The 72,089-nt window shown below is 36.2% G+C and overlaps 1 protein-coding gene and 1 pseudogene across 2 annotated transcripts; both read right to left on the reverse strand.

The window, feature by feature from the left end:
• Positions 1-42,330: 42,330 nt before the first annotated feature.
• On the reverse strand, positions 42,331-49,152 carry HMGN5 (high mobility group nucleosome binding domain 5). 2 transcript variants are annotated; one of them, XM_061179050.1, is made up of 6 exons: positions 49,077-49,152; positions 47,304-47,333; positions 46,729-46,758; positions 46,427-46,480; positions 44,487-44,624; positions 42,331-43,170 (listed from the first exon to the last, which is right to left on the reverse strand). In XM_061179050.1, exons 1-6 carry the CDS (start codon positions 49,089-49,091, stop codon positions 42,475-42,477), a joined length of 963 nt encoding a protein of 320 aa, XP_061035033.1. In that variant the 5' UTR covers positions 49,092-49,152; the 3' UTR covers positions 42,331-42,474. The 2 variants fall into 2 exon arrangements, with proteins under 2 accessions (XP_061035033.1, XP_061035034.1); XM_061179051.1 differs by lacking the exon at positions 47,304-47,333 and having other exon boundaries at positions 49,077-49,115.
• A 3,156-nt stretch (positions 49,153-52,308) lies between these two features.
• On the reverse strand, positions 52,309-52,710 carry LOC133082272 (small ribosomal subunit protein eS26-like; annotated as a pseudogene).
• Positions 52,711-72,089: the final 19,379 nt, after the last annotated feature.

Below are 72,089 nucleotides of genomic sequence, written 5' to 3' on the forward strand. Positions count from 1 at the left end.
ATTTAGCATACTTCTTAAGGGCCCTAGGATTTTCAGAATGGTAAATGAGTATTGGCTTCAACTTAAAGTCACCATCTGCATTAGCCCCTAACAAGAGAGTCAGCCTGTCCTTTGAAGCCAGGCATTTACTTCTCCTCTCTAGTTATGAATGCCCTAGATGGCACTCTCTTCCAATATAAGGCTGTTTCGCCTACGTTTAAAATCTGTTGTTTTGTGTAGCTAACTTTATTAATTATCTTAGCTGTATTTTTCTGGGTAACTTGCTGCTGTTTCTACATCAGCACTTGCTACTTCACCTTGCATTTTTATGTTATGGAGATGGCTTCTTTTTTAAACCTCATGAACCAATCTCTGCTAGCTTCAAACTTTACTTCTGCAGCTTTCTCAACTCTGTCAAACTTCATAGACTTGAAAGAGTTAGGACCTTGCACTGAATTAGGCTTTGGCTTAAGGGCTTAATATTGTGGCTGGTTTGATCTTCCATCTGGACTGCTATAACTTTTTCCATATCAGCAATAAGGCCGTTTTGCTTTCTTATCATTTGTGTATTTGCTAGAGTAGCACTTTAAATTTTTTTCAAAAACTTTTCCTTTGCATCCATAACTTGGCTAACTATTTGACACAAGAGGCCTAGCTTTCAGCCTATCTTGGCTTTTAACATGCCTACCTCACTGAGCTTAAATTATTTCTAGCTTTTGACTTAAAATGAGAGATGTGCAAATCTTCCTTTCCCTTAAACACTTAGAGACCATTGTAGGGTTATTAATTGGCTTAATTTCAATATTTTGTGTCTCAGGGAATACAGAGGCCTGAGGAGAGGGAGAGAAATGGGGGAACAGCTGGTCAGTGGAGCAGTCAGAACACACTAACATGCAGTTTACTACAGTGTGCCAAGCACAACCTAGTTACTTTTTATATGTTCCTAATTTAATTCTCATAGCAACCCTAAAGAGCTGTTATTAATATCCTTATTTTTCAGTTGATGGAACTATGATTCAGAAAGATTAAATGACTTGCCCAGGGCCACTCAGCTAGTAAGTGGCAGAACTAGGATTCAAATCCATTTTGCTTGACTAATAGGAGAAGATAATCTGCATTCCATTTATATTTAGATTTTGAACACATTATCATTTACGCCAGTGTGTCTCAATACCTTGCACAATCTCAGGTACACGGTAGTTAATATGTTTCTTTTAGGAAATTCTAAAATGACTTCAATTATATAAGCACAGTGGTGAATGGTGGCCTAAAAATATAGAGATCTTCTTCAAATTATGATGGGCTTACATCTCGATAAACCCATAATAAGTTGAAAATATCATAAGTCAAAAATGCATTTAATACACCTAACCAATTGAACATAATAGCTTAGCCTAGCCTACCTTACATTAGCCTAAAGTTGGGCAAAATCATCTAACACAAAGCCAATTTTATAATAAAGTGTGGAATATCTCAGGTAATTTATTGAATACTATACTGAAAGTGAAAACAGAATGTTTGTAAGGGTACAGAATGGTTGTAAGTAAATCAGTTGTTTACCCTCACAATCACATAGCTGACTGGGAGCTATGGCTTGTTGTTGCTACTCAGCATCATGAGAGAGTATCCTACTGCATGTCACTAACCCGAGAAAATATCAAAATTTAAAATTCGAAGTTTGGTTTCTACTGAATACATATCTCTTTGGCACTATTGTAAAATCAAAAAATTGTAAGTTGAAACATCATAAATCAGGGATCATCTGTACTGGGGAAAGATTAATCCTGCTCGACATTTTGGGACAGGATTGCTGTTCAATTTCAATATCTAAGAATTGAGAGAGTTAGCTTCCAATTCCTTTTGCACCAGTTTGGTATACTTTTCTATTTGCTTACTTCTAAATCTTGGATGCAAACATAGCAACAGTAATCATGCTTTACTTCTAACTTCTAATTGTCTGTAAACCAATAATTGCATACTTTATTGACTGATTCTTATAGAGCATACTTAGCATTCCAAAGCATTCCATTCCTCTTATCACAGTACCACCTGAAGCTCCTTTCCTACTCTTATCAGTGAAGGCATTCTATTCTCATGTGCATGACTTGCAGTTTCAGTTTTAGATGCACCTGCTTCTATATCATATCCCTAAGATGCTGTGTGAATTACATTATTTTCTTTCCCACCTGGGTTACCAGCCTTGAAACTGTTAAGTGCATTCTGTTCCTTTTCTCTTGACCACATAGGTTGCCAAGGATTTTTTTTTTAAATGTTATGTCTTAAGTCATACAGGGATAATTGAAATCTGTCTCTATATGCTTCATTCAAATCCTATCCATAGTTGGCTGAGTGAGTATTAAGAAGCATTAAGGGTACTCTCAGTGGTAGTCCAAAATCACCAGACTTGGTATTGGAAATGCTGAATTCTAGTCCAGACTGACATCTACCATTTCTTTTTACTTTGGACATGTCTCCTAACCTCTCTGATTCTCATTTTATTTATCTAATAAATGAGTTTTAGAGACTAAAATCCCTCACAGGACCTTTGCCAATGCATGTGTATACATACATATGTACTTATTAATTTAATAGTTGTTGATTTCTTCCCCTGCCCACCCCCTCCCCGACTTAAGACAGAACTTGCAACAAGTAGAGTTGTAAGGAATTCACACATATTTTGAGATAGAATTAAAGTGACGGTATCTAGGAAACCAATTACTAGAAACCTAAAATAAAGGCGAGAAGTACCCTTGTGTTTTCACTAATCTCAGAGGTTGTGAAACAGTAGTAGAATGCTAACAATCACATATTTTCAAAGAATGTGGGGAAAAATTAATAAGGCCGTGTCCTTAGGCACTTTGAATACCTGGTAACATAGTCCTTGAGATGACAAAAGATTGTGTTTATTTCCATTGAGCTACCTTTCTGATTTTTAGAGATTTATAAGGTTGTAAAAATGTAATTTCCTTCTCTAGCAGATTATCAAAATCAGTAAAAATGCACAATTCTCAGATAACAAGATGCTACCTCAAATGCAAGAATCAGTCCTCTGTTATTTCAAACTTGAAAGTTTTTCTAGTTAAATCTGTTTTGTTAATGGATTTTTTTCATGCTGAAAAGCATTTCCTCATCTTTGCAAAACATTGTGTCATATTGGCTACTCAGCATGGTAACTGATTAAAAAATACTAGGTGAGAAACTGTGAAATGTCTTTATTAATGATATTAAATCTATATAATAAATTTCAAACTCAGTACATAGGTAGATGGCATATCGTCTCCTTTGCTGATTGGAGAAGACCCATCATGTTATTATTGGAACATATACTAGTCATTAGAGTCCAGACTTAATAAGTGACAGGAAGTGGGGAATTATAGCAATTGGCCATTTAGGGCTGGGAGAAATTCTTGCCTTAATTATCTGGCTATTTCAGATAAAGGATTATTCCTCTGAATAGTGAGAAAATTACTTCATTTCTCCACTTCGCCCTGAAGGTAAGGAATTAATCTGTCTGAAATTTTAAGTTAGTTCAAATACTTGGTATATGATCTATTAAAACCTAATTTATTTTATGAAAATACTAGATTGGAGGATGGCCACTCTAGTGGCCAGTTATTAAATCAAATGAATTGCGTGATGCATCCAGGTTTGTGAGAAATAATTGTTTAGATGAAACAGCCTAAGACTTGGCTGAACAATGCTAAATCATTTATTCATCACAATAGTCATTAATTGAGAGAACAATGGACTGGGAATCAAGAAGTCAGGGTTCAAGTCTCCAGTGCTGCCATTTAAGAGCTGTAGAATCTTGGACAATGTATTTAATCTCAGTTACCTCATTATAAAATAATATATTGAACTAAATGCCTTCAGTCTTAGTCTGTTCAAGCTACTATAACAAAATTCCAAAGACTCGGAAACTTAAGAACAACAGAACTTTATTTCTCACAGTTTTAGAGGCTGGGAAATAAAAAAACGAAGGTGATAAAATCATGGTTGCATTCTGGTGAGGGCCCTCTTCCTGGTTCATAGCCAGGACCTTCCTACTGTGTCCTCACATGGTGGAAGGGACAAGAGATCTCTCTGAAGCCTCTTTTATAAAAGCATTAATCCCATTCATGAGGGCAGCCCTTGTGACCTAATCACTTCCCAAAGGCCTCCACCTCCTAATATCATCTCATTAGGTATTATGATTTCTACATGTGAATTTTAGGTAGATGCAAACTTTTAGACCATAGCATTCCACCCATGGTCCCCCCAAATTCTTGTCCTTCTCATGTGTCATCAACTCAAGAGTATACGTCCAAAATCTCATCTAAATATGATTTTAATCAGATATGAGTGACATCATTCATCCTGAGGCAAGCTGCTCTCCAGCTATAAACCTGTAAAATAAAGCATGTTATGTGCTTCTAAAATAAAGTGATGTGACAGGCATAGGATGAACACTCCTATTCTAAAAGAGAGAAATAGTATTCCCACCACAAAAAAGAAATGATAATTATAAGATGTGATAGAGGTGTTAGTTAATGCTACAATGCCAATCATATTACAGTATATAAATGTATCAAATCAACATGTTTGTTGTACACCTTAAACTTAGACAATGTTATATATCCAATATATTTCAAGAAATAAGAAAAAAAATTAAAAAACACAAAAGGGAGAAATAAGAAAGAGTAAAGGGATAATGATTCCTGAGCAAGTCCAAAACCTTAAGACCCACTGGGGTTGTCGTCTTGTAAGCATATAGGGTAGGGGGTCTCCAGAGGAAAAGAACCAGATATAACTTTCTTAACATGAGAGAAGCCATTTTAGGCCTAAGCCATTTTGCTATCTAAGCATAGTCACAATGCTTGCAGAAGAATATGTCTCAGTAGTTAATAATTTTAAGGGAATAAAAGAAGGTAAAAACAGCTATTACCAGGCCAGGGAGATAACGTAACCATATCGGATACAATATATCAGTTGTAAAGACACCCAGTTCTGTTTCGAATGTAAAGATTAGCCCAAAGCACATTCTTGAGCTGTTTTGCAGAATTCAAACCCCCTCGAGCACTCAACCACCAGATTAACTGGAAATTAAGGAATGGTAATGCTGACCTTTTCTGGCCCTTGTGACTTCAATCAACTAGAGCCTGGACACTGTCAACCTTTGCCTCAATTCTGTGCTGAATTCTCCTTTGCTTAAGCCCCTCCATGAATATGCATACACTCTTAGCTTAAAATTTCCCCAATTATGTCGTTCAGGGAGACACTGCTTTGGGAAATATCCCAGGTGTTCTCCTTACCTGCTGCAAGTAATAAACCCTTCCTCTCCCACTCTTTGGCTTGGTTGTGTCTTTTGGCTCAACACCCACCAAGAGGCAAATCCAGATTTTAGATAACAGTCCCAATTTCCAGATACTCTGGGGTGGTGGTGGGGCCCACAAGTTTTGCTGGGTGTACATACCAGTTATGGGTTGTAGTCCTGTGCCTGTGACTCTCCCAGGTTTCAATTGCACAGGTGGCTCTACTGGTTTGTGGTCTCAGGGGTTGACCTGCCTGCTTAGCTCTGGATCCTCTGGGCATTGTCCTAGTGTGAGTTCTCTGTGGTAACCCTGTCCCTATAGTGGCCCTCTGCCAGTGTTGTGTGCCTGGAGCCACTTGTGGCTCTATCCTTTAGATCTAAGATGAGATGGCCACACCCCTGGGATTTGAAAGCTGCACCTGGGATAATTGAGGAGGCTGGAGCTGGAATTTAAGGAGCAGAAGTCACAATGTGAGGTGGCACCTGGCAGAGACAGCCCATTCTTTGAAATCATTCTGCCCTGCAGGCCCTTGCACTATGGATCTGCGGTAGAAGGGGTAGTCCCAAAGGTCTCTGAAATGCCCTAAAATAGGTCATTTTTCCATTGTCTTGGACAATAGGTCCTGGATTCTGTTTAGAAAACCAGTCAATCTCTGCATTGTCTTGATGAATAGCTCCTAATTTCCACTGAAATGATCAATCCATACCAATCTCTTCATCAAATTTGGCACACCACTTGTGTTCTCTCTGAACAAGTTTTCTTATTTCTTTCAACATGAATAGCTCGAGAATTTTCCAAATTTTTAAAGTCAACTTCCTTTTTGATTAACAATTCCACCTTCAAATCATTTCTCTCTTCTCAAATTATAATATAAGCATTCAAGAGAAACCAGACCCCTCCTTCAACACGTTGCTTATAAATTTCTTCAGTCAAATAGTCAATTTTATTAATCACAATTTCCACTTTCCACAACACACTAGGACATGAACACAATTCAGCCAATCTCTTTGCCACTTTATAAAAAGGATTGCCTTTTCTCCAGCTTCCAATAACATATTATTCATTTTCATCTGAGACCTCATCAGAATGGCCTTTACTATCCATATTTCTGTTGCAGGAAGAGGGACCCCTTCCAGGGCCCGAGAGTGGGCTCTTGTCTAGCACTCAAAAATGAATTGTATGAGGATACACACATGCCGACAAAGCAAGAGACTTTATTGGGAAGGGGTGCCCAGGCGGAGAGCAGCAGGGTAAGGGAACCCAGGAGAACTGCTCTGCCATGTGGCTTGCAGTCTCGGGTTTTATGGTAATGGGTTAGTTTCTGGGTTGTCTCTGGCCAATCATCCTGACCCAGGGTCCTTCTTGGTGGCACGTGCATCACTCAGCCAAGAGGGATTCCAGTGAGAAGGATTCTGGGAGGTATGGACATATGGACTAGTGTCTGGAACCAATCTTCTGCAGATATCAAGGAATGACTATACCTCAAAATTCTTCTAGTCTCTGCCCATTGCCTAGTTCGAAAGCCGCTTCCACATTTGTAGGCATTTGTTACAGCAGCAACCCCACTTCTTGATACCAATTTTCTGTCTTAGCCTGTTCAGGTTGCAATAGCAAAATACCACAGACTGAGTAGTTTATAATAAATAGAAATTTATTTCTTACAGTTCTGGAGGCTAGGAAGCCCACGATCAAGGTATTAGCATGGTTGCATCCTGGTGAGAGCTGTAAACAAAAAATTTTGCCCACCATTCCAGTTCTACAAGGATCAAGTCATTAGTCACTGCAGTTGCCCACTGAGGGTGTATCCTGAGGGGAATTCAGGATGGAAGAAACAGGATGAAGCATTGTGTGCTTTTAGATATATGGACCCCTAGATAGTTAAGATGCATGTCTAGGGAAGCAATTCAATGACCCCAGATTCTTGCATCTTCCCATACATAGAAAAGCAATAATATTATTAACTGAGATATCTTATCCTTGTGACTAGCAGTAAAATTTTACCAAGATGTATGTTTGACTACATGCATTTCCCAGCCAAAAAAAAAAAAAATTATATGTATACTAGCTCCTCCCCTAGTTCTTTTGAGTGGTTCCTCAGAACTATCTGAGAGACTTTCTCCCAAGCTATAGTCTTCAGTAAGTCCCCAAATAAAACTGAAACTTACAGCTCTCATGTTGTGCTTTTTTTTTTCCCGGTTGACAATTTTGAAGATCACAAAGGGACCCGGAGAAGACTTCTCACTTTCGCCTGAACTCTCCGAGGACTCAGAGCCTTGGTACTAGCAGAGTCCTTGTGCCTGTCCACCTCCTCAGTGAGTTTGGACAAATATGGGTAAAACTCTCCTGGTCTTGGATCTCCCAATTATTGGTTAATGATTCTGAGCTTCATTTGGTGATAAATAAAAAGGTAACTGACTCCTCAGTTGAGAGACACTGGAAAGATTTGCTCGGATAAAAGACATTGAATGGTTTGGACTAGGTAAGAGGTTGGCTTAGTGTCTTTCCTCAATTTGGCTACCTTAACAGAATTCGTTGAAATAAAAGTGGAGATACCATATGAGAGCTCTCTGCTCCAAAGAAAAGGGACACAGCTCCTCCTGGCCAGTTACAGATTTTTCAGGCAACTGAGAAATATACAGGAGTGCTGGAAGTGAGTCCTCATACTGTGCAGCAGTCCCATAGGGAAACCTACTCATTAATTTAAAACTTACCTATTCAGGTTTCCCTAGTGGTGCAGTGGTTAAGAATCCACCTGCCAATGCAGGGGACACGGGTTGGAGTCCTGGTCCAGGAAGATCCCACATGTCGCAGAGCAGCTATTCCCGTGCACCACAACTACTGAGCCTGAGCCCTAGAGCCTGTGAGCCACAACTACTGAGCCCGTGTGCCACAACTACTGAAGCCCTCGCACCTACAGCCCATGCTCCGCAACAAGAGAAGCCATCGCAACGAGAAGCCTGTACACCGCAATGAAAGACTGGCCCCCGCTCGCTGCAACTAGAGAAAGCCCGCGCACAGCAACAAAGACCCAAAGCAGCCAAAATAAAAAAAATAAATAATAAATAAATAAATAAATAAATTTATTAAAAAAAAAAAAACCAACTTAGCCATTCAGGGATGTACAATATAAGAGTTGGCCACTCAGTACTTCGAGCACCCATGGTGATTTTAGACTGCTGGAGAGGGAAGCTGAGACGCATAAAAGAGCTGAAATGACTCTAGGGTGACACCTAGAGGAGTTAAGCTCACAAACCGCACACTGGGACAATTTTATGAGCAATTTTATTCCAACAAACAGATGTTAAAATGGGGAATAGAGTTTCTCAAACAGAGAAATGAGGGGCGCTAGATAACCTCTGACTAATGCCCCAGCCGGGTTTATGTATGAACAGAACTTATACTTGCAAGTACTTACTTAATTGGGAATTAAAGGAAGTCCTGTCCTGAAATGGCCAAGATAGGGCTCTTTTGACATTCCAAAACTCTTTGTGTGTGTGTGTGTGTGTGTGTGTGTGTGTGTGTGTGTGTGTGCGCGCGCGCGCGTGCGCGCACAGTTAGAGAAAGCCGGAAGAAGGTAAGAATTCTTACCATGTCAGTCAGTCTCCTGGAACTCTGCCCACAGGGTCTGTTGGGAACAAGAGTGTTAAGAGTTTTTCATCTTTTCTAAAATTAGATTAGTGGGAGAAAATATTTGTAGGGCTAGCTCCTTGGGCTCAGCAATTCTTGGTTTGAAATTTGGTAGAGTACTCTAGGTTCGTTGATCCTTTTCCTCCCAGAAGAGGTCACTGTTTTTCTTTGTATCTATCTTTTGTGTCCTTTGTCATGAGGAGGAAAACCATTGGTCTCATTAGGTTTTCCTTTTGTCTTGTTATGTGTCCTGAGAACACGACTTATTGACCAGTGAGAATATTCTCTGGTCTCCACCGTCTGAGAGGCACACATACTGGCATGCATTTAGTGGTCAGTTGAATAGACTGGGATTCCAAGCTGATCATTCTTTGTCTGACAGTGTCACTTCTCAGGGGAGTTTGTCATAAGGGCTCTCAATGTATAAGAGGCCTTTATCATCTCAACCTTTGTTGTTTCTGCTGTAAAATGAAGGTCTTTTTCTTAGACTATCTTTGGGAGTGAACTTTCTGCATCTTGTGAGGGCTGCATCCTTTGCACTTTCTTGTGGGACACCACTTACGTCCTTGGTTAAGCTATAAAAAGGCTTACTGGTTTGAGTTGCTATGGAGATCCTACTGGTCGATGGCCAAACAATTGATCCTTTGAATTGCAAAGACTTCTAAATCATTAAAATTTTAGAGAGTGCTCATCTTAAACAATTGTACCTATTTAATTGGTATGCAAAAGCTCCAAAAGCCTTCAAAATTCCAAAATAATTTCATTAAAGGATTTGTTATAGAAGGCTAATGAAAGCTTAAAGATATAAAAAGTACCTAAAACAAAAGACAATAAGACTGACATAGCTCTTATTGCTCCACTCTATCCTCCTTTATCTGAGTGCTTATTCTAGTAATCCTCTGTCTGGATTGCCTTTCCACGCTGAAGAGACTATTAAACAGTTACCTTTAGAAACAGGACCACCTGAGTCTGGTCCTCTTCAGGTCAAAGGCCAAACTGAGAGCCATAATTAAATAATTTCTTAAACTCATATGTTTTCGCCAATGGATTTCCAAGATAAGAGGCCACTTGTCTGACTAAACTTGTGACCATAGCTAATCTTCAGAGCTAGATAGGAATTTTTTGGTCCTCTCCCTTAAACTAAATATACCCAGAGGGAAAGAAAAACATTCTGACGTAGGTGGATTGGTATGTCAGTCCTTCAATATCATTTAGGTGGTCACCCAACTCTTTGCGGAATTAAAAACAGCTGTCCTTGATTTTACAAATCTAGTATTTATAGGACCAAGGACGTGTCTTAAGAAACAATGTGTGTCTACATGTGTGTGTGTGTGTGTTGTAGATGTGTGGTATTGCCAAAATTAATTTGTAAAAGAGCTTTATTTAGTTGGCTTAAAGAAAATTGAGTGCTTGTATAAATTCTCAGAAATATAAAAGAAATCGATAGATGAATGGATAAAGAAGATGTGGCACATATATACAATAGAATATTATTCAGCCATAAAAAGAAACGAAATTGAGTTATTTGTAGTGAGGTGGATGGACCTAGAGACTGTCATACAAAGTGAAGTAAGTCAGAAAGGGAAAAACAAATACCGTATGCTAACACATATTTATGGAATCTAAAAAAATGGTTCTGAGGAACCTAGGGGCAGGGCAGGAATAAAGACGCAGACGTAGAGAATGGACTTGAAGACACGGAGAGAGGGAAGGGTAAGCTGGGACGAAGTGAGAGAGTGGCATAGACATATATACACTACCAAATGTAAAATAGATAGCTAGTTGGAAGCAGCTGCATAGCACAGGGAGATCAGCCCAGTGCTTTGTGACCACCTAGAGGGGTGGGAGAGGGGGGGTGGGAGGGAGAAGCAAGAGGGAGGAGATATGGGGATATATGTATACGTATAGCTGATTCACTTTGTTATACAACAGAAACTGACACAACGTTGTAAAGCAATTATACTCCAATAAAGATGTTTAAAAAAATTAGATGAATTTAAAGTTCATGTTATCTAGGAAATACACAGTATTAAATTAATACTTGGTATTAAATTAGTTTAAATTTCTTGGTTTAATACAGACAAGTCTTTAGAGTCATCAACATTAAGTATAATACTTTTATTGTGCCTAGCTTTACTAGAAGTTAAATAAGATCTTATATTTGTTGCAAAATTCGTCAGCAAGAGAAACGACTTGATATGATGAAATGCTTATAAGTAAATTAAAAATGTATTAAGAGATTTTAGGTGAACTCTTTAAGAATAATTATGTTTTATGGTATGTCTACTTAAAAATACTTACACCAGGGCTTCCCTGGTGGTGCAGTGGTTGAGAATCTGCCTGCTAATGCAGGGGACACGGGTTCGAGCCCTGGTCTGGGAAGATCCCACATGCCACGGAGCAACTAGGCCTGTGAGCCACAACTACTGAGCCTGCGCGTCTGGAGCCTGTGCTCCGCAACAAGAGAGGCCACGATAGTGAGAGGCCCATGCACCGCGATGAAGAGTGGCCCCCGCTTGCCACAACTAGAGAAAGCCCTCGCACAGAAACGAAGACCCAACACAACAACAAAAAAAATTAATTAATTAAAAAAAAAAAGAATAGCTCTTTAAAAAAAAAATACACCAAATCTTTTTGATAACTTGAAACTTTAGAGTTTTGCTAAATTAAGTTAAATGATGAAAGTTTATTGAATAACTAGGTAATTCTCATATAAATGCGATTCTGAAGCATTAATTACTGAACACAGGTTTCCTTTTACAGAGAAACTAAAGATATTTAGGACTAGATATCTAAAGATATTTAATAAATATGTTTGGTGCTACACTAAGACATTTTCTATAAGAAAGCATGTTTATAAAAAAATTATAAATAGTATTTAGAAGTTTGCCAACCTACAGAATGCTAATATAAAAAACAGTTCATAATTGCTTACTTCTTAGTTTTTGCTAGAAATTAAGGCTTTTAAGAGTTGAGAATTGTAATTAAAATACGTAATTAAAATCACAAATATTAATAAGGAAAACACATTTGTATGTAAAGAAAAAGAAGGTATAAAGAATGGAAACACAGGTAAGAGAAGAGAAAGTAATTTTGTCCTAAAGAAAGGTTAAAAAGAGGGAGAGAGAAAAAGGGGAAACAGGACAAAATCTAAAGGTAAAAAAAAAGTGAGTTATAGAAGGTTTGTGGGTAAGAAACCCTGAGAAAAATGTCCTGTACATGATCAGGACTGGCTAAGATTAGAACAATTTTAACTGAGTAAATGAATTTTAGTATTAAAGGTAAGATGGTGCAAAATCTGAATTTGGTTTTCTCTGTTAAGAGAACAAAGTTTTCATTAGTTATCTTTTTATAGCACAGGGAACTCCACTTCGCTGTACAGTAGAAAGGAACACAACATTGTAAAACAACTATATCCCAATTAAAAAAAAAAAGAGAACAAAGTTTCTTTTTTATAATTTTTAAAAATTAATTAATTAATTTCTTTTTGGCTGCATTGGGTCCTCATTGCTGCCTGCGGGCTTTCTCTAGTTGCGGCAAGTGGGGGCTACTCTTTGTTGTGGTGCGCAGTCTTCTCATTGCAGTGGCTTCTTTTGTTGCGGAGCACGGGCTCTAGGCATGAGGGCTTCAGTAGTTGTGGCTCGCGGGCTCTAGAGCGCAGGCTCAGTAGTTGTGGCGCACGGGCTTATTTGCTCCGCAACACGTGGAATCTGCCCGGACCAGGGCTCAAACCCGTGTCCTCTGCACTGGCAGGCGGATTCTTAACCACTTCGCCACCAGGGAAGTCCAAGAACAAAGTTTTAATGGAATATTGATATGCTCTTGACAACAGATTTTAAAGTTTCTTTACCTTTTAAGTTATGTGTTGTAGCATTCTGTATTTGCCTTTAAAATCTTTTGTCACTTTACTTGGGTGGATAACTAAGTATTGGTTCACAGTGAACTATGATCCTATTTGACCAAGTGTTTCTAAACTTTGATATCTTTGATTATCTTTCCAAATCAAATTCTAAGTGAAGTTCTTTTGACCTCTAGCTAACTTTGGGATGCTACAGAGGGCCCTGGAAACATCTCAAAGAGAGATACTAAACTAATTAGGCTTACTTGTTTTGTCAAATTACATGGGAAACGTTAAGTGAATGATGATAAACCTTCTTAGGTTATGTTGTATGGATAAATGTCATTAATATAAATGTTCTAGAAATTATATGAAATTTCTAAAATTTAAATGTGTCCTGATATAATGTCATCAGTCATAATTCTAGTTATTATTTTAATATTGTGTCACAAAAATTACCGAATTTCTTTGGCAATTACATTGTAATCAGATCTTTAATGGTGTGTTTTTAAGTATTTTGTCATTTATAGACAGTTATTGTTTTACCTCTGATGCTTTTACAAAAATTCTTAATCTTCAAAAACATTCAAGAAAGGACTCTTTGACAAGAACAAGTTTCTGATAACTTTCAGATCATACCACTGAACTGGGTAAGAAATTAAAGAATTCTAATGAAAAATCTGATGGCAAGTCCTTGGTGTGGCTTTCCCGGCCTTGTGAGGCATTTTAAAAGTTCAGTCTGAGATTCCTTATGAGAAGTTCCAGCACAGCCAATTCAAAAGAGCCTATATGATCAATTACATTTATAAAAATTATCAGACCAAGTTTATTGAAATCAGACATTTTGAAAACAAAATAGTCTTAATTTGGCTACGTTTGTTAGAAATGAGGGTAACTTTAGAGAGAAAAAGTACTTATGTTTCAGTAGATATTAAGTTCTAGTGTTGTTAATTTCTTTGAAATTTTTTATTTACTTCCTAAGACTCACTTCTAAGATGGCTCTATGTTGCCATGTTACATTATTGTAAAGTTTAATTGAATTATTAAAAGAACATTCTAAGTTTCTGAAGCTTATCACAGTAAACTATTTTTTGGATGAAGATCAGGTGCTCCATGTCCTGCAACAAGGAGATTATGCATACTGGAAAAGACATCATTTAAAGTGCTCTCTCCAACCTAGATTGAAGGACAATTATCAGGTATTCTTGACTAGGTCATGCACAGCAAACATGAAGGGAATTGAGTCTTGCATTCATATTTCCCACTTAAAAGGGCCCCTGCACTGTACTGGTCTATAGAGAGGACTGCTGACCTCAAAATAACCTTAAAACAATGGTCAAACAGAGGAGAAATTATACCCACCCTAGGATGAGAGGAAGACAACATCAGAAGCAGAACCAAGATTCCAGACATGACCTATATAATTATTTATAGTATTTTTTGATATTTTGGACGATTGCACATGAATCAAATGTTTTTCTACCATGGGCACAATCCTATGCAAATTTTAGAAATTAATCCAATTGTTGGGTTTATGGTCAATTACCTACATCCAGCACTTTGGTGTTACCTTGGTGGATTTCTACTCTCAAAGGCTGTAACTGAATGGCACTTAGGAAGTTTTTCCTAGAAGAAAGAAGTTACAGTTCTGTTCAGGCAACTATTGATATTGCTAGATGGTATCCCCCCCTCACCTGGCTAAACAATCATACTTTCTTTGACCATGGCCATATATATGAATTTTCTTTAAAGATTACTCAAGCTCAAGAATATAACTTCCTGATTATGGAAGGACTGCCTCTCAGTTATGAGATGGATTTATATGGCTAAAACCATGCTATGGTTATTTCAGCCTCCCCCCCACATGTTGGGAATAATTAAATCATACTAAAGATAATCAGTCCATTAACACTAGAAAATTAGGCTGAGTGTCTTATGAACAATGCCAGTATAGTTGATTTACAATATTGTGTTATTTTCAGGTGTAGAGCAAAGTAATTGTTATATATATAGATATTTTTCACATTATTTTCCATTATAGGTTATTACAAGACATTGAATATAGTTCCTTGTGCTACATACTAAATCCTTGTTGCTTATCTATTTCATGTATAACAGTTTGTATCTGTTAATCTCATACTCCTAATTTACACCCCCTTTCCTCTTTGGTAACCATAAGTTTGTTTTCTATGTCTGTGAGTCTGTTTCTGTTTTGTATATAGATTCATTTGTATTATTTTTTAGATTCCACATATAAGTGATATCATATAACACTTGTCTTTGTCTGACTTACTTCACTTAGAATGTATTCTCTAGGTCCATCCAGGTTGCTGCAAATGGCAATATTTCATTCTTTTTCACGGCAGAGAAATATTCTATTGTATGATCATCTTAAGCCAATTGTCTGTTAATGGGCACTTGGGTTATTTCCGTGTCTTGGCCATTGTAAATTGTGCTACTATGAACATTGGAGTGCATGTATCTTTTCGAATTAGAGTTTTCATCTTCTTTGGATATATGACCAGGAGTGGGATTGCTGAATCTTATGGTAGCTCTATTTTTAGTTTTTTAAGGAATCTCCATACTGCTTTCCATAGTGGTTGCACCAATTTACATTCCCACCAACAGGGTAGGAGGGTTCCCTTTTCTCCACACCTTTTCCAGCATTTATTATTTGTAGACTTTTTTGATGATATCTATTCTGATAAGTGTGAGGTGATACCTCATTGTGGTTTTGATTTGCATTTCTCTAATAATTAGGGATGTTGAGCACCTTTTCACATGCCTGTTGACCATCTGTATGTCTTCTCTGGAGAAATGTCTATTTAGGTCTTATGTTCATTTTTTGATTGGTATTTTTTTTGATATTGAGTTCTGTGAGCTGTTTGCATATTTTGGATATTAACCCCTTGTTGGTTATATTGTATGCAGATATTTTCTCCCTTTCTGTAGGTTGTCTTTTCATTTTGTTTATGGTTTCCTTTGCTGTGCAAAATCTTTTAATTTTAATTAGGTCTCATTTGTTTTTTGCTTTTTTTTTCTCTTGCCTCGGGAGACTGATCTAAGAAAGTATTGCTATGATTTATGTCTGAGAATGTTTTGCCTATGTTCTCTAGGAGTTTTATGGTGTCATGTCTTATATTTAGTTCTTTAAACTGTTTTGAGTTTATTTTTTGTATATGGTGTGACAGAGTGTTCTAACTTCATTGATTTACATGTAGTTGTCCACCTTTCCCAACACCACTTGTTACAGAGATTATCTTTTCTCCATTGTATATCATTGCCTTTAAAGAAAGGGATTGGTATGGGACAGACTGTCAGATGACTGGGGATATACTGGGCACACCTGATGGAAGTTCTTGGCTTAAATATTTACTTATGACCTTACAAGTGCTACTAGCTATATTACTTATACACTGTCTATTTTATAAGATTATTGTTTCTTACATTACCCATTGTGCATATAAGTCTCTGACAAAAGTAATGATGGCTGAATGTATATATGATGAGCATATATATGAATGTATATATGATGGTGAACATATATAGTTCTATATATAATTAATTGTAATAGTGCAATTCTAGATATGGAAGAATCAACAAGGGGAAAGTTTCTGGATAACAATAAACTAGTAAGAGAGATGATCCAGATACTTTTTAAGTTATTAACAGGGCTTAATCCAGAAATAGCCCATTGTCTGGCCTATCAAATTAATCCTCATCTGACCTAGGAATGAGCTTTCCTAGCACCATGGGACAAATTAGTCATGAAATGCCTCCCAAATTTCGGTCAAATTTATCACAAACAGGGGGCACTGTAAACAAAAATGTTACCTGCCATTTCAGTTCTACAAGGATCATATCATTAGCCACTGCGGTCACCCACCAACAGTGTACCTTGAAGGAAATTCAGGATGGAAAAAATAGGATGAAGCATTCTGTGCTTTTGGATATACAGACCCCTAAATAGCTAAGATGCATATCTACAGAAGCATTTCGATGACTCCAGATTCTTGCATCTTCCCATACATGGAAAAGCACTAAAATCATTAACTGAGATATCTGATCTTCATTCCTAGCCATGACATTTTACCAAGATGTATTGTTGACCACAGGTATTTCCCAGCCAAAAGAAACTTCTCTATATACTGGCTCTTCCCTTACCTCTTTGAAACAGTTCCTCAGAGCTATCTCCCATCTATAGTCTTCAGTATGTTCCCCAATAAAACTGAATCTTAAAGCTCTCACCTTGTGCATTTTTTCAGTCAATGGAATTATCTTTTTGGTTCATAGATAGGGCATTCTTGCTGTGTTCTCACATGGTGGAAGGGAAAGGGATCTCTCTGATGCCTCTTTTATAAAGACACTAATCACACGCATAAGGGCTCCATTCTTATGACCTGATGACCTTCCAAAGGCCCCACCTCCTAATATCATCATATTGGACATTAGGATTTCAACATATGAATTTTGGGAGGATACAAACTTTCAGACCATAGCATCCTCCACTTTTCTTTATGGCTCTAAAAATCTATCTCTAAATACAAAAATGAAATCAAGTAAATGTGTTCCTGAATTCCTGAAACTTTAAACACCTTTGGATTGTGTATCCTCATGCTTATTTTACTCTAAAAGCTCTTTAAAATAGGATGCCATATTCAGTGAGTTCAAAATTAACATGTAGTATGGGCAGTATGCAGTTGATGCTACTCCCATACCTTTAAGCCTTGGAAAAAATAACATTCCAAAGACAAGCCTACACCACATTCTCTGTTCCTGCCTAGAACAGAGCCAGAGCAAGTGATACGAACACTCAGTGTTGAGAACAGAGGTCTCATTCGACTATAAAACGTCATTGGGGATTCTTTGCTCTACCTTCTTGACCTTCCCAATGCAAGCCTCTTCCTAGCTGGTCCCTGGGATTAGTCAGGTGGGCAGAGGCAGGACTACTTCTTTCCAAAGACAGAATGAACAAGCCCATCAGGCCTCAGGGGCTTGCAGCTAAAGGATGCAGACCCTTTCACTTTTGGCGAGAGGGCAACTCAGGATTCTCTGTCCCTCTGGTTCTTTGAAACCTGGGTAAAGCTGTGTTGTGTTATTCTACTTTCCTGGGAAACCTACCCACCTTTCCAGCCAAGCTCCTATTTTTAAATCACCCAAGCTATATCTCCACTGGACATCCCTGGATATGACTTAGCTCTGTATGTCTGGACTTAAAGGGTTAAGCTCACACTTTTCTCTCTTAGAATTACACCTCTCACACCACCCCTACAGGAAATAGCATGTGCCAACAAATGGACTCAACCTTTTTCAAAAAACAAAAAACCAAAACTAACATGTAGAATAAATGTGTAAGTACACAGAATTTAATGAATATTTTGATGTTTCAAACATAGTAAAGATTTTTTTTTTTCTTTTCTGTTTGGATACTTCAAAACCAATTGTCTCTAAAAGTTATTAATTTTTAAGTCGTATAGTATGTATTAATTTCAAATTTACTCATCAGTGAAAACAAATCGATCCATAACTGTGCCTTGTCAAACAAATGACTGAAAATATTTTAAAATTGAATGCCGAACATTAATAGAACATTGTCTTTATGCACATTTAAGCAAATGTGTTGTATGTATAAACACTTGTAAAGAGGTAAGACTATTTGAGAATAAGTAATACTGTTAGCATGTATCTCATGGAAAATCTGTGGACTTTCAGAACACTTTTATACTTTTACTAAGAGTAATTTCAATCTTTATTTCTTTTCCATTTGTCTCCTGCATAACAATTTATTAAGTGTTTAAGTAAATGATGTAAAAAGGCAAAACAACGCTACTGCAGCTTCGTGGATGCACCATAGGATGAATAAATTCTGGTGTCAAAGTACGTTATAATGAAGAGATATCACATTGAGTGTTTCAAAGCATATTATCTATACTAGCACCAAACATGTGGAAACTGAAATAAAATACACAGTAATATACACTTTCACTCCAAAAAATTAAAAGTAGATATCAATCTAATAAAACATGTACAGGATCTGTATGCTGAAAAGAAAAAAATGCTGATGAAATAAATCAAAGAAGATAAATGGAGAGGCATATTGTGTTCATAGACTGGAAGACTCAGCATAGTAAAGATGTCAATTCTCCCCAATGTAACCTGTAGGTTTAATGTAATGCCCATTAAAATCCAAGCAAATTTTGGTAGACGTTGAGAAGCTTATTCTAAAATTTATGCAAAAAGGCAAAAGAATTAGAATAGCCAAAATAATTTTGAAAAGTAGAATACAATGGGAATAATCACTCTATCTTATGTTAAGAATTACTTATATTGCTACAGTAATCAACAGAGTGTGATATTGTGGAGGGGTAGACATATTGATCAATGTAACAAAAGAGAGAACTGAGGACTAGAACTAAAAAGATATGCCCAGTCGATTTTTTATTTTACAAAGGTGCAAAGCAATTTAATGTAGGAAGGATAGTCTTTTCAACAAGTGGTGATGGAATAATTGGACACTATAGGCAAAAAAAAAAAGAACCTTGACTTCAACCTCACATCTCATACAAAAATTAGCCTATAATGTTTCACTGACTTAATTATAAAATGTTAAACTATAAAACTTTTACAAAAACTGGGACACATTTTTCAGGATCTAGGGCCATGCAGAGTTCTTAGACTTGATATCAAATGGATGATCCATAAAAGGTAAAATTGATAAGTTGAACTTCATCAAACTTTATAACTTTTGCTCTGTGAAAGACTTTGTTAATGGGGTGAAAAGATAAGCTATAGACTGGGAGAAAAATGTTTGCAAACCATATATTCATAAAAGTTCTTGTTTTTAGAACATTTAAAGAACTATATAAAGACTCAAATGCTTAAAAAAAAACAATCTAATTAGAAATGGGCAAGACATGAAGAGACATCTCATAGGAGAACATACAAAATTGAAAATAAGCATGTGAAGAGTTGTTCAACGTCATTAGCTAGAAGAGAATTGTGAATTAAAACTACAATGAAATATCACTGAACGCATATCAGGGTGGCTTTGAAAAAAGAGTGACAACACCAAATTGTTGGAAGGATGTGGACAAACTGGATAACCCATACTTTATGGATGGTGAATGTAAGATGGTATAGCCACTCTGAAAAATAATTTGTCAGTTTCTTAAAAAATTAAACGTGCAACCACCATACAACCCAGCAATCACACTTTTGAACATTTGTCCCAGAGAAATAAAAGCCTATGTTCACACAAAAATATGTATATGAATATTTATAGCAGCTTTGCTCATAATATACAAAAGGTGGAAAAACATAAAAATGAATGTCTTATTTTTTTAAATTTCTATTCAATTTATTTAAACTAAACTGAAAAGAAAAGTTTAGCCATTTCTCCCATCTCCCCCATCACCCCCCCACACAACCTCTTAAAACCACTAATCTGTTCTCTGTATCTATGTACTTGCTTTTTTTTTAGTTTATTTTTTTAAATTTCACATTTAAGAGAGATCATATGGTATTTCTTTTTCTCTGTATGACTTAGTTCACTTAGAATAATGTCCTCCTTGTTTATCCATGTTGTTACAAATGACAGGATTTCCTTCTTTTCTATGGCTGAATAATATTCCACTGTATGTATATGTATATGTGTGTGTGTGAATATATATATATATATATCACATCTTTTTTATCCATTCATCCATCAGTGGACACTTAGGTTGTTTCCATATTTTGGCTATTATAAATAATGCTGCAATGAACAAGTAGGTGCATATATATTTTTGAATTAGTGTTTTAGATTTTTTCAGATATATACCCAGAAGTGGAATTGCTGGATCATATGGTAGTTCTATTTTCAACATTTGGAGGAAGCTTCATCCTGTTTTTCATAGAGACTGCACCAATTTATATTCCCACCAACAGTGTACTAGGGTTTTCTTTTCTCCACATCCTCCCCAAACTTGTTTTTTTTTTTTTTGTCCTTTTGATAGTTGCCATTCTCACAAGTATTAGGTGATATCTCATGGTTTTGATTTGTGTTTCCCTGATGATTAAGGATGTTGAGCATCTTTTCATGTGTCTGTTGACAACCTGTATGTCTTCTTGGAAAAAATGTCTACTCAGATCCTCTGTCCATTTTTTAATTGGATTGTTGTTTTTTTGATATTGAGTTGAATGAGTTTTTAATATACTTTGCACGTTAACCTCTTATCAGATATATCCTTTGTAAATATTTTTGAACATTCAGTAAGTTGCCATTTTGTTTAGTTGATAATTTCCTTTGCTTTGCAAAAGCTTTTTAGTTTGATGTAGTCCATTTATATTTGCTATTGTTGCTCTTGCCAGAGGCGATAGATCCGAAAAAAAAAAAAAATAATGACTGATGTTAAAGAGAGTCCTGCTTACGTTCCTTTTTAGAAGTTTAAGGTTTCAGGCCTTACATTTAAGTCTTTATATTTAAGTAATATGATTATAAAAATCATTTATGTGGTCTTTGTTGTTCCATACAAATTTTAGGAATATTTGTTCCAGATCCGTGAAATGTGCAGTTAGTATATATATATTTTTAACATCTTTATTGGAGTGTAATTGCTTTATATTTTTGTGTTAGTTTCTGCTGTATTACAAAGTGAATCAGCTATACGTATACATATATCCCCTCCCTCTTGTGTCTCCCTCCCACCCTCCCTATCCCACCCCTCTAGGTGGTCACAAAGCACCAAACTGATCTCCCTGTGCTATGCAGCTGCTTCCCACTAGCTATCTATTTTACATTTGGTAGTGTATATATGGCCATGCCGCTCTCTCACTTTGCCCCAGCTTACACTTCCCCCCACCCCATGTCCTCAAGTCCATTCTCTACGTCTGCATCTTTATTCCTGTCCTGCCCCTAAGTTCTTCAGACCATTTTTTTTTTTAGATTCCATATATATTGCACTGAATCTGTAGATTGATTTTGGTAGTATGAACATTTTAACAATATTAATTCTTCCAATCCATGATATGGTATATCTTTCTATTTATTTGCATTGTCTTCAATTTCTTTCATCAGTGTCTTATAGTTTTTGAGTACAGGTCTTTTAACTCCTTGGTTAGATGTATTCTGAGATATTTTATCCATTTTGATGCAATTGTGAATGAAATTATTTTACTAATTTCTCTTTCTGATAGTTTGTTGTTAGTGTATAGAAACACAACAGATTTTTGTATATTAATATTGTACCCTTTGACTTTACTGAATTCTTAATTAATTATAAAAGGGTTTTTTTGCTGGAGTCTTTGGGGTTTTGTATATATAGTATCATGTAATTTGCAAATAGTGACAGTTTTGCGTCTTCCTGTCCAAATTGGATGCATTTATCTCTTTCTCTTGTCTGATTACTGAGGCTACAACCTCCAATACTATTTTGAATAAAAGTGGCAAGAGTGAGCATCCTTGTCTTGTTCCTGATCTTAGAGGAAAAGCTTTTGGCTTTTCACCATTGAGTGTTATATTAGCTGTGGGTTTGTCATATATGGCTTTTATTATGTTTGAGTATGTTCCCTCTATACTCATCTTGTTCAGGTTTTTTTTTTTATCTTAAATAGATGTAGAGTTTTATCAAATGCTCTTTCTACATCAGTTGAGATGATTACATGATTTTACTGAAATTGAAATATAGTTAATTTACAATGATGTGTTAGTTTCAGGTGTGCAGCAAAGGGATTCAGTTCTACATATATACATATATATATTATTTTTCAGGTTCTTTTCCCTTATAGGTTATTACAAAATATTGAGTATAGTTCCATGCACTATACGGTAGGTCCTTGTTGGTTTTCAATTTTATATGTAGTAGTGTGTATATGTTAATCCCAAACTCCTAATTTATCCCTCCCCTTTCCTCTTTGGTAACCATAAGTTTGTTTTCTAAGTCTGTGTGTCTATTTCTGTTTTATATGTAAGATCTTTTGTATCATTTTTTTAAGATTCCACATAAAAGCGATATCATATGATATTTGTCTATGTCTGGCTTACTTAGTATGAAAATCTCTAGGTCCATCCATGTTGCCGTCAATGGCATTATTTCATTCTTTTTTATGACTGAGTAATATTCCATTGTATATATATATACCACATCTTCTTTATCCATTCATCTGTTGAGGGACATTTAGGTTGCTTCCTTGTCTTGGCTATTGTAAATAGTGCGGCAATGAATACTGGAGTGCATGTCTCTTTCAAAATATGTTTTTCTCCATATATTGGCCCAGGAGTGGGATTGCAGGATTACAGTAAGTCCCCTACATATGAACGAGTTCTTTTCTGAGAGCGTATTTGTAAATCCAACTTGATTGTAAGTCCAACAAAGTTAGCCTAGGTACCCAACTAACACAATCAGCTATATAGTACTGTACTGTAATAGGCTTATAATACTTTTCACACAAATAATACATAAAAAACAAACACAAAAAATAAAGAAAACAGTTTTAATCTTACAGTACAGTACCTAGAAAAGTACAGAGGTACCAGCTACATCACCGCTGCTTTTACCCTTGCTTCGGGACATCCTGGGCTTGAAATAAAGATACTGTACTATTGTACTCTATACAGTACTGTACAGTAAAGTACACAAAAGCACAACCACTTGTAGAGGGTACACACACATGACAATGTAAGCCAGATATATGAACTAGCTTATGTGATTTGACATGTGAACGTAGGTTCACATCTTTGAAAGTTTGCAACTTGAAGGTATGTGTGTAGGGGACTTACTGTATATGGTAGCTCTAGTTTTAGTTTTCTAAGGAACTGGATACTGTTCTCCATAGTAGCTGCACCAATTTACATTCCTGTCAACAGTATAAGAGGGTTCCTTTTTCTCCACACCCTCTCCAACATTTACTTTTTGTAGACTTTTTGATGATGGTCATTCTGACTGGTGTAAGGTGATACCTCATTGTAGTTTTGATTTGAATTTCTCTAACAATTAGTGATGTTGAGTGTCTTTTCATGTGCCTGTTGACCATCTGTATGTCTTCTTTGGAGAAATGTCTATTTAGGTCTTCTGCCCATTTTTTGATTAGGTTGTGTGTGTTCTTTTTTTTTTTGGATATTGAGCTATATGAGCTGTTTGTATATTTTGGATATTAACCCCTTGTCAGTCAAATAGTTTGCAAATATTTTCTCCCATTCTGTAGGTTGTCTTTTCATTTTGTTTATGGTTTCATTTGCTGTGTAAAATCTTTTAAGCTTAATTAGGTCCCATTTATTTATTTTTGTCCTTATTTTCACTACTCTAGGAGGTATATTCAAAACAATATTGCTGTGATCTATGTCAAAGAGTGTTTGGCCTATGATTTCCTCTAGGAGGTTTAGAGTATCCGGTCTTACATTTAGATCTTTAATCCATTTTGAGTTTACTTTTGTGTGTGGTGTTAGAGAATATTCTAATTTCATTCTTTTGCATGTAGCTGTCCAGTCCCAGCACCACTTATTGAAGAGACTGTCTTTTCTCCACTGTATATTCTTGCCTCCTTTGTCATAGATTAATTGACCATAGGTGTGTGGGTTTATTTCTGGGCTTTCTATCCAGTTCCATTGACCTGTATTTCTGTTTTTGTGCCAGTACCATACTGTCTTGATGACTGTAGCTTTGTAGTATAGTCTGAAGTTAGGGAGCTTGATTCCTTCTGCTCTGTTTTTCTTTCTCAAGTTTGCTCTGGCTATTTGGGGTCTTTCATGTTTCCATACAAATTGTAAATTTTTTATTTCTAGTTCTGTGGAAAATTCCATTGGTAATTTGATAGGGATTGCATTGAACCTGTAGATTGCCTTGAGTAGTATATTCATGTTGACAATATTGATTCTTCCAATCCAAGAACATGGTATATCTTTCCATCTGTTAGTGTCATCTTTGATTTCTTTCATCAGCGTCATATACTTTTTGGAATTACATGTATTTTACCTCCTTAGGTAGGTTTATTCCTAGGTATTTTATTCTTTTTGATGTGACAGTAAATGGGATTGTTTCTTTAATTTCTATTTCTGATCTTTCGTGGTTAGTGTATAGAAAGGCAACAGATTTCTGTGTATTAATTTTGTATCCTGCAATTTGACCAAATTCATTGATTAGCTCTAGTAGGAGGATTTTCTATGTATAGTATCTCGTCATATGCAAACAGTTACAGTTTTACTTCTTTTCCAATTTGGATTCCTTTTTTTTTTTCTTTTTTCTTCTCTGATTGCTGTAGTTAGGACTTCCAAAACTACATTGAATAAAAATGGTGAGAGTGGACATCCTTGTCTTTTTCCTGGTTGTAAAGGAAATGCTTTCACCATTGAGTGTAATATTAGCTGTGGGCTTGTCATATATGGACTCTATTATGTTGAGTTATGTTCTCTCTATGCCCACTTTCTGGAAAGGTTTTGTATCATAAATGAATGTTGAATTTTAACAAATACTTTTTCTGCATTTATTAACATGATCATATAGCTTTTATTCTTCAATTTGTTAATGTGGTGTGTCACACTAACTGAATTGTGGATATTAAAAAATCCTTGCATCCCTGGGATAAATCCCTCTTGATCATGTCATATGATCCTTTTACTGTATTGTTTGGTTCAGGTTGCTAGTAATTTGTTGAGGATTTTTGCTTCTATGTTAATCAGTGGTATTGGCCTATAATTTTCTTTTCTGTGTGGTATCTTTGTCTGGTTTTGGTATCAGGATGAGGGAGGTCTCATAGAATATGTTTGGAAGTGCTTCCTTCATCCTCTGCAATTTTTTTGAGTAGTTTCTGGAGGATAGGTGTTAACTATTCTCTAAGTATTTGGTAGAATTTGCATGTGAAACCATCTGGTCCTGGACATTTGTTTTTTTGGAGTTTTACCTCAGGAAACAAGAAAAATGTCAAATAAACAACCTAACCTTTTACACCTAAAGTAATTAGAGAAAAAAGAACAAACAAAACCCAAAGTTAGTAGAAGGAAAGAGATCATAAACATCAGAGCAGAAATAAATGAAATAGAGACGAAGAAAACAATAGAAAAGATCAATGAAACAAAAAGCTGGGTCTTTGAAAAGATATAAATATTGCTAAACCCTTAGCCAGACTCATCAAGAAAAAAAAGGAGAGCTCAAATCAATAAAATTAGAAATGGAAAAAGAGTAGTTACAACCGACACCACAGAAATACTAAGGGTCATAAAAGACTACTACAAATAACTATATGCCAGTAAATTGGACAACCTAAAAGAAATGGAGCAATTCTTAGAAAGATACAATCTCCCTGAACTAGGAAGAAATAGAAAATATGGACAGACTAATTACAAGTACTGAAGTTGAATCTGTTATTATAAACTTGATATAATTATCTTCCTTATATTAGATTTCTGAAAGAGTGCACAGGAGATTAAATTTTTGACTTTTCACATATGGAAGCATGCTTATTTTACTCCCATACTTGATTGATAACTTGTCTAGATATAGACTTCTAGGTTGTAAATTAATAATTCTGAAGTCATGATTCATTTTTTCCAGCTTCCAGTGCTGTTGTTCAGAAGTCCTTTGCCATTCTTATTCCTTCTCCTTTGTATGTGAACTGGTTTTTATGTGTGTGTGTGTGTACACACATGCACGTGTGCTCATGCAAACAGGCATGCATGCATGTATGCATGCATCTGCACAAAAGACAGAAAGGAGGGAAGGAGAGAAGGAAAGGAGAGAGAATGAGAATTGTAAGTTTGAAGGTGTCCTTTTAATCCATAATATACTAAAACTTCCATATGATGTCCTTTGACATTTTTCTTTTTTAATTCATTATGATGGGCACTTGATAGATCATTTAAATCCAGAAATTTAGTCCTAAAAATGTTCTTGCATTGTTTCTTTGATAATTCATGTTCCATTTCTTTTTTAACAAATCATCCCCAAATTTAATAGCATAAAGTAAATATTTATTATTATTTCTGAAGTTTTTGTGAGTTTGCAGAGATCACTTGAGTGGTTCTCATTAGGAGTCTTTCATATGGTTACAGTCAAATAGTGGTAGGGGTTGGAGTCATCTGAAAACTTGACTGGCTTACTGTCCATGATGACTTCTTCATGTATGTGTCTGGCAACTCAGCTGAGATGGCCGAAATATCTGAGGGTCAGGCAGTCATTTCCTTCCATACACAGGCTTCTTCAAAGCATGGTTATATCAGGGTAGTCAGATCTCTCACATGGAGGCTGGATTTCCCCAGAGCACACATTCCAAAGGTGAGTGTTCCAAGAATTAGGAAGCAAAAGGCACTCATCTTTTTAAATCAGTCGTTCTCAGCTGGGGGTTATTTTGCTCCTACCCCAGGGGATATTTGGCTATGTCTGAAGATATATTTAGTTGTCACAAGAGTAGGGGGGAGGGAGGGTACAACTGGTTTCTGGCTAACAGAGGCAAGGGATGCTGTTAAACAGCCTATGGTGTACAGGACAGCATCATACAACAAAGAATTATTCAACCTCAAATGTCAAAAGTGCCAAATTTGAGAAACTTCATCTTAAAGTTTAGGCTCAGAACTGGCACAGCATCACTTCTGCCACATTCTATTGGTTAAAGTGGCCATAGGCTAGAAGTTTGGTCACTAGAGACTTTGGCACAAAAGGGCTCTGAATTCAGTGATACCAGGTACAACTAAGGATGAAGGTAAGGTGCTTTTTGAAAACATCACAGTGAATTAATTGAAAGGGTACATACTAATCAATGAGACCATTATATTTAATTTTATCTGTCAAATTGGAGAGTATTTTGGATGAGCTTAACATTAAACCCATGAACTTTGAGTTAGCAGATTGCCCTCCATAATGTGAGTGGGCTCATTGCAATCAGCTGAAGAAAAATAAAAGACCGTCTTCCCTGGGGAAAAGGGAATTCTCTAACTGACTGCCTTCATCTGCACCATTGGCTTTCCTGGTTTTCCAAGCCTCTGGTCTTCAGGCTGAAACTGAAATGTCGACTCAGATCTCGAGTCTATCAGCCCATATGACAGATTTAGACTTGCCAGTTTCCATAATCATGTGAATCAATTCCTTATCTCTCATTCCCCTGCTCTTTCTCTCTCTCTCTCTCTCTCTCTCTCTCTCTCTCTCTCTCTCTCTCTCTCTCTCTCTATATATATATATATATATATATATATATATATATATATATATAATTTCCTTCCTATTGGTTTTGTTTCTCTGGAGAATCCTAATACAGAAACACACAGCACCCCTTTTTCTTGGGTTTTCAGAATATCTGTAGTCAAACTTACACATCTAGACAGGAGTTTGAATGATTTCTCTCCAGAGAAACTCATTAGCTGAAGAGAGAAGGCTCATAGAGAATGACATTGGTAGATCTTGCTCATGAAATGGCCAGACTTCTACAAATCATCCCATTGTGCCATTAATTGACAAGCTCCACTTAACCAGCTTTTTTAGCATCTCATTCTTAAATTTGAATGTTACATATTTTAAATCACCAGGAATTTGAGGAAAGACTTTAACATTAAAGGCAGATACTAAAATAAGCCAAAAATGAGGAGGGGAGGACCTTGGAGGAAATATAGTAACCCAAGAAATAGAAGAAAACTTAAACAAAACAAAAACCAGAAACAAATTGTTGTAAAATTGATACCAGAAGACAGAAGAGAGAAAATGTTACATCAAGAAATAAGAACAGCGTGATATGAAAAAAAGAAAGAACAAGAAAATAAAAAAGTATAAAATTCAATAGACATTTTGATGAAAATATAAAGACATATCCCAGAAAGAAGAAAAAGACAGAGAGAAGAAAAATAGGAGAGAAAAGGTTTGTTTTTTTTTTAAATAGGGGATCAATCCAGAAGATCCAACATCCAAGTAGTGGGAATTCTGAAAACAGAGAATGAGGAAATGGAGAATTATGGTAGCTAATCTCCAAAGATTGCTCCCCCGTGAGCCATGCCCCCCTGTATTCATGTCCTTGTTTATATTCCTTCTCTTGGATTTGGGCTGATTTTTTCATTTTCTTTTTGACTAATAAAATGGGTAAGTAATACATGGCTTCCCAGGCTAGGTCATTAGAAAACTTGCAACTGGTGCCTGGGTTTCTTGCAACACACATTTTGGGGGTATCCAGCCACCAGCCACCTTATAAGAAATTAGACCACCCTGAGACCACCATGCTGCATGGGTTAAAAAAAAATCCCAATAAGCTAGCCATGTGAAAAACCATCCAAGCAGTATCCAAGCTGAAGTGTAGACAGGTGATTGAAGAAACCATCCTAAATGTCTGCTCAGTTAAGCTTTCAGTTGACTCCAACCCCAAACACTATGTGTCTATAATTACATGGAAAATCTTAAGTGAGAACCTCCCAGCTGAGTTCAATCAACCTATGTGTCTAGGTAAGTGGATTGGCACCTCTAATCACCTACAAGTACTAGCTTCTCCCAGGTCTCTGCCATTCCATCTTTTAGCCACCTTACTATTCTTCTATAGCATGAACAAAAATTGTAATTATATAATTATTTATGTGATTAAAAAATATATTGGTTTCTTCTGGTGCACTGTAAGATCTATGAAGGCAAGGAAGATCCCTATTTTCTTCACAGATATAACCCCTGTAACCTAATTGACACATAGTAGATACTCAACAAATATTTATTGACTAAATGAATTAAAGAATTTAAATTGTAACACTGGTGAGTGACGTCATTTCTCATTGAATTTCTAAGATTATTTTTACAAAACAAACAAAAAACCTACTGTGTGGAAATTGCTTGTGGATTAAGCCTATTTGAGAGATGGTATAACTTAGTTCAAATCCTGGAAACCATGGATTTGCCACAAATAAATAAAATGATTAGCCTTTGTGCTTAGTTTCCTTATCTATGAAAATGAGGATAATAACAGTACCTGCCTCATTGGGTTGTTACATGTAAATATGTTTCTTTACATATATGTGTAACATATGTAACATGCTTAAGAAAGTGCCAGGCACATAGTAAACACTTTCATATGTGTTAAATATTTGAAGAAGTTATTTCACCCTTGGTCAGAATTCCTAATCTATATGAAAAAATAGCCTTTTAAGCCACTGATACTAAAATATTTTGAAATCATTCATCTCGCTTTGTGATTTCCTCTTCCTCTCTTCTCTAGAAAACACACACACATGCACGCACACACACACACACACACACACACCCTCCCCCATTATCTGATCTGGAACTCAATTTCTATAACCACTGGAGTTCATTTATATTATTTAGTAAATTACACCAAGCCTGGACTGCAGATTACAGTTACTAAGGAATTAAAGGCATATGTTGTCAAGTAACATAGTAAATCATAGTTTAGGTTTTTAAGGAATATTTAATTTTTATGAATTTAATTTTTAACCCTTCTAAAAAAGGAAAACCATTTTGATCTACACTATTATGTGGTACTTGATATAAACATGTAAAGATAATGTTCATGGGAAAAACAACATTTAAAAAAAGAGAGTTTATAAAATATGTAATAAACAACCAGAATGAACTGTAGTTACAGAGAAAATATGTGAAAGAAAATGATTATTACTCCATATAAAGCTGGACTTTTGCCTGCTTACTATTTTCCAACCTAAGAAAGTCAACATAATCTGATAGACTATTCATGTCAGGCAAATGAATTGATAGGTAATAATATTAAATCCATGTATTTTAAGATAAAAAACAATCATATCTATTGTGTAAATATCACATTAAAAAGCCTCTTCTGTATTCTAGAAAAATACCTTCACACAAGTCATTTACCTACTGCACGGTTTAGATTTAACTTAATTTTAGCACAGGAGGTTCTAAACTGCAGCCGATTTGGTGGGCTTTTTCTCCGTTCCTTATATGCTAAGCAACTTGTTCCAACAGTTCTGTTTTTTAATTTTAGACAATTGCCACAATAGTATCTTGAAGACAATTAAATTTTTAGGACCAAAACATTATTATTTGGGGATTTTCAAAACCCGATTTTTAAAGATAATATCAAGATTTATCTGTGAGATCTCAGTAGGTAATTAATAACACCTATGGTTTATGAGATTAGACTCCAGCTCTGACATGCCTTTGTTCTATGTCTCCCTTTCTTCATACCACCCTAAACATGGAATTTTTATAAGGATTAATAATGTTCAGCATGAAACATTTTAAATATTAAGGGGAAGCATTAAGGGCAGTCCTTATACAGCAGATATGCCCCTGAAGAATTGTGTATAAATACTTGTTTTTTTTCATGGTATAGCAATGAACTGAATCAGTTTCCCATCTAATTACAATATAATTTCAAAGTTTATTCCCATTAACATTTTTTATTCTGAGGCACGTCCTCAAGCTTATGAATGGGGCAAGCCCTTTAAAGTAACAACAGAAAAGTTTAGATGAAAACTTCAGCACTACATACTCAGAAAATCAATTATTGTGTTGAATCAATAATACGCTACCAAAAACTTGTGCTGCCAATCAGATACTTAACAAAAGATGCTTCATATTACTGAAGAAACTCCAAGTGTACTTCTTGAACACCTTTTCTCTGTGGGGTTCCCTGAAGATTTTTTATACCCTTGTTTATTTCTCCCCATCTTTAGTGAAGATTGTTCTGTTTTGTAGATTTATAATTTATATTCGTTTTCACTTATAGTCATGGTGTGCTGTCTCTATAAATTAGCACTCCCCTACTCCACTCTTCCCCTCACCCCTTACTATTGTTGAGTCTTTTAGAAGAGAAATTGTGTGAAGCAAAGTTTTGATGATAAAGGGAAAGTAGGATCCAATTAAAACATCAAGAAATAAAACAATACAAGGCCCGAGGAAGAAAATTTACTTTAGTATCATAGTGTGAAGCAATGATCCTCCTATAGTATACCATGGCATTTTGTCATATGAGCACTTTATTATAGAGTTAAGATAATGTTGTAAGGTGAAGGTGCCTACCTTCTTTATGTAGAGGGTATAATTTCACAGGAAAATTAAGATTACTCATTACCACAGTTCTGCCAGTCACCAGGGATGTGTTTTTAAAGAAGAATGCAGGATTGTTACTTTTATTTTAGCCTTAGCAGTGAAGGGGATTAAGGTGCTTAAAACAACTCATTTCTGTGCTGGAAGTTGAATACAATTTTTGTGGTTGCAGAATATGGCTAGAAAGTGGGGGATCCAGACAAGTTACCTAGATATTTAACCAGCCCATTTAAGTTGGTTTTTATTACTGTAGCATTGTAGTAAGTTCTGAGACAGAGTAGGAAATGGTGCAGGGCCTGTCAGCCTTGGGAAAGAGGTAGACGCAGAAGTCTATGCTTTGAAAACTGGACTTCTGATCTTGTGTATTTCCTTTTTTTATTCTTAATATTTGTGAAGCCAGGGAAATTAGGCAGAAAGAAAGAAATAAAGGCATCCAACTTGGAAAGAAAGAGGTAAAACAATCTCTATATGCAGATGACATGATCTTATAAATAGGAAAAACTCTGAAGAAGCCACAAAATACCTGTTAAATCTAATACACAAGTTCAGGAAAATTGTAGGATATAAGATCAATATTCAAAAATCAGTTGTATTCTGCACACTAGTAATGAACAATAGTAAATTAAAATCAAGAAAACAATTCCAGTTACAGCTTCAAAATGGATATAATACTTAGGAATAAATTTGATCAAGGAAGTGCAAGACATGTACATGAAGAACTACAAAATATTGTGGAAAGAAATTAAAGACACCCTAAATAAATGGAAAGACATCCTGTGTTCATGGATTGGAAGACAATTTTGTTAATATGGCAATGTTCCCCAAATTTATCTGCATATTTATTATGACCCCTATCAAACTCCAAATACCTTTTTCTTTTCTTTTTTTTTTTTTTTTGGTAGAAATGAACAAGCTGATCCTAAAACTCATAAGGAATTGTAAAGGACTGGGAACAAACTTGGAGGACACATACTTTCTGATGTCAAAACTTACTATAATGCTATGGTAGTCAAAAGTGTGGTACTGACATGAAGAAAGACCTATAGATCAATGGTATAGAATTGACAGTCCAGAAATAAACCCATACATTTGTGGTCCATTGATTTTTGAACAGTGCCAACACCATCAAATGGGGAAATGGTCTTTTCAAGAAATGGTGCTTGTAAATGAATGAATTTGGGACCCTACTTCATACCATACACAAAATTTAACATAGGATGGATCAAAAGCTTAAATGCAAGAGATAAAATTATAAAACTCTTCCTACGGGTATACATCTTTGTGACCTGGGGTTTGGTAACAGATTCTTAGATATGTCACCAAAAACACAAACAGCAAAAGAAAAAGTAGATAAATTGGATTTAATCAAAATAAAAAAAAATTCTCTGCATCAAAGGATACTATCAAGAAAGTTAAAAGACAGCCCATAGAATGGGAAAAATATTTTGCAAATTATTACATCTGATAAGGGACTTGTATCTAAAATAGATACATGTCTTACAACTCTGTACTAAAAAGACAATACAAGTAAAAAAGGGGTTAAGGCTTTGTTAGACATTTCTCCAAAGAAGTTATCCAAATCACTAATAAGCACATGAGAAGATGCCCAACATAACTAATTATTAGAGAAATGCAAATCAAAACTACAATGAGGTATCACCTCACACTGGTCAGAATGGCCATCATCAAAAAAATCTACAAACATTAACCAAGATGGCGGAGTAGAAGGACGTACTCTCATTCCCTCTTGCGAGAGCACCAGAATCACAACTGGCTGCTGGACAATCATTGACAGGAAGACACTGGACTTCACCAAGGAGGATACCCCACGTCCAAGGACAGAGGAGAAGCCACAGTGAGACGGTAGGAGGGGCACAATCAGAGTAAAATCAAATCCCATAACTGCTGGGTGGGTGACTCACAGACTGGCGAACACTTATACCAGAGAAGTCCACCCACTGGAGTGAAGGTTCTGAGCCCCACGTCAGGCTTCCCAACCTGGGGGTCCGGCAAGGGGAGTAGGAATTCCTAGAGAATCAGACTTTGAAGCCTAGTGGGAATTGATTGCAGGACTTCAACAGGACTGGGGGAAACAGAGACCCCACTCTTGGAGGGCACACACAAAGTAGTGTGTGCATTGGGACCCAGGGGAAGGAGCAGTGACCCTGGGGGAGACTGAACCAGACCTACCTGCTGGTGTTGGGGGGTCTCCTGCAGAGGTGGGGGGTGGCTCTGTTTCACTGTGGGGACAAGGACACTGGCAGCGGAGGTTCTGGGAAGTGCTCCTTGGTGTGAGCCCTCCCAGAGTCTGCCATTAGCCCCACCAAAGAGCCCAGGTAGGCTCCAGTGTTGGGTTGCCTCAGGCAAAACAACCAACAGGGAGGGAACCCAGCCCCACCCGTCAACAGTCAAGTGGATTAAAGTTTTACGGAGCTCTGACCTACACAGCAACAGTCAGCTCTACCCACCACCAGAGCCTCCCATCAGGCTTCTTGAGATAGCCTCAACCACCAGAGGGCAGACAGCAGAAGCAAGAAAAACTACAATCCTGCAGCCTGTGGAACAAAAAACACATTTACAGAAAGATGGACAAGATGAAAAGGCAGAGAGCTATATACCAGATGAAGGAACAAGAAAAAACCCCAGAAAAACAACTAAATGAAGTGGAGGTAGGCAACCTTCCAGAAAAAGAATTCAGAATAATGATAGTGAAGATGATCCAGGACCTCGGAATAAGAATGGAGGCAAAGATTGAGAAGATGCAAGAAATGATTAACAAAGACCTAAAAGAATTAAAGAACAAACAAACAGAGATGACCAATACAATAACTGAAATGAAAACTACACTAGAAGGAATCAATAGCAGAATAACTGAGGCAGAAGAACGGATAAGTGACCTGGAAGACAGAATGGTGGAATTCACTGCTGCGGAACAGACTAAAGAAAAAAGAATGAAAAGAAATGAAGACAGCCTAAGAGACCTCTGGGACAACATTAAACGCAACAACATTCGCATTATAGGGGTCCCAGAGGAGAAGAGAGAGAGAAAGGACCAGAGAAAATATTTGAAGAAGATTATAGTCGAAAACTTCCCTAACATGGGAAAGGAAATAGCCACCCAAGTCCAGGAAGCGCAGAGAGTCCCATACAGGATAAACCCAAGGAGAAACACGCCGAGACACATAGTAATCAAAGTGGCAAAAATTAAAGACAAAGAAAAATTATTGAAAGCAGCAAGGGAAAAACGACAAATAACATACAAGGGAACTCCCATAAAGTTAACAGCTGATTTCTCAGCAGAAACTCTACAAGCCAGAAGGGAGTGACATGATATACTTAAAGTGATGAAAGGGAAGAACCTACAACCAAGATTACTCTACCCGGCAAGGATCTCATTTAGATTTGATGGAGAAATCAAAAGCTTTACAGACAAGCAAAAGCTAAGAGAATTCAGCACCACCAAACCAGCTCTACAACAAATGCTAAAGGAATTTCTCTAAGTGGGAAACACAAGAGAAGAAAAGGACCTACAAAAACAAACCCAAAACAATTAAGAAAATGGTCATAGGAACATACATATCGATAATTACCTTAAACGTGAATGGATTAAATGTTCCAACCAAAATACACAGGCTTGCTGAATGGATACAAAAACAAGACCCATATATATGCTATCTACAAGAGACCCACTTCAGACCTAGGGACACATACAGACTGAAAGTGAGGAGATGGAAAAAAATATTCCATGCAAATGGAAATCAAAAGAAAGCTGGAGTAGCTATACTCATATCAGATAAAATAGACTTTAAAATAAAGAATGTTACAAGAGACAAGGAAGGACACTACATAATGATCAAGGTATCAATCCAAGAAGAAGATATAACAATTATAAATATATATGCACCCAACATAGGAGCACCTCAATACACAAGGCAACTGCTAACAGCTATAAAAGAGGAAATTGACAGTAACACAATAATAGTGGGGGACTTTAACACCTCACTTACACCAATGGACAGATCATGCAAAATGAAAATAAATAAGGAAACAGAAGCTTTAAATGACACAATAAACCAGATAGATTTAATTGATATTTATAGGACATTCCATCCAAAAACAGCAGATTACACGTCTTCTCAAGTGCGCATGGAACATTCTCCAAGATAGATCACATATTGGGTTACAAATCAAGCCTCAGTAAATTTAAGAGAATTGAAATCATATCAATCATCTTTTCTGACCACAACGCTATGAGATTAGAAATGAATTACAGGGAGAAAAACATAAAAAACACAAACACATGGAGGCTAAACAATACGTTACTAAATAACCAAGAGATCACTGAAGAAATCAAAGAGGAAATCAAAAAATACCTAGAGACAAATGACAATGAAAACACGACGAACCAAAACCTATGGGATGCAGCAAAAGCAGTTCTAAGAGGGAAGTTTATAGCTATACAAGACTACCTAAAGAAACAAGAAAAATCTCAAGTAAACAATCTAACCTTACACCTAAAGAAACTAGAGAAAGAAGAACAAACAAAACCCAAAGTTAGCAGAAGGAAAGAAATCATAAAGATCAGAGTAGAAGTAAATGAAATAGAAACAAAGAAAACAATAGTAAAGATCAATAAAACTAAAAACTGGTTCTTTGAGAAGATAAACAAAATTGATAAGCCATTAGCCAGACTCATCAAGAAAAAGAGGGAGAGGACTCAAATCAATAAAATCAGAAATGAAAAAGGAGAAGTTACAACAGACACCGCAGAAATACAAAGCATCCTAAGAGACTACTACAAGCAACTCTATGCCAATAAAATGGACAACCTGGAAGAAATGGACAAATTCGTAGAAAGGTATAACCTTCCAAGACTGAAGCAGGAAGAAATAGAAAATATGAACAGACCAATCACAAGTAATGAAATTGAAACTGTGATTAACCATCTTCCAACAAACAAAAGTCCAGGACCAGATGGCTTCACAGGTGAATTCTGTCAAACATTTAGAGAAGAGCTAACACCGATCCTTCTCAAACTCTTCCAAAAAATTGCAGAGGAAGGAACACTCCCAAACTCATTCTATGAGGCCACCATCACCCTGATACCAAAACCAGACAAAGACCCTACAAAAAACGAAAATTACAGACCAATATCACTGATGAATATAGAAGCAAAAATCCTCAACAAAATACTAGCAAACAGAATCCAACAACACATTAAAAGGATCATACACCACGATCAGGTGGGATTTATCCCAGGGATGCAAGGATTCTTCAATATACACAAATCAATCAATGTGATACACCATATTAACAAATTGAAGAATAAAAACCATATGATCATCTCAATAGATGCAGAAAAAGCTTTTGACAAAATTCAACACCCATTTATGATAAAAACTCTCCAGAAAGTGGGCATAGAGGGAACCTACCTCAACATAATAAAGGCCATATATGACAAACCCACAGCAAACATCATTCTCAACGGTGAAAAACTGAAAGCATTTCCTCTAAGATCAGGAACGAGACAAGGATGTCCACTCTCACCACTATTATTCAACATAGTTCTGGAAGTCCTAGCCATGGCAATCAGAGAAGAAAAAGAAATAAAAGGAATACAAATTGGAAAAGAAGAAGTTAAACTGTCACTGTTTGCAGATGACATGAAACTATACATAGAGAATCCTAAAACTGCTACTAGAAAACTGCTAGAGCTAATTAATGAATATGGTAAAGTTTCAGGATACAAAATTAATGCACAGAAATCTCTTGCATTCCTATACACTAATGATGAAAAATCTGAAAGAGAAATTATGGAAACACTCCCATTTACCATTGCAACAAAAAGAATAAAATACCTAGGAATAAACCTACCTAGGTAAACAGAAGACCTGTATGCAGAAAACTATAAGACACTGATGAAAGAAATTAAAGATGATACCAACAGATGGAGAGATACACCATGTTCTTGGATTGGAAGAATCAACATTGTGAAAATGACTATACTACCCAAAGCAATCTACAGATTCAATGCAATCCCTATCAAATTACCAATGGCATTTTTTACGGAGCTAGAACAAATCATCTTAAAATTTGTATGGAGACACAAAAGATCCCGAATAGCCAAAGCAGTCTTGAGGGAAACAAACGGAGCTGGAGGAATCAGACTCCCTGACTTCAGACTATACTACAAAGCTACAGTAATCAAGACAATATGGTACTGGCACAAAAACAGAAACATAGATCAATGGAACAAGATAGAAAGCCCAGAGATAAACCCACACACCTATGGTCAACTAATCTATGACAAAGGAGGCAAAGATATACAATGGAGAAAAGACAGTCTGTGCAATAAGTGGTGCTGGGAAAACTGGACAGCTACATGTAAAAGAATGAAATTAGAATACTCCCTAACACCATAGACAAAAATAAACTCAAAATGGATTAGAGACCTAAATGTAAGACTGGACACTATAAAACTCTTAGAGGAAAACATAGGAAGAACACTCTTTGACATAAATCACAGCAAGATCTTTTTTGATCCACCTCCTAGAGTAATGGAAATAAAAACAAAAATAAACAAATGGGACCTAATGAAACTTCAAAGCTTTTGCACAGCAAAGGAAACCATAAACAAGTTGAAAAGACAACCCTCAGAATGGGAGAAAATATTTGCAAATGAATCAATGGACAAAGGATTAATGTCCAAAATATATAAACAGCTCATTCAGCTCAATATTAAAGAAACAAACACCCCAATCCAAAAATGGGCAGAAGACCTAAATAGACATTTCTCCAAAGAAGACATATAGACGGCCACGAAGCACATGAAAAGATGCTCAACATCACTAATTATTAGAGAAATGCAAATCAAAACTATAATGAGGTATCACCTCACACCAGTTAGAATGGGCATCATCAGAAAATCTACAAACAACAAATGCTGGAGATGGTGTGGAGAAATGGGAACCCTCTTGCTCTGTTGGTGGGAATGTAAATTGATACAGCCACAATGGAGAACAATATGGAGGTTCCTTAGAAAACTAAAAATAGAATTACCATATGACCCAGCAATCCCACTACTGGGCATATACCCAGAAAAACCGTAATTCAAAAAGACACATGCACCCCAATGTTCACTGCAGCACTATTTACAATAGCCAGGTCATGGAAGCAACCTAAATGCCCATCAACAGACGAATGGATAAAGAAGTTGTGGTACATATATACAATGGAATATTACTCAGCCATAAAAAGGAATGAAATTGAGCCATTTGTTGAGACGTGGATGTATCTAGAGACTGTCATACAGAGTGAAGTAAGTCAGAAAGAGAAAAACAAATATCGTATATTAACGCATGTATGTGGAACCTAGAAAAATGGTACAGATGAGCCGGTTGGCAGGGCAGAAGTTGAGACACAGATGTAGAGAATGGACATATGGACACCAAGGGGGGGAAACTGCGGTGGGGTGGGTATGGTGGTGTGCTGAATTGGGAGATTGGGATTGACATGTATACACTGATGTGTATAAATTTGATGACTAATAAGAACCTGCAGTATAAAACAAACAAACAAACAAAACAACTAATACTAAACTTTCATTGGGTTATTTGCATGGAAATATGTTAATATAAATGTTTCAGACATTACATGAAATTTCTAAAAATCTTATATGTTCTGGTATAATGTTATAAGTCATAATCCTAGTTATTACTTTAAAATGTATATCTCAGAAATAACTAATTTTCTTGTCAACTGCATTATTATGAACTTTCATGAAATCTTTAACTGTGGTCATTTTTAAGTCTTTTGTCAATTACAGACAGTTCTGGGTGTACTCTGATGCTTTTGCAAATATGTTCCTATAAAAGGGTTTCATCTTCAAGAAATTCATGGAAAAGACTCTGACAAGTACAAGTTTCTGGTAACTGACTGTACTGCTGAACTGAATGAATAAGCATTTTCAGAACTCTAATGAAAAACTGATGAACTCATAAAAGTGCTAACAAAAGATCAAGATGAAAATAAAAATTAATTACATGGGACTGAGTGAACTGATGAGGATGAGTATAATTTTTGTGACTTTCTGTCTGAATTAAAAAAAAAAAAATCCGACAAGGACTCAAAGGCAAAGAATATACAAATCAATTTTCACTGCAAAGTAAAGGAGCTGTTACAGTGGAGGATTACTGAACTGAATGTCAATATTATGACATAGTATGAGTGTGTTTCATGTTTGGTAATTGCAATCATTGTTGCTTTTGTTGTGGTCATCCATGTACAATGCTTGGTGTCAGTCTATTTATCTCGTGTAAAAATAAAATACAGTGTGTGTATGTGAAACAAAAAAATATACAAACAATAAATGCTGTAGAGGGTTTGGAGAAAAGGGAAAGCTCTTGCACTGTTGGTGGGAATGTAAACTGATACAGCCACAATGGAGAACAGTATGGAGGTTCCTTAAAAAACTAAAAATAAAATTACCATATAACCCAGCAATCCTACTACTGGGCATATACCCAGAGTAAACCATAATTCAAAAAGATACATGCACACCAATGTTCATTGCAGCACTATTTTCAATAACCAGGTCATGGAAGCAAACTAAATGCCCATTGACAGGTGGATAAAGAAGACGTGCTACATACATACAATGAAATATTACTCAGCCATAAAAAGGAATTAAATTGGGTCATTTGTAGAGACATGGATGGACCTAGAGACTGTCATACAGAGTGAAGTAAGTCAGAAAGAGAAAAACAAATATCGTATATTAACACATATATGTGGAATCTAGAAATATGGTACAGATGAACCTGCTTGCAAGGCAGAAATAGAGACCCAGACGTAGAGAACAAACATATAAACACTAGGGGGGAAAGGGAGGTGGGATGAATTGGGAGATTTGGATTATACACTAATATGTATAAAATAGATAACTGATGAGAACCTGCTGTATAGCACCGGGAACTCTACTCAATGCTGTCTGGTGACCTAAATGGGAAGGAAATCCAAAACAGAGGGGATATATGTATACATATAGCTGATTCACTTTGATGTACAGCAGAAACTAACACAACATTGTAAAACAATTATACCCCAATAAAAAATTTAAAAATAATAAATAAAAGCCAATCCATAGAATGGGAAAAAATTTTTGCAAATTATTACATCTGATAAGGTACTTGTATCTAAAATATATATGTCTTACAACTCAGCACTGAAAAGACAGCCCAAGTAAAAAATGGGTTAAGGCTTTGTTAGATACTTCTCCAAAGAAGTTATCCAAATCACCAATAAACACAGGAGAAGATGCTCAACATCATTAGGGAAATGCAAACAAAAATTACCATGATTTTGATCACCCCCAAATCACCCCACTAGGATTTCTATAATAAAAAAGACAGACAATAGCAAGTGTTGGCAAGGATGTGGAGAAAGTAGAAGACTCACACATTGCTGGTGAGAATACAAAATGCTGAAGCCACTTTGGAAAACTGGAAGTTCCTCAAAAAGTTAAATATAGAATTACTAAAATAATCCAGTGGTTCTACTCCTAGGTATATAATCAGGAGAAATGAAAACATACATGTACACAAAAACTTGTACATAAATGTTCGTAGCATTATTCATAATTGACAAAGCATGGAAACAACTCAAATATTCTTCAACAAACAATGTAGTGCAATATATTATTCAGCCACAAAAAGAAATGAAATACTGATACATGCTACAACATGGGTGAACATGAAAAATTATGCTAAGTGAAAGAAGCCAGACACAAAAGGCCACATGTCACATGATTCCATTTATACGAAGTATCCAGAATAGGCAAACCCATAGAGACAGAAAATAAATTAACAGTTGCCAGAGACCAGTGGTGGGGTCGGTTGGGGGGAATGGACATAGACAGCTAATTGGTACTTTGTTTCTTATTTTGGTGATGAAAATATTCTGTAATTAGATAGTGGATAGTGATAGTGGTTGCACAACATTGTGAATATAGTAAAACCACTGAATTGTATATTTTGAAATGGCTAAAATGGTGAATTTTACGTTATGTTTATTTTATCTCAGTGCAAAAAAATTTTTAATGTTTTTGTGAACATCACAATAGAAAAAATGAAGCATTATAATATTTCACTAATTACATTTTTGGAGTTATAACAAACTACAATAATCTTTGAAGATAATTTTTATTAAGATAAATCCAGTAAAATTTTGTGAATACACATATTGTCAGAACTGCCCTTCTGAAATAAACATTTGTATTTCTTTTAAAAATGGAATTACAATTTTATTTTTTCCCAAGCTAATATCAAAGTTATATTTGGGAAAGATAATTATAATTCTTAGCATTACATGAAAATAGTTCACCTTCTTTATAAAAGTAACCTAGAGAACCACAAGAATGTTTGAGGAAATTCTTTTGGGATCTCTCCATTTTGTGAAATTATCACATATAGGAGTAAAATTAAAATTCAAAGATTTAACACATAACTTACAGAAAAAGTGTATTCACTGACAAAGTTGAAAACATATTTTTTCTATATATTCCACTATTATAATTACAAAATTTATAGATAAAGGTTTCATGTTAGGAAATTTGTGACTAATAACCAGTATGAAGATGTTTTGAAATTAAATTGATGCTAAAGAAAAGCTGTGTTTATAAAATAGTTGATAAAAATATTCATCTCTCTTAACATTACAACATGAAGGTACATATTACCAAATTATGAAACCATATAGGGCAGCTTTAAACAATACTCTGAGACTCTACTTTTTTTCCATTTTCTTTTTTGACCTCTTTTCTTTCAGCTATTTCTTTTCCAATTTCAGCCTTGCTTTCATCTTCTTTTCCATCTCCTCCATCTTTCCTGTCTCCTTTTCCATTTTCTTCCTCTTTTCCTTCTTCCTTTTTTTCATCTTCTCCTTTCTCTTTTTCATCTTCTTTCTCATTTACACCTTCATCCCCCTTTCCATCTTCATCCTCTTTTCCATCTTCATTCTCTTTTCCATCTCCTTTCTCTTTTCTATCATCTCCCTTTTTTTCATCTTCTCCTTCATCTTTTCCATCTTCAGATTCTTTGCCATCTTCTCCTTTCTCCTTTCCATTTTCATTCTCTTTTTCATCTCCTTTCTCTTTTTCATCTTCTCCCTCTTTGCCATCTTCTCCTTTCCCTTTTCCATCTTCACCCTCCTTTTCATCTCCTGTGTCTTTCTTGTCTTCTTCCTCTTTTCCACCTTCATCTTCTTTTTCATATTCTTTCCCTCTTCCATCTTCTCCTTTCTCTTCTTCCTTGTTTTGATCTTCTCCATCTCCTTTCTGATCTTCTTTTTCATCTTCTTTTCCTTCTGCTGTCACTGTTTCTTTCTTTTCTCCTCTTTCTTCTTTGATATCTTCAATTTTTTCTTCTTTTATTTCCTCTATTTCTTTTTCAGGAGCTGGTGTCTATATGTATAGAGAAAAAAGCCAAGATTATATTTGTAAATTTGGAACCATTTCCCCTAAATACTTAGGATTATATCTGTTTTATGGAAAAAATAATACTTCATCTATAAGAAAGTAATTTTCCTGTGGAAAAGGCCTCCTAAACAACACATCATAAGGAAACCTTATAAGAAATAGGATTAATTAAAATATCTCCACACAAACATGCACAAATAGATATTTGGAACAATAAATTCAGGGAAACTTATTCATATAAATAATTTTCATTACAAATATGAGGAAACAGAGTAAATACAGAAAAAATGAGTAGCATGTATGTAAACAAAATATATTCTTTGAAGAAATAATACATTTTATTTCTATAATGGTGAGATTTAGGTCTACTTTGTAAAAAGTTACTTGAAAAGTCTTCTACCATATATCATAGGATCACTTACAAAAGATTTTCCCTACATGCATAGGTCTGGTTTATAGATTTGGCACTAAATCCCATTCTCATTTTTTTTTAACTACAATACCTAGAAACGTGGTATGCTAAATATGTAAAGCAAGACCTATTGGAAACATACATAATGATTTGTTTTGCAATCTGAAGAGGAAAGAAGAATCATATATGATCTTGAAAAGGTATTTACAAATAGCCCATGTGCTGACAAAAGCAATAGAGGATTGGTCTGTATTTAATAAGACAGTCATTAGATTATTAATAAGTCATAATCTCTGGCATTGTTCTATTAATATCTGCTCCCACTGCTCCCACTACCCATACCTGTAAATTCTCAAATTTTAAATTTGTTTTCTTTCTTTTCCCCTTAGATACCATTATACTATATGTTATAAACAGAATGTTTGTGTCCTCCAAAATTCATATGATAAAACCTAATTTCCAATGTGATCATATTTGGAGGTGGGGCCTATGGGAGGTGATTAAGGTCATCAGAGTAGAGCCCTCATGAAAAGGATTTATGTCCTTATAAAAGAGACCCCAGAGAGCTCTCTCACCCTTTCTATCATGTCAGGACACAGCGAGAAAACTGCCATCCAGAAACCAGGAAGCAGGTCTTCATCAGACACCAAAAATGCTGGTGCCTTGATCTTGGATTTCCCAGCCTTCAGAACTGTGAGAAATAAATTTCTGTTGTTTATAAGCCACCCATCTGCGGTATTTTGTTACAGCAGCCTGGACAGACTGACACTATGGAGCCATACTCATTTAATGATTTTCAATGTTTAAACTACAAGACAAACAAGATTTCTTTCAGTTGCACCCATTGTTAAACTTTCAAATGGACAAAATTGTTAATATTGGAAGATACCTCTATAATGTTGGCTTCTCCATTTTCAGCAGTTTCACTGTTGTATTCTTCTTTAACAACTTCTTTCTTGGTTTCAGCTATGGCTTTGGCACTTGCATCTGTGTTTTTTTCCATCATATCATTTTTTGTCTTCATTTTCTGTCCAGTAACACAGAACAATAAAAAAATAAATACACAATTTAACTGGTGTGTTGATTAAATGGCCCGTTATTTTACCAGCTGTTGTAATAATTTACAGAAAAGCTTTAAAATATCCATATAAACTTAATATCAACAAAATTATCACTTGACACTTTCAGTGTCATTATAAACCTGAAATGGTATTAAAATGAATAACATTCCTGATATAAATCAAAGAAAGTTTCTTTTAGGTGAGAAACAACAAGTTAGAATGCTGACCAGTGGCTACTCAGGGCCAATTGCTAGCATCAGGTTACACTTTGATAAATTGACTTTCTTTGACTAGAGGGGACCAGTTTATCCCTGTCATGTCTAATAATTAGCAACAGGGTTTTTGACTGCAGAGCCTCCATTGGTAATAATTAACAGAAATACTATGTTAGAGAGAGCAGCAATTTAGATATATTTGAAAGAGGTCACCTGCGGACATTAGTGATTCAATATTTGGGTCTACAAGTTTCTGAATGACTTGAATCATAATTTCTTTACCAAGAAAGCTCTTTGCCTAAGTGTGTATGTAGTAGAAAGAGCACTGGGTTCAGGGGCCAGCAAACATGTGTTTTAAATCTGGATCTGTTTCTTACTTGATGTGATCTTGAGCAAAAGCAGAAATCTCTTTGTGTTTATTTCTTCATATGTAAAAGAGAGTAATACCACCTACCTACAGGGATGTAATAAGGAGCAAATGATAAAATATATGTGAAATTACTTTTGAAACTGTAAAATGCAATATAGATATGTTTTATTCTTTTAATACATGAGAAACTGAGAGCCAAGGAGGGTAAAGTGTTTTAAAGTCCATGATTATATATTATCTGTTTTATTCTATCATCACTGTCTTTTATTTTGAAAGGAAATAAACAATGTTTACTATTTTAACAACTTATAAATTGAGTACTTAATTTTATAAATAGTGACAAGGAAATGCAAAATAGAGAAAAACCAAAAAGAACCTTTCTCTTCAGTTGTCACTTACTATGATTACTAAACCTATGGCCATAGTTTTAGCAATATCTTTTAATGAAGTATTTCAAAGCATTTTATGAATACAACTGTAATTTAGTTTCTTCAACCACAAAATGATGGGATTAGATGATCTCTAACGTTCCTCCTAGCTTTAACATTTTATGATGTTAAGAATTCAACTTATCCTTAAAACATCAATCATACCTCAATAAACCAGTTCTAAAAAAGAAATACAATCATATTATATTCACACATATTTACACATAAATAAATAAATATAAATATAGGGGAAAAAGTGAACTTAATATTGAGGCTATTTCTAATGTCTTTAACCACAACATTAGAGCACAGAAGCCTATATGAGATCAACTGTGTGTATTTGAAAATAATGTATGTGAAAGCACTTTGCAAACTGTAAAGTATTATCAAATGTTAGTTACTATTGTTATCACAAAGCATTACTTTGGTTACTAGAGTTTACATCTTTTGTTTCCCCAGGAGTACTGGTATTATGACTATATGACGTCAAAAGCACGTATGTTTTATGGGTCTAGCCAACTAAAATTTTGTTTTGTCTCTTCCTAATGAAAATGCCGAAACACAGCAGAAAACCACAGAACACAAACAAATATTTCTGACTCAAAGGGCTGACATGTACCATATGGTATAATGTATAATGTAATATATCACTAACTGAAAAGAAAATAAAGCAAAATGATCAACTGTATGCCTTTCCAAAAAACTATTTCTGAAGAAAAGCAAGTTTCTCTCAACATTGCATGCTGAATATTTACCCTTGGAGTTGATGTTCTTTTGGACTTCAACTCTGGTGTAATGGGCACAGGCAACTGGGGGGAAAGAAGGAAGAAATCATAATTGAAGACAGATCACTAACAATGAAATTCAGCCTCATAATTAAAATAAATGGGTATAGTTCAAACTGAACACTAAGATAAAAACATTTCCTTGGTGAGAAAGTTTTTCTTAAAACATCAAAAACAAATCTTGTATTAAATAACTAGTATTGTCTAGGATTCTCTGAATTTTAAAATTACATTTTACAATACATGGGCAGCTTTTTAAAAAGACTACTTACAGCAGACAGTCTGGCTGATCTTCTCTTCGGCTATAAGTTAAAAATAATTATCAGTTAAGAGAATTATGGATACACAAAACTAGAAATATTTATATTGTGGTGAAAATATTTAGTGTACCACTACGTATATATTGTCATTAAGAAGCATTGTGTACTTGATTAAAAAATATCATAGTAAAAATATAAGTTTTGATTTTTCCCTCCTCTGGACCCTTCATACAGCTAAGGAAAAAAGAATCCCAAATTAAATTTCAATTGCTAGGCTAAATGAACACAAATGGCTAGTAACAAGGAGTATATTTAGAAATGAAAATACAGCCCCTTCTTGCAAACTGACAAAGCAATTCTTTGGCTTAAAAGGAAGACGCTCTCTCCAGATCTTAAGCACAAGGTCCTAAGTTCCATGGAGTTTGGAGTTTTCAATACCTACTATATTTCTGAGAGAGCTCACTGGCATACCATATTGGTACTCATATGGTACAAATATACTAACCAGCATTTAGTTTTTAGCTGCTTATGTGTCAAGTTTATAAACCAAGTGAATTTTTTCAGATTCTAAGACTAAAGAAACTCACCTCCTGCCTCATATCACCTTGACCTGCAGCCTATACAGGGGAGAAAACCACACAGAAATAAGGTCATCGATATAAACATATACTGATAGATCCGAAAATATTGCCTATAGATTGCAATTGCAATATAACAGCTTGACTTTTTCTTGGATTCCTGCTCAAGTAGCCACGTGTTAGTGCCTAGTAGCATGCTGTCTACTAAAGTGCAAATGTGCACCAAGATGCAAATGAATTCCCAAGACATAAGTTTATACAACTGATAGTCAATTTCATCCTTTTGTGTAAATTGCATCTCCTAAAAACAAACCTTTTTAATTTTAAAATCCACCTGTTGTAGCCAGGGTTAAAGCCAAAAAGTGTGGGGGCGGGCAGAATGAAGGCGGAGCTTCATGCAATCTCCCTGTCTGTTTAGCTTTATGCTCGAGATGCAATTGTACTTATCTGATCCTCTCTTCTAAATGGACTATTCTCCCCTCCAAGTTGTGCATACAACAACTACAACCCCCACAATGCCCTGGTGTGGGGGGACCCTCTTTGTTACAACGTCAATGCGTTATTCTGAGAAGCCGGCTGCGGATTTTAAAACTTCCCGCCACTACCTGCTACAAGGTTGCTGTCAGCTCTGTAAAATAGCAAGACCCATTGCACAAGCCTAGAAAAGCGCAGCGGCGGGAATCTCAGGCAGGGGGATGTTGATTAGAAACCATTGCTTTCCGTATCTGAGCAGTCCTTTAGCCTGGGAATTATCGAGCTATTGCACGAGTCATACAGCGCCAGAGCACCGGGGAATTTCAGTCTTATTCCTATGTTCTAAAAATATGGAAGGCGGACGAATAGATAGGAATAGTACCAAAACAATCATAACGCCTTACTTAGCACAGTGTTTTACAATTTTATCAAGCAACGAAACAGCGATCGATTTCACTTCTAAGGGAACTCCCCCCCCCCAAAAAAAAACAAACCAACACCGAGCGTGAATTTATTTCCCGTCCAAGAGAGAAACCACGATCTTTTAAGTGAGGGTTTGCAGGAGACTTGTAGCCCTTGAATAGCTCATATCAATTCTGCGCGTCTAAAGTGAACAAATCCATGCTACCCTAACATCAGCAATAGTTTATCTGACCCATTTCTCTTATCATCCTTCCACCTTTAGACACTGAGTGAGCTTGGAGAGTCCCAGATCTCTCAGCTCCAAAGTTGCTAATTACAGCTGTGAATCTCTCCCTTCTCTAGGACAGTTTGAAGTCTGCGCCGCCTAATGGCACAGGATTACCATTGCATAGCCATCTGGCATGACAAGAAGAGGAGGAGGGAAAAAAAGGAAAAAGAAAACGGGAAGAACAAAGGCAAATACGGGAGAAAGCCATGGCTTTCGTTCCCCCAAACTGGACGGTTCCCGGAGAAAAGCTGGAGGCTGAGGAGGAAACTAGTGCCTGGAAGTGTGGTTGGGAGAAGTCTTCTCCAATAGGGTAAGCGGAGGAAGGGGGGGTGGGGTAGGAAGCGACAGCACAGCGCTATGGCTGTTTGTAATTCAGCATGGAGACACCTCTCAAGTGATTCTTACCCTTAAACAAAACAAGCCAAAAGTGAACTACTAGTTGCGTGAGAGACCATCCTCAACCTTACACCAACCGATATTTGCCCTTCCCTCCCCTTCCATTCAACACATCACAAAATCGAACTAGAAGCCAAAATGCTTTAAAAAAAAAAACTCTGCCGATTAGGAAATATGTATTTCAGTCGCTAATCCCCCTTCTGTCTTCCTATTTCACTTACCTTTCTTTTGGGCATTGTTGCAGCTCTCTAGAGGAGATCTTAACAGCAGGAAAAAAGCCGAAAGCAGTCTCTACCCGACCGCTCAGAGAGCAACTGAGTTTTCAATGAATGAACTAATTGCAGCACGACCTGTGCTCGCCTCCAAAAAAAAAAAAAAAAAAAAATCCCTCGTTATTGGCAACATTAAACGCACCAGACGCAACCGAACTACGTGAATGGTTAGCAGGAGTGGGAGCCAAATTGGAGTGACAGGCTGTCAGGCCAATAAGGGGAGGTGACCAGCCCAGGGGGCGTGGCCCACGGACTTGCCCGAAGCCCTCGTACTCTGCCAGCTCCGACCGCTGGTGGGGTAGAGGAGCCCCCAGACTTCGTGGATGCAAAGTGCTGAAGCATAAAACCGGCGGGAAAGCTGGAATTGTCTTGATCGTTTTTTGTTGTTGTTTTTGTTTTTTTCCTTTTATGTAGTAATGACAGGCGAAAGTCATTGCACTTGCTTTCTCCACGGTCTCTAAAAGCCCCACTTTACTTCCTGGAGACAAAGTGCTTTAGGGACATTATTGAGCCTAGGCTCCAGTCTTTCCGTTCTACCTTTGGCAGAATGATGTAGATGAACTGAGAGGAGCACTCATTCAGAAAGTAGAAAAGAGTGGAGCTGTTTCTCAGGTTGTGGGAACTTTCCGCCAAAGCAGAATTGTAGTCCTGGCAGGATCAGGGTGCCAAACGGCGCGTCTCCCGCCAATGGAGAGCAACAAACTGGGAGCTGTAAGAGCAGGAGGAGCCTGAAGGTGGGGACATTTGATAGATACCATTATCCCACTTGGTGGGAGTCCACCAGGAATTCAATGGGACCCCGCGTGAGGTTTGTAATAACAGAGGTCTATCCCGAGGAAAAGTGCTGATACAATGGATTATGAATCCAAACGTGGCATTTAGTGAAGGGACTCGGGAAGGTGCCATACATGAAAGTGTTTAGGACTCAAGAGCCTGGACTCAGATAAAGCAATTAAAGCACTCACCTCTGGTGCAAATTTAAGGATGTGCCCCAAACTCAGGAGATTAGGATGAGGCAATTGAGGTGAATCATGCAAGTGCAGGGCAAGATCTTGATTTTATTTAAAATTGATAGTTTGTTCATCATGGACTTTTTTTGCATTAGTTAGGTCTTTAAAATAGTGCTTTAAAAATTTATCTTCATTATCGAGTTTTGGGGTGCCTCTTATAATTTGTGCCTAAGGAGAGTGCCCCCTAACGTCACCCTAGTCCTAGCCATCATTAGGTAGCTTTCTACTCTAAAAGAGGCTTCTATCTGCGTTCCCAAGTTAGTTTCTGAGACCTAAAGTTTGTGAGAGTGGGGGTGGGGATTGGTGAATGAGGTACTTGAGGATACTTATGCGTAAAAATGTAGGATCCTGAAGCACCTTTTCCCAATGCCTTATTTTGGCTTTTGTAACAGCTAATTGGGTTTAAACTTGTTTCAACCACAGACGAAATCCCTATGCTGGAAGGTTAATCAAAAAAAGGAAATTAACCCTTTGAACAGTTACTTAAAGGAATAAATCCATTTGTGTTCATGTGGATTAAAAAATTGCAATCATCAGTTTTAAAAATATTCATAGCTGCTTTAGAATACCAAACCATCCCTTCAAACTAAAATACAGCCTAACAGAAGAACCCATCATTTTTACCTTTACCCATTCTTCCCCAGCACCTACAGTGTGGAGTTAAACAGATCAGGTAGTAAAGACTGTTTTCAGCTCAATTTCCCTCCTCCAACCTCATATTACATTCTGATTCAAGCAGGTAAATCAGAAAGACATTTAAATTGCTTCCTTTCCCCACAGTTATTGGGATCATCCCTAGATTCTCTAGATGCCTCTTTAACTCTTATGGTGAAGGCATTACTGGGTGAGCCTAGATGTGTTTCAATCATTTTATTTTCCAAGAGTTAGAAAGTAAACATAAAATTTGGGTTCAATATAAGGATTGCTTCATAAGGATAAGGAGAAACATGAAGAGAATGAAAAATGTGTCAACACTGGAACACACTCAACAAATTCGTATTTAGCATTATTTTGTGAGTTGGATTTTGATTTTATAGACTAGCCTATGAAACTGCAAAACGCTGTGGTATGCAAAGTTGCATTACATGGTTTCTGCCCTTAAGAACTTTTATAATTGTGTAGGATAAAGCAAGCAGATGCAAACATTTATAAATCAAGGTTGCTTGTATCATGTGAGTGGTACAATCTAAGTTCAATAATAAAACAGATGAGAACTATGGTTTAAGACTGAGATCACTGGAGAAGGTTTTTGTTGAGGAGGTAGTATTTGACTTGGCTCTGAACCGTTGGATAGACTATTATAGCAAATGCAGAGGCAGGAAAACTTTGTACTTGTTCAGGGAACAGAATGACTAGTCCAGGTGGATTGAAATAAATGATCGTGAGGAGTCTTGGGAGGTAAGGCTTAGTTTGGAGGCAAAGAAGAAATGTGCAGGTCAGCGGGGTCTAAGATTCCTCTTAAGTTTGTGAGCAATTTTCTTTTTTGGTCCATTTCCCTTCCTTGCAGTCTAACCTGTTGCATCTGTGATTTATGTCCTATCAGATTGAAACAATAGTCATGCATGCATACAAAAATTTTCTAAGGTTGAAACATTTCTCTAATTCCTGACCCCCACCACCATGTTCTTTTTTCCAACCATTAACCAGGGTAGTCTTTTGTAGAAACCAACCTACCCTAGGCTTTTTGCCTTTGCTATATTTTTACCTCCGATTGCAGCCCCATTGTCTTATATCTCTGCTTATCAAATGTCTATCAAACTGTTCAGACCCAAGTCAAATATCACTTCTTTGACAAAAGTCTTATCCAATCATTTCATCCCTAAAAGATTCTACCTTCTTGTTACACTATAGAATTTAAATTATACCACACATATGACACAAGCAAGCTTTGATATTTTCTATTTTCTCCCCAACCACTCAGTCGTATAACTTCACGTTGATTTAAAATTTTGTATACTTATTTCTCCTTACCTAAATATTTTCTTAGCACATTACACTCTACATATCTCCTATAGAATTTGCTAACTTTAAAAACTATTTTTCTAAAATTGATAAATTATTCCTTAAGTAATTTTTTTTTGTATAATTGTCAAAGTGAGAATTTTTTTGGCTCATTTAAAAAAAATACATTGGCTTATTTCTCTTTTTTTTTTAAGTATAATTTCCACTTTATTGTCTTTCCAGGGAACAGTATTTCTTTAGTCTTTAAGGACTTAGCTTCTTACATGGGCTTTGGTGGAGGTCGTGGGGCAGCACCAGCAGGTCTAAATCAGGATGGAGGTGTTTGGTCCTTCCGGGCTTTCCGAGAACGATTCCTGAACTACCTTGCTGTGAATGGCACAACTCATGCAGTAATGCAGTTTCACATACAGCTTGGGAAGCACATAGGCGTCGAAAACACTCGCTTCGGAAATGTCCCCGATGTCCCGAATGACGAACTTCTTAATAGCCTTATCCTTGGGCACGCAACAGGCATAGTTGGTACAACGAATAGGCTGCACGTGGCCACGGCCCTTTTTGGCACGACCATTGTTCCTTCTTTTCTTGGCCATCTTGGAAGCGAGGAGGCGAAAGAGGAGCTATTTCTCTTTTTTAAATTATTTATTCATGACTATGAAGGTAATTGCTGGACAATTCTCCACAGGGCTCTCTAATTTCTCCTGGGTATTAAGAATGCCTACTGCCATCCTCAAAACTTACAGGAGCTGTAGCATGCCCATTTAGTAACCACTGGGAAATGACACAGGAAGATATGAACAATTATAAAGGAAAGACACCAACATTAAATTGTTTGAGACAGAGAATCCAAAAGAAAGTATTAAGTATTTATGAGAAAAGGGATGTTAGGCAGTTAAGGTAAAAGAGGTCATCAAATGTTCTATATATTCTAGCTTAAAATGATATATATGTTGCATAATTCAAAGTATTTCTCCATATACAGCTTTGCATGCAATGGGATCTCAAAAATACTGATTGATTAGTAATGAATATCTTCTTTTCCATATTAAATTATGTTTAATTTTGGCCTCATCCATTACCATTATTATTATTATATTTCTAAAAAATGAAAAAATGTCAGAGAACTACCTACTATTGTTTGCAAATAATGAGGTAAGACTTCCATTATATAATTAAAATCTGTGTTTTAAATACATTGTCACTTGGTATTTTCACAGGGCAAAATAAATGGTAAGACTACAGTGAGCCAAAATACATAAATACACTTATTTTGAGCCTTATATAAGATTGATCTGAGGAATTTGCTTAGATTGATGACAGCACGTACCTGAGACTCTGGAAGAATTACAATCCTGAAGACCCAAAGCTTCCCATATCCTATGTTTATTCACAGCAGGCCAGAGAATAATAAAATAGTGAATTAATGAGCGATCCCTGATATGAAGGATCTGGAAAGTATGTTTCCAAAGGTAAAAATAAATGAGGCTGCTTTCTAGGGGAAAAAGGAATATAATACAATTTTATGTTTTTAATTGCAAAATGTTTACCTATTTTTAAAGTAATTATTTGAGGAAATCCTATTTTTAGGCTCTCAGACCTTAAAGCTTAAAGGAGGCTGTTGAAGATTTTTTAGTTTAATCCCCTTGGAATACAGATGAATAAAATGTAGTCCAGGGAGTTAAATGACATGCCCAATATCATCTATTGAATGCACAGCAGGCTTTTTTGGTTTTGTACTAAAAAATGTATCTATGGTTGTGATATTAACAATTATACAACTTATACAGAAATGTTAGTAACTATGTGGCATATTTGGTAAATACAAATTTTGTTCAATTGCTGGCCATCAGCCTACTTCAGATACTTTTTTTATGCTTATTCACTGGATCCTCCATTCATCTATAATCTTAAACTTGATTCTCTAGTCAGTTTCAATTAACTCAAGAAAGTAGAAAACTTAGGGAAGAGAAATTCTACTTTCACGTTTTCTTCTTTTTCCTTTTTGGTCTAAGGTAATTCCAAGGAATGTGGGTTTTTCTCCTAGAACTTGACAAATACTTGCCTATGCTGTCCTCTTTCTTTTGCCAGCAAAGAAGTTTTCAAATAAAATTGCAGATGAGCTTTCTCTTTGGCTAAAATTATTCAAAGATTTCCAACTTCCAGTAGGTGTCCTCATTTATTTGAAGAGTTTCAAAGTTTGTCACTTTAGGGATAAAGGCTTTTGGTTCCCTTAAATTTACTAAATTCTATCTATTGAATTTTTTTTTTAATAAGTTTATTTATTTATTTATTTATGGCTGCGTTGCGTCTTCATTGCTGTGCGCGGGCTTCCTCTAGTTGCGGCGAGCGGGGACTACTCTTCGTTGTGGTGTGCAGTGGCTTCTCTTGTTGCAGAGCATGGGCTCTAGGCACGCGGGCTTCAGTAGTTGTGGCATGCGAGCTCAGCAGTTGTGATGTGTGGGCTCTAGAGCGCAGGCTCAGCAGTTGTGGCACAGGGGCTTAGTTGCTCCGCAGCATGTGGGATCTTACCCGTCCAGGGATCGAACCCGTGTCCTCTGCATTGGCAAGCGGACCGTTAACCACTTCCCACCGGGGAAGTCCTATCTATTGAACTTAATTTGTGTTTTGGTATGGTTAATATCTGTTTTTGCATGAAATATGAGACTTTTAAAATCTTAAAATTTTTTTAATATTTTACCATCAGCTTTATATTACAGAAGCATAGATGTTAGTCCATAGCTTATAAACTACTAAATGTATATTGGGACACTTCTACAAGTTGTGTGAGTATCATGGTATGCTAACACAGTGGCATCTTTAATTTAAAACAATTATCTTTTGGCTTTCTGTATTTTAATTTATCTTAATGCTCCAGGCTTCTTCTATCTCATTAGAAAGCTCACTAATGCTGGTTATCCTTGTAAAAATAATTTATTAAAAAAGAATTAACAGGGAATCCCCGGCAGTCCCGTGGTTAAGACTTGGCACTTTCCCTGCCGTGGGCTAGGGTTGGATCCCTGGTTGGGGAACTAAGATCCCAGAAGCCATGCAGCGCGGCCAAAAAAAAATTTAATCAAAAAATTGATAAATACGCTGCCCATATGAGACTACAGCCTATTTTCAAGAAAAGATAGATCAGGTTTTTGGTGTAGTCCAACTGTCCATCAATGAGGGTTGATTAGAAACAATCACCCTTCACAGAGAAAATAGTGGTGACCTGTCAAATAGGTTGTGCATCGAAAACCAGTGTATTCACTACTAAAAAATTCAATTTAGTAAACTGATACCATTTTAATCAGAGGTTAAAGTTAAATGCTGGATTTTTAAGATGCTCATAGAAATGATTCTCTTAACTTTGTATCATGCTAGGTTTTTTCCCTCCCTTTTCTGTTTCTGGCCTTATATATCAGATTGCTCTATAATAAGCACCATGTAACCCTCCAAATTGTTTTATTTTATTGTAAATTACTTGAAGCCATCAACTAAAACTCGTTTAAATTTAGACATATTTAAAGTGTGATAACATAAAGTTAAAACTAGTTTTCTTCAATTTTCAAACTGTAGATATAAATGTTCTGATGAAGTAATAAACATCAAGTCAATTTTTGTTTTGGGAAATCGGCAACTATGTTATTGTACTCACTAAATGTATATGTCTTCAAGAGGATAAATGAACAAATAGCTGTACAACAAAGGTGCTAAAATGCTTTACAGTGTACAGCAAAGGAAGAAAGAGTGCAGGGAGGAAGAGAGAAAAGAAGATCCACTGGAGAAGAACCATTAAGAAATTATATCTTAAGAGTCATTTTGGGAGAATTATTTATACACATCTCTGTGTTCTTAAATTCTAAGGACATGGTGGAAAACATTTAATGCAAGGTTTTCCCTATTATTTTTAAAGGAATCATTCTTTATTTTGTTTGTTGCTGTCTTGTTTTTCTTGTCAGTCTATGTTCAATTAGTTTGTTAAACAATAGCTGACATGCTTCATTCATTTCCCATTTACTTAAAACCTAGGAAATTATAATTTATATTGAAGTGAGTAACCATTCAAGCAAATGGGCATGCTCAATTTTTACACATTTTAGTGACAATAGTATAAATTTACATATATTCATTATTTTAAATAAACTAAACATATCTTTGAAACTTCTTCCCTTGGTTTCAGGGTTAAATTGTCTAAATGCAAATAAGAAGATATTTTTAAAAATATGCCCATAGTTATTTGTTGGATTATATATTGTTTAGTCTATTTCATGTATGGATTCATTGCTGATTCAAAGTGAAGGGAAAATAGAATTGTTTCTTCAGTCTCCTTTTTTTTAATGTTCTAGTCCACTTCTAAATATATTGTAACATTAATTGCCATTCAGCACTTGATTTCTCCTGTATAAGGCCCACACTGGAGATTTTTAGAAAGTAATAAAATACATGCTATTTTGGTTCATGAGGTATGTTTTGTTCTGTGAAAATTATTTGTGTAACTCTTAAAAACAGAAACATTATTTTTTGAGTTTATGCTAACTTTTGTCCATAAAAGTAGTATCCTATTATATTTAATCATATTAATTTCATATTTAAAATAACTGTGGCAGGATAATTTCTTTAAATATTAATTTGTATTTTGTTTCCATTTCAAGAATTTAGCAAAATCTTTGTGTTTCCTCCCCTCAGCCAGTTGCTGATGGCTATGCTTTGAGAATTACACTGGCTGAGTTCTCAGAATTTGTGGAACTTGTTTATCAAAGGGAAGAAGGGGTCCCAAAGAATAGAAGAGAGAGAAAGAGCCATACTGTAGGAGACTTTGAACTTTCCTCAAAGCAGAGGAGGTGACAGGAGATGGAATAGTGAGACCAGACACTATTTCCACATAGTGTCCCAGATTAAAATGTGGCTGTGGGATGCCAAATTAGGTAGTAGGAATACTGTAAGAGGGGTATTTCTGAGAATGATTGGAACAGAAGCTCCTCAGAGACAGGCAGCAAGAATCAGCACTGGAGAGCAGCACCACTTTATACTCTCACCAACACAGACGCATGACCACTTCTTTTACCTTGGCCAGCATTTAGTGTCTTAAAATGTATTAATTTCACGTCTTTAATTATGTGTGAAGTTGAACATCTTTATATAGGTTTGATGGCCATTCGTATTTTTTGTGTGTGAATTATTTGACCATATTCTTTATTTTTCTATTGGATTTTTCTCTTTCATCTTTTGAACATTTTATAGTGGTATGTTTTTCCAGACAAAAGATTTAAGTTTTTAGGTAGTCTTATCACCTTTTCTATATGATTTCTTGGTTGTGTTTTTGTTTAGAACTTCACCATTCCAAAATTATAAACATATCCATTCATACTTCTGCCTAGAAATCATATAGTTTCACTTTTTATATTTAAATATTTGTTCAGTCCTCTGGACTTTATTTTTTTAGAAGAGTGAGTGGTGATACAGCTTAGTTTTTTTCCAAAATATCAGCCAGTTATCTCAGCACAGAACTTATCTTCTCTAAGTATAGAAATTAAGGCCTAGAGCAATAAAGCAACTCACCTAAAATTTCTAAGTAAGTTATTAGCAACGTTGAGAATAGAAATCAGGGTTTCTACGTCAACTTTTGGCCTGTAATTTTTCCAACAAAGTACACTGACTCATTGTCACCTCTTCTGCTTAATTAAGTACTTTCCTGGTATGACAGTGGTGTGATTTAATCTAACCCAGTAGAAATTGGACGAAAAACCTTTTTAATTATAAACAATTATCTGCTTGCCACCAGGAGTGTGTGAATTAGAAAATGATTTATTTCCTTGTATAGGGAAGATCTATACCAGGAACTTCAGGGAGAGAGACCAGCTGGGCTTTAGATTAGTGCTTGGCATAAGTTGGGAAGGTAATGATCACTACACTATCATAAGAGGGATTGGGGTGGGAATGGGAGCAAGATAAGAGGGGGGGGCTTCTTTATATTTTTCTCTTGGGTCAGAACTTCAAGGGTCACTACTTAGAGATTATTAGTAAGATATTTCCTAGTTTTCTCCAGATTAAATTAATTATGACAGCTACCATTTATTGAAAGCTTACTATGTGTCAGGTACTATTTAGGCTTTATATGAATTATCTCTGGTCCTCAGTTTACAGGCGATACAGCTAGTAATTGCTGAGCCAGAATTCAAACTCAACATGAGCTTGACTCCAGAACCTGTTCTCTTTTAATTACATTTTAGCTCTTTCAACCTTTATTTTATCCAGTAATTCTGCTTTTGAATCTTAGTTCAGAAATTCATTATTATAAGAAAACTCAGCACAAAAAATTTACTAATGTAATTAATTTGATAGAGAATTAATTGTTTGGTTTCCTGTCTTGCAGTTTTACATTTTCAATTCTCTTTGAGACACAGTGCAATCCTAACACCAACAGTGAAATAGCTACTAGATCAATGCTTGTAGAATGTAATTATCCTGACCACAGCTGAATTCACATTCATTCATTACACAAATATTTATTGAGTACTTCCCAGGGCCCAGCCACTGCATTAGACACTGAGGATACAAAGATTTGGCTCTGATTCTTAAGGAACTCACAATCTAGTACAGAGATAGGTGTGCCAACAAAAATTACAGTGTAATCTGAGATGTGATATAATCTGAGATGTGATAATGTGATATAATGTGCAAAATAGGGAATCAGAGTAAGAAGCAAATAACACTAAAAGTGGGGATGCCAGGGAGGTAAAGACAAAAGAAGAGAGACGGTTATTCCAAGTAAAGAATTACTAATAATTCCATATATATTTACTTACCCTAAAGAAGTAGTATTTGTTAAAATACTGACATGGTAATTATTTATTTTTCATAGCACACTTAAATAAATAACTATTAGAATACTTGCCAATGTATCCCACAAATTATCTTGTGGACTACCTGTGATACCGTGTCCACACTTTGAGAAACATTCCTCTATTAGAGACACTGGTGTTGTTCCCAGAGCTCAGTGTAGCTGCCTGGGGTTTTATATAACTGGACAATTCAATGACCATTGGGCTATGTATTTTTCAGGCAGCACTGAATGGGGAGTGTTTCTTCTTTCTTGCTTGATTAGAGAGAAGTGGGACTCTGCTTTGAGTACAGCCAGGTAAACCTCTGCAAAGGAACTTGCTGGAATTGAGGAGGACTATATAAGTGCCCAGCCAAAAAAGAAAATGTGATCATGGTCAGGTACTATTTTAGGGAAGCACGGGGAGGTGTGCAATAATTCAGCTTCCTTGTATAAGATGTGGACTAGATAAGACTGGCAAGCCTATGATGTGTATACCATTATATGTATACCACATAATTTCATTGACATGTGAAAAATTAAAACCATTATCTTTTTAACTTAATAATTCTGTGTTTTGTTTTTGTTGCCAATTCACTTCAATATTTCAATTAAAATTTTAAATATAAAAATGGTTGTGATTTTGGTAAATTGGATTTCCATTAAAATTGTTTTATTATCATGAGCATGAAAATATCTGCTTGTTTTCAATGAGTACAAAATATGGATGAATCTATTGATGATGAATCCATGAATAAATTTACATCTGGTAAACAAGAGTTACACTAAAAAAACACAGTGTTTATGCATATTACAAAAGTTTACTATAAACATCAGCTGACTAAATATTGAAATCTAGCCTGTTTAAAATCATGCTATTAGCTGTAATGCCATTCCTCAATTGTGTTATTGGGCTCTTTGGTTACAAGCACTAATTACAACCAGTTTGGACCTTCACTTTGAATTTGAACACTATCATTTGGTTTCATACTGAACAATTTTTTTTAAATTGGGGTATAGTTGCTTTACAATGTTGTGTTAGTTTCTGCTGTACAATGAAGTGAATCAGCTATCTGTATACATATATCCCCTCTCTCTTGGCTCCCTACCAAACCCCCCCAACCCACCCATCTAGGTCACCACAGAGCACTGAGCTGAGCTCTCTATGCTCTACAGCAGGTTCCCACTAGCTATATGTTTTACACATGGTAATGTATGCATGTCAATCCCAATCTCCCAATTCATCCCACCCCCTCTTCCCCCCATGTCCACATGCCTGTTCTCTACATCTCTGTCTCTATTCTTGCCCTGCAAATAGGTTCATCTGTACCATTTTTCTAGATCCCACATATATGTGTTAATATACAATATTTGTTTTTCTCTTTCTGACTTAACTTCACTCTGTATGACAGACTCTAGGTCCATCCACATCTCTACAAATGACAAAATTTCATTCTTTTTATGGCTGAGTAATATTCCACTGAGTATATGTACCACATCTTCTTTATCCATTCATCTGTTGATGGACATTTAGGTTGCTTCCATGTCCTGGCTATTGTAAATAGTGCTGCAATGAACATTGGGGTGTACGTGTCTTTTTGAATTGTGGCTTTCTCCAGGTATATGCCCAGTAGTGGGACTGCTGGGTCATATGGTACTTCTATTTTCAGTTTTATAAGGAACCTCCATACTGTTCTCCATAGTGGCTGTATCAATTTACATTCCCACTGACAGTGCAAGAGAGTTCCTTTTTCTCCACACCCTCTACAGCATTTATTGTTTGTAGGTTTTTTCATGATGGCCATTCTGACTGGTGTGAGGTGATACCTCATTGTAGTTTTGATCTGCATTTCTCTACTAACTAGTGATGTTAAGCATCTTTTCATGCGTTTGTTGGCCATCTGTATGTCTTCTTTGGAGACATGTCAATTTAGGTCTTCAGCCCATTTTTTGATTGGGTTGTTATTTTTTTGATAATGAGCTGCATCAGCTGTTTGTTTATTTGAAGGTTAATCCCTTGTCACTTGTTTCATTTGCAAATATTTTCTCCTATTCTGAGGGTTGCCTTTTTCATCTCGTTTATGGTTTTCTTTGCTGTGCAAAAGCTTTCAAGTTTAATTAGGTCCATTTGTTTATTTTTATTTTTATTTCTATTACTCTAGGAGGTCAAAAAAGATCTTGCTGTGATTTATGTCAAATAGTGTTCTTTCTATGTTTTCCTCTAAGAGTTTTATAGTGTCTGGTCTTATATTTAGGTCTTCAATCCATTTTGAGTTTATTTTTGTGTATGGTATTAGGGAGTGTTCTAATTTCATTCTTTTACATGTAGCTGTCCAGTTTTCTCAGCACAACTTATTGAAGAGACTGTCTTTTCTCCTATGAATATTCTTGCCTCCTTTGTCATAAATTAGGTGACCATAAGTGCGTGGGTTTATCTCTGGGCTTTCTATCATGTTCCATTGATCAATATTTCTGTTTTTGTCCAGTACCATACTGTCTCGATTACTTTAGATTTGTAGTATAGTCTGAAGTCAGGGAGCCTGATTCTTCCAGCTCCGTTTTTCTTTCTCAAGATTGCTTCGGCTATTTGGGTTTTTTTGTGTTTCCATATTTTTTTTTCTAATTCTGTGAAAAATGCCACTGGTAATTTGATAGGGATTGCATTGAATCTGTAGATTGATTTGGGTAGTACAGTCATTTTGACAGTATTGGTTTTTCCAAGAACATGGTGCATCCCTCCGTTTCTGTCATCTTTGATTTATTTCATCAGTATCTTATAGTTTTCTGAGTACAGGTCTTTTACCTCCTTACATAGGTTTATTCCAGGTATTTTATTCTTTTTGTTGCAATGGTAAATGGGAGTGTTTCTTTAATTTCTCTTTTCGATATTTTGTTTTTAGTGTATAGGAATGCAAGAGATTTCTGTGCATTAATTTTGTAAACTGCAACTTTACCAAATTCATGGATTAGCTCTAGTAGTTTTCTGGTGGCATCTTTAGGCTTTTCTATGTATAGTACCATGTCATCTGCAAACAGTGACAGTTTTACTTCTTCTTTTCCAATTTGGATTCCTTTTATTTCTTTTTCTGCTCTGATTGCTGTGGCTAGGACTTTCAAAACCATGTTGAACAAAAGGGGTGAGACTGGACATCCTTGTCTTGTTCCTGATCTTAGAGGAAATGATTTCAATTTTTCACCATTCAGAATGAGGTTTGCTGTTGGTTTCTTTTATATGACCTGCATTATGTTGAGGTAGATTCCCTCTATGCCCACTTTCTGGAGATTTTTTATCATAAATGGGCGTTGAATTTTGTCAAAAGATTTTTCTGCATCTATTGAGATGATCATATAGTTTTTACTCTTTAATTCATAAATATGGTGTATCACATTGATTGATTTACGTATATTGAAGAATCCTTGCATCACTGGGATAAATCCCACTTGACCATGGTGTATGATCCCTTTAATGTGTTGATAGATTCTGTTTGCTAGTATTTTGTTGAGGATTTTGCGTCTATGTTCATCAGTGATATTGGTCTGTAATTTTCTTTTTTTGTGATATCTTTGTCTGGCTTGTTTGTATCAGGGGGATGGTGGCCTCGTAGAGTGAGCTTAGGAGTGTTGCTTTCTCTGTGATTTTTTGGAAGAGTTTGAGAAGAATGGGTGTTAGCTCTTCTGCAAATGTTTGATAGAATTCACCTGTGAAGCCATCTGGTTCTGGGCTTTTGTTTGTTGGAAGATATTTAATTGCACTTTCAGTTTCACTACTTGTGATTTGTCTGTTTATATCTTCTATTTCTTCCTGGTTCAGTCTTGGAAAGTTGTACTTCTCTAAGAATTTGTCCATTTCTTCCAGGTTGTCCATTTTATTGGCATAGAGCTGCTTGTAGTAATCTCTTATGATCCTTTGTATTTTTGTGGTGTCAGTTGTAATTTCTCTTTCTTGTTTTCTTATTTTATTGATTTGAATCCTCTCCCTTTTTTTCTTGATGAGTCTGGCTAAGGTTTATCAATATTGTTTATCTTCTCAAAGAAACAGCTTTTAGTTTCATGTATTTTTGCTATTGTTTTCTTCATTCGTTTTTCATTTATTTCTGCTCTGATATTTATGATTTCTTTCCTTCTACTAAATTTGGGTTTTGTTTATTCTTCTTTCTCTAGTTGCTTTAGGTGTAAGGTTAGGTTATTTGAGATTTTTCTTGTTTCTTGAGGTAGGATTGAATTGCTATAAGCTTTCCGCTTAGGACTGCTTTCTCTGCATCCCATAGGTTTTGGGTCATCGTGTTTTCATTGTCGTTTTTTTCTATGTAGTTTTTATTTCCTTTTGATTTCTTCAGTGATCTCTTGGTTATTTAGTAGTGTATTGTTTAGCCTCCATGTGTTTGTATTTTTTACAGTTTTTTTCTTGTAAATTGATTTCTAATCACATAGCCTTGTGGTCAGAAATTTACCAAGGCTTGATTTGTGACCCAAGATGTGATCTATCCTGGAGAATGTTCTGTGTGCACTTGAGAAGAAAGTGTATTCTGCTGCTTTCGGATGGAATGTTCCATAAATAACAATTAAGTCTATCTGGTCTACTGTGTCATTTAAAGCTTGTGTGTCCTTATATATTTTCTGTCTGGATGATCTGTCCACTGGTGTAAGTCGGGTGTTAAATCCCACACTAATATGGTGTTATTGTCAACTTCCCCTTTTATGTCTGTTAGAATTTGCCTTATATATTGAGTTGCTTCTATGTTGGGTGCATAAATATTTATAAGAGTTATGTCTCCTTCTTGGATTCATCCCTTGGTCATTATATAGGGTCCTTCCTTGTCTCTTGTAGCAGTCTTTATTTTAATGTCTAGTTTATCTGATATGAGTATTGCTACTGTATCTTTCTTTTGATTTCTATTTGCATGGAATATCTTTTTCCATCATCTAACTTTCAGTCTGTATGTGTCTCTGTGTCTGAAGTGGGTCTCCTGTAGACAGCATATATACGGGTCTGGTTTTTGGATCCATTCAGCCAATCTGTATATTTTGGTTGGGGCATTAAACCATTTATATTTAAGGTAATTATCAATATGCATACTCCTATTAGCATTATCTTTATTGTTTTTTTAACATCTTTTTTGGAGTATAATTGTTTACAATGATGTGTTAGATTCTGCTTTATAACAAAGTGAATCAGCTATATGTGTACCGATATCCCCATATCGCCTCCCTCTTGCATCTCCCTCCCTGCCACCCTCCCTATCCCACCCCTCTAGGTGGTCATAAAGCATCGAGTTGATCTCCCTGTGCTATGCAGCTGCTTCCCACTAGCTATCTATTTTATATTTGGTAGTGTATATATTTCCATGCCACTCTCTCACTTCATCCCAGCTTACCCTTCCCCCTCCCAATGTCCTCAATCCATTCTCTACGTCTGCGTCTTTATTCCTGTCTTGCTCCTAGGTTCTTTAGAAGCTTTTTTTTTTTTTTTAGATTCCATATATATGTGTTAGCATACGGTATTTGTTTTTCTCTTCCTGACTTACTTCACTCTGTATGACAGACTCTAGGTCCATCCAACTCACTACAAATAACTCAATTTTGTTTATTTTTAAGGATGAGTAATATTCCATTGGATATATGTGCCACATCTTCTTTATCTATTCATCTGTTGATGGACACTTAGGTTGCTTCCATGTCCTGGCTACTGTAAATAGAGCTGCAATGAACATTATAATACATGACTTTTTGAATTATAGTTTTCTCAGGTTATATGCCCAGTAGTGGGATTGCTGGGTCGTATGGTAGCTCTATTTTTAGTTTTTTAAGGAACCTCCATACTGTTCTCCATAGTGGCTGTATCAATTTACCTTCCCACCAACAGTGCAAGAGGGTGCCCTTTTCTCCACACTCTCTCCAGAATTTATAGTTTGTAGATTTTTTGATGATGGCCATTCTGACTGGTGTGAGATGATACCTCATTGTAGTTTTGATTTGCATTTCTCTAATGATTAGTGATGTGGAGCATCCTTTCATGTGTTTCTTGGCAATCTATACATCTTCTTTGGAGAAATGTCTGTTTAGGTCTTCTGCCCAATTTTGGATGGGGTTGTTTGTTTTTTAATATTGAACTGCATGAACTGCTTGTAAAATTTGGAGATTAATCCTATGTCAGTTGCTTCATTTGCAAATATTTTCTCCGATTCTGAGGGTTGTCTTTTCCTCTTGTTTATGGTTTCCTTTGCTGTGCAAAAGCTTTTAAATTTCATTAAGTCCCATTTGTTTATTTTTGTTTTTATTTCCATTTCTCTAGGAGGTGGGTCAAAAAAGATCTTGCTTTGATTTATGTTGGAGAGTTTTCTGCCTATGTTTTCCTCTAAGAGTTTTATAGTGTCTGGACTTACATTTAGGTCTTTAATCCATTTTGAGTTTATTTTTATGTATGGTGTTAGGGAGTGTCCTAATTTCATTGTTTTACATGTAGCTGTCCAGTTTTCCCAGCACCACTTATTGAAGAGACTGTCTTTTCTCTATTGTATATTCTTGCCTCCTTTATCAAAAATAACATGACCATATGTGCATGGGTTTATCTCTGGGCTTTCTATCCTGTTCCATTGATCTATATTTTGTTTTTATGCCAGTACCATACTGTCCTGATTACTGTAGCTTTGTAGTGTTGTCTGAAGTCAGGGAGCCTGATTCTTCTACCTCCATTTTTCTTTCTCAAGTTTGCTTTGGCTTTTTGGGGTTTTTTGTGTTTCCATACAAATTGTGAAATTTTTTGTTCTAGTTCTGTTAAAAATGTCATTGGTAGCTTGATAGGGATTGTATTGAATATGTAGATTGCTTTGGGTAGTATAGTCATTTTCACAATGTTGATTCTTCCAATCCAAGAACATGGTATATCTCTCCATCTGTTTGTATCATCTTTAATTTCTTTCATCAGTGTCTTATAGTTTTCTGCATATAGGTCTTTTGTTTCCTTAAGTAGGTTTATGCCTAGGTATTTATTATTTTTGTTTCAATGGTAAATGGGAGTGTTTCCTTAATTTCCCTTTCAGATTTTTCATCATTAGTGTATAGGAATGAAAGAGATTTCTGTGCATTAATTTAGTATCCTGCTACTTTCCCAAATTCATTGATTAGCTCTAGTAGTTTTCTGGTAACATCTTTAGGATTCTCTATGTATAGTATCATGTCATCTGCAAACAGTGACAGCTTTACTTCTTCTTTACTTATTTAGATTCCTTTTATTTCTTTTTCTTCTCTGATTGCTGTGGCTGAAACTTCCAAAACTATGTTGAATAATAGTGGTGAGAGTGGACAAACTTGTCTCGTTTCTGATCTTAGAGGAAATGTTTTCAATTTTCCACCATTAAGAACAATGTTGGCTGTGGGTTTGTCATATATGGCCTTTATTATGTTGAGGTAAGTTCCCTCTATGACTACTTTTTAGAAGGTTTTTGTCATAAATGTGTGTTCAATTTTGTGAAATGCTTTTTCTGCATCTATTGAGATGATCATATGATTTTTCTCCTTCAATTTGTTAATATGATGTATCACATTGATTGATTTGCGTGTATTGAAGAATCCTTGCATTCCTGGGAAAAACCCCACTTGATCATGGTGTATGATCCTTTTAATGTGCTGTTGGATTCTGTTTGCTAGGAATTAGTTGAGGATTTTTTCATCTATGTTCATCAGTGATATTGGCCTGTAGTTTATTTTTCTTTGTGACATCTTTGTCTCATTTTTCAATAATGGTGATTGTGGCCTTGTTGACTGAGTTTTGGAGTGTTCCTCCCTCTGCTATATTTAGGAAACGTTTGAGAAGGATAGGTGTTAGCTCTTCTCTAAATGTTTGATAAAATTCACCTGTGAAGGCATCTGGTCCTGGGCTTTTGTTTGTTGCAAGATTTATAATCACAGTCTCAATTTCAGGGCTTGTGATTGGTCTGTTTATATTTTCTGTTTCTTCCTGGTTCAGTCTCAGAAAGTTGTGCTTTTCTAAGAATTAGTCCATTTCTTCCAGGTTCTCAGTTTTACTGGCATAGAGTTGCTTGTAGTAATCTCTCATGATCCTTTGTATTTCTGCAATGTCAGTTGTTACTTCTCCTTTTTCATTTCTAGTTCTATTGATTGAGTCTTCTCCTTTTTTTTCTTTATGAGACTGGCTAATGGTTTATCAATTTTGTTTAGCTTTTCAAAGAACCAGCTTTTAGTTTTATTGATCTTTGCTACTGTTTCCTTCATTTCTTTTTCATTTACTTCTGATCTGATGTTTATGATTTCTTTCCTTCTGCTAACTTTGTTCTTCTTTCTCTATTTGCTTTAGATGTAAGTTTAGCTTCTTTATTTGAGATGTTTCTTCTTTCTTGAGTAGGATTTTATTGCTATAAACTTCCCTCTTAGAACTGCTTTTGCTGCATCCCAAAGGATTTGGGTCATCGTGTTTACATTGTCATTTGTTTCTAGGTATTTTTTGATTTCCACTTTGATTTCCTCAGTGACCTCTTGGTTATTCAGTAGTGTATTGTTTAGCCTGCATGTGTTTGTATTTTTACAGATTTTTTCCTGTAATTGATATCTAGTCTCATAGTGTTTTGGTCGGAAAAGACACTTGTTACGATTTCAGTTTTCTTAAATTTACTAAGGCTTTATTTGTGACCCAAGATATGATGTATCCTGGAGAATGTTCCATGAGCACTTGAGAAGAAAGTGTATTCTGTTGTTTTTGGATGGAATGCCCTATAAATATCAATTAAGTCCATCTTGTTTATTGTATCATTTAAAGCTTGTTTTTCCTTATTTATTTTCATTTTGTATGATCTCTCCATTTGTGAAAGTGGGGTGTTAAAGACTCTTACTATGATTGTGTTACTGTGGATTTCCACTTTTATGGCTGTTAGCAATTGCCTTATATATTGAGGTGCTCCTATGTTGGATGCATAAATATTTACAATTGTTATATCTTCTTCTTGGATTGATCCCTTGATTTTTAAGTAGGGTCCTTCTTTGTCTCTTGTAATAGTCTTTATTTTAAAGTCTATTTTTTCTGATATGAGAGTTGTTACTCCAGCTCTCTTTTGATTTCCATTTTCATGGAATATCTTTTTCCATCCCCTCACTTTCAGTCTGTATGTGTCCCTAGGTCGGTAGTGTGTCTCTTTTAGGCAGCATATATATGGGTCTTGTTTTTGTATCCATTCAGCCAGTCTATGTCTTTTGGTGGAGTATTTAATCCATTTAAATTTAAGGTAGTGATCGATATGTATGTTCCTATTCCCATTTTCTTAATTGTTTTTGGTGTGTTATTGTAGGTCTTTTCCTTCTCTTGTGTTTCTAGAACTTCTACAGAAGTTCCTTTAGCATTTGTTGTAAAGCTGGTTTAGTGGTGCTGAATTCTCTTAGTTTTTGCTTGTGTGTAGTTTTTAATTTCTGCATTGAATCTGAATGAGATTCTTGCTGGTTAGAGCAATCTTGGTTGTAGTTTTTTTGCTTTCATCACTTTAAATATGTCCTGCCACTCCCTTTTCACTTGCAGAGTTTCTGCTGAAAAATCAGCTGTTAACCTTATGGGGATTCCCTTCTATATTATTTGTTGTTTATCCCTTGGTGCTTTTAATATTTTTTCTTTGTATTTAATTTTTGATAGTTTGGTTAATATGTGTCTTGGCGTGTTTCCTCTTGGATTTGTTTTGTATGGGACTCTCTACGCTTCCTCGACTTGATTGACTATTTCTTTTCCCACATTAGTGAACTTTTCAACTATAATCTCTTCAAATATTTTCTCCAGTCCCTTTCTTTTTCTCTTCTTCTTCTGGGACCCCTATAATTTGAATATTGGTGCATTTAATGTTGTCCCAGAAGTCTCTGAGACTGTCCTGAATTCTTTTCATACTTTTTTCTTTCTTGTCCTCTGCAGTAGCTATTTCCACTATTTTATCTTCCAGGTCACTTATCCGTTCTTCTGTCTTAGTTATTCTGCTATTGATTCCTTCTAGACAATTTTTAACTTCATGTATTATGTTTTTCGTCATTGTTTGTTTGCTCTTTAGTTCTTCTATGTCCTTGTTAAAGGTTTCTTTTATTTTCTACAATCTATTTCCAAGAATTTGGATCATCTTTACTATCATTACTCTGAATTCTTTTTCAGTTAGACTGCCTATTTCCTCCTCTTTTGTTTGGTCTGGTGGGTTTTTACCTTGCTCCTTCATCTGCTGTGTGTTTCTCTGTCTTCTCATTTTGCATAACGTACTGTGTTTGGGGTCTCTGTTTTGCTGGTTGCAGATTCGTCGTTCCCGTTGTTTTTCATGTCTGATCCCAGTGGCTAAGGTTGTTTCAATGGGTTGTGTAGGCTTCTTGGTGAAGGGGACTGATACCTGTTTTCTCTTGGATGAAGCTGGATCTTTTCTTTCTGGTGGGCAGGACCATTTCCTGTGGTGTATTTTGGGGTGTCTGCGACCTCATTATGATTTTTGGCAGGCTCTCTGCTAATGGGTGGGCTTTTGTTCCTGTCTTGCTTGATGTTTGGCATAGCGTGTCCAACACTCTAGCTTGCTGGTCATTGAGTGGAGCTGGGTCTTAGCATTGAGAATGAGATCTCTGGGAGATTTTTGCCATTTGTTATTACATGGAGCCGGGAGGTCTCTGGTGGACCAGTGTCTTGAACTCAGCTCTCCTACCTCAGAGACACAGGGCTGACCCCCAGGTGGAGCACCAAGACCCTGTCAGCCACACGGTTCAGAAGAAAAGGGGAAAAAAAAGGAAGAAAGAAAGAAAATAATAATAAAATGAAATAAAGTTATTAAAATAATAGAAACAATTTATTAAAAATAAAAAAATTAACAAGTAATAAAAAAAAGAAAGAAGAAAGAAGAGTGCAAGCAAACCAAGAAACAAATCCACCAGTGATAACAAGCACTAAAAATTGTACTAAAAAGAAAAAAATAATAATAATGGACAAACAGAACCCTAGGACAAATGGTAAAAGCAAAGTTATACAGAAAAAATCACACAGAGATGCATACACATACACACTCAGAAAAAGAGAAAAAGGAAAACAATAAATATATGCCAAGTCTACAGTTGTTCCCAAAGTTCACTGCCTCAATTTTGTGTTGATTCTTTGTCTATTCAGGTATTCAAGTGATGCAGGGTGCATCAAGTTGATTGTGGAGATTTCATCTGCTGCTCCTGAGGCTGCTGGGAGAAATTTCCCTTTCTCTTCTTTGTTCACACAGCTCCTGTGCTTCAGCTTTGGATTTGGCCCCGCCTCTGTGTGTAGGTCGCCTGAGGGCATCTGTTCTTCCCTCAGACCGGAAGGGGTTAAACTAGCAGGTGATTAGGGAGCTCTGGCTCACTCAGGCCTGGGAGAGAGGGAGGGGCATGGAATGCGGGGTGAGCCTGTGGCAGCAGAGGCTAGCATGACGTTGCAACAGCTTGAGGCATGCTGTGTGTTCTCCCAGGGAATTTGTCCCTGGCACACTGGACCCTAGCAGTGGCAGGCTGCACATGCTCCTGGGAGGGGAGGTGTTGATAGTGACCTGTACTTGTGCTCACCTTTCTTGGTGGCTGCAGCAGCAGCTTAGCATCTCATGCCTGTCTCTGGTGTCTGTGCTGAGAGCTGCAGCTCGGGCCTGTCTCTGGAGCTCAATTAGGTGGTGTTCTGAATCCCCTCTCCTTGTGCACCTCGAAACAATGGTTTCTTGCCTCTTAGGCAGTTCCAGACTTTTTCTCGGGCTCCCTCCCAGCTAGCTGTGGCACACTAGCCCCCTTCAGGCTTTGTCCATGCAGCCAACCCCAGTCCTCACCCTGCAATCTGAACTCCGAAGCCGGAGCCTCAGCTCCCAGTTCCCACCCGCCCTGGCGGGTGAGCAGAGAAGCCTCTCAGGCTGGTGAGTGCTGGTCGGCACCAATCCTCTGTGCTGGAATCTCTCCACTTTGCCCTCTGCACCTCTGTTGCTGTGCTCTCCTCTGTGGCTCCAAAGCTTCCCCACCCCCGTCACCCTCTGTCTCTGTCAGTTAAGGGGCTCCCTAGTGTGTGGAAACTTTTCCTCCTTCACAGCTCCCTCCCCGAGGTGCAGGTCCCATCCCTATTCTTTTGTCTCTGTTTTTCTTTTTTCTTTTGCCCTACCCAGGCACGTGGGGGAGTTTCTTGCCTTTTGGGAGGTCTGAGGTCTTCTGCCAGCGTTCAGTAGGTGTTCTGTAGGAGTTGTTCCACATGTAGATGTATTTCTGATGTATTTGTGGGGAGGAAGGTGATCTCCACATCTTACTCCTACACCATCTTGAAGGTCTCCAGCTTTTTATTGTTTTGTGTTTGTTTTTGTAGTCTTTTTTCTTCTCTTGTGTTTCCCGCCTAGAGAAGTTCCTTTAGCATTTGTTGTAAAGCCCGTTTGGTGGTGCTGAATTCTCTTAGCTTTTGCTTGTCTGTGAAGCTTTTGATTTCACCATTGAATCTGAATGAAAGCCTTGCTGGGTAGAGTATTCTTGGTTGTAGGTTTTTCCCGTTCATTACTTTAAATATATCCTGCCACGCCTTTCTGGCCTGCAGAGTTTCTGCTGAAAAATTGGCTGATAATCTTATGAGGATTCCCTTGTATGTTATTTTTTGCTTTTCCGTTGCTGCTTTTAATAGTTTTTCTTTGTATTTAATTTTTGTTAGTTTGATTAATATGTGTCTCATCATGCTTCTCCTTGGATTTATCCTGTATGGGACTCTCTGCACTTCCTGGACTTGGGTGATCATTTCCTTTCCCATGTTAGGGAAGTTTTCCACTATAATCTTTTCAAATATTTTCTCAGACCCTGTCTCTTTCTCTTCTTTTTCTGGGAACCCTATAATTTGAATGTTAGCACACTTACTGTTGTCCCAGATGTCTCTGAGACTATCCTCATTTCCTTTCATTCTTTTTTCTTTGTTCTTCTCTGTGGCAGTTATTCCACCATTCTGTCTTCCAGCTCACTTATTCGTTCTTCTGTCTCAGTTATTCTGCTATTGATTCCTTCTAGTGTATTTTTCATTTCACTTATTATGTTGTTCATCACTGTTTGTTTGTTCTTTTGGTCTTCTGCGTCTTTGTTAATCATTTCTTGTATTTTCTCGATCTGTGCCTCCATTCTATTTCTGAGATTTTGTATCTACTTTTCTGTCATTACTCGGAATTCTTTTTTCAAGTAGGTTGCTTATTTCCTCTTCATTTA

Source organism: Eubalaena glacialis, chromosome X (genome assembly GCF_028564815.1).
Source record: "Eubalaena glacialis isolate mEubGla1 chromosome X, mEubGla1.1.hap2.+ XY, whole genome shotgun sequence".
Classification (NCBI taxonomy): domain Eukaryota; kingdom Metazoa; phylum Chordata; class Mammalia; order Artiodactyla; family Balaenidae; genus Eubalaena; species Eubalaena glacialis.

Coding starts and splice junctions, on each gene's coding strand:
- HMGN5 (XM_061179050.1), bottom strand. Junction 46,759..47,303: donor AAGGTGATATGAGGCAGGAG/GTGAGTTTCTTT, acceptor TTTAACTTATAG/CCGAAGAGAAGATCAGCCAG. Junction 43,171..44,486: donor GAGAAGCCAACATTATAGAG/GTATCTTCCAAT, acceptor CTATACATATAG/ACACCAGCTCCTGAAAAAGA.